We start from the raw sequence: 72,089 nt of genomic DNA on the forward strand, positions 1-72,089 counted from the left end.
TAGCTATGTAGCAACACCGTGTTAGGTGATCTCATCTCTGCTAACATTTACACTCGTTCAACCCAGCTAGAAACACCGACAGATAAACAAGCCTAATTAGTCAGTACAATCTCAAATCAAACAAGGATCAGGGAAGATTAAAGCAAAGGCAGATGCATATTCAGAAAGTGGATGCATTCTTTTCATTAGCATTATAACTGAAAGACACCAATCTAATTAATCTTGTTGTCAAAACAGAGATAACGCTCTACTGTACAGGCATTAGAATATTGGACATCTCAAGATTTGAAAGGCCAGAACTAACTAGCTTTGTAATGAAAGAAAAAAAAGAGAAGCATCTTATCACAAGATCCTCCTGAACATAAGAGTGGTAGTAGGTTTAATACCCCTTCTGGAGAGGCATAAGAATATCTTGTAGCTTTCCTCTTGTGAATTTCAAGATTTATAGGTTCAGTTTGGTTCATCAGGGGGCTTCCGTCTGCTACTTGTGTCTGGTTCATCAGGGGGCTTCCATTTTCTGCTGCTGTCTGGTTCATCATGGGTTTTGCATTGGTGGTGCAGCTCTAGTCCTTCAACAATGAAAAGAAAAATAGAATATGAGGAGAAAAATACTGACATGCTTTAATTCAAATAGTTGAGTAAGAAGTACACATACTGCCAGCATTTGCATCACACCGGGCAGCCTATTATCGAGAGATCTGACAGTTGTAACGATCCCCTGTCCAAAGAGGCAAAGATCAGGAAGAGACACATTAGTTGCTTTGCTTTAGTATGTGCAGTGACGACGGTTGAGCATTCCACATGATATACAAGATTGTGCATGTTCCTCAAAAGCAATATTTTAACTTCAGAGTAAAATGCTGAAAAATAAGCTGGAGGTCTTGCTTTCTAAAACACATACAAACTGCCATCTACACTAAACAATGGGGCTTCATGTATAAACTGGAGCAATAATATTAGGCTGATGGAACCGACATTAGTAGCAAAAAATAATATTGTCTCCTTTAAACAATGGTACTGCCAGATGATGCATATCATGGTTCTCTGAGCTTTGATAAATCCAGTTTATGCAATAACATCCCAACTGTAAACTCACTATGATGTACTAACAGTTGGAGGTTTACATTTTATTTTTGTTGTGACTGCATAAATTAGATGACATCGCTCAAGTGAACATTGTAGAGGATTTTGATAACCGACCTTCCAAAAAGGCAAAAAATTCCGAATCAAGTGTTCTGGAGCCATCACCTATGTCACCAACTATGTCAACATCTTCTCCAGGTTCAGAGTGTTTTGAATCAATTGTGCCGGAATCAGATAATCAGATGAATCATGATACATTATCATCACCTAGATCGACAATATCTCCTGTTTTTCCATTACATGATGTTAAGGAACTAGATTCACATAAAGAGATCAAAGTTTATGATTATCTCCCACAAGGTATTTGTTTAATTTATTATTTGTGCTTCGTATACAATATATTCTTAAATTATTTGATTTTCTGCAGACTATACATTGACCGACCATGATCTATGTGCTCATATAGCAATAGAATCATCTTTGAGAAAAGAATTGCTGGTTCAGATAGATGGAAGTTCTGTCTTGCAACATCAGTTGATGTGCCTGCTAGATAAAAAAGAGTGGGTAAATGATGATGTAAGTACCCTTACTCAAACAGGAAAAAGTTTCTAATCAGTAATATTAGTTAGTAATGTATTTTTAAATTCTTAATTATAGGTGATCAATGCATATGTATGTTGTATAAAGGACCAAATACATCTCCAGAATGATAATAAAGTATATTTTGAGAGTCCATTTGTTACCTCATTATTTAAACGAGATGGCACCCTTGGAATACAAGAAGATAGTGCCTTCATGACAGAGACTGTCCTCGAATGTATGCAGCATGACATGGTAATATCCATATTCATAATTTACATGTTCTAGATTTCATACATTTTCGTTTACTATTTTCCTAATTATCTTTATTACAGATTAAACTTCCAATAAATGCCAGCAACACACATTGGTATCTAGCTGTTGTGAATACAAAAAAACGTGAAGTTCAAGTACTAGACTCATTATGCTGGAATTCTGACAGAGATGATCTCGCTAATACGGTTAGTTACATCACAATTTTTAATATACTTCGCTGATGTGTACATTTCTTCTTACCACTATTTTATTTTTAGCTACGAGGAATACAATTTCATTTGGACCTTCTTAAAAGTCAAAATTTGGTAAGCGAGGATTGGAAAGACATTGATCTTACTGAATGGAAGATCACAGAACAATTACAAAAGGCAATTCAAAAAGATAGTTCTTCATGTGGTTTATTTATGGTTAAATTTATGGAATATTTCACCGGATATGCACTATCCTACCCAATTACACAGGTATATATCCTTTTTTGTTTTTTAATAATAAAAGGTATTTGGTTTTCTTTTTAATTTACTAATAATTGTTCGTGTTGCACAGGAAATGATTACTTCTTTCAGGTTTAAGTTAGCTAGCATACTATTATGTTGCAAAACAAACACTGCAACAATGACTACAATCGTTGAAGAAAGTGACGATGACACCAAGGGAGATCCTGATGATGTTCAAATATTGGAAAGTTTAGATAATTATAAAAAAACAAAACAAAAATTACCATTATCTGTTGAAAATAAATACAGATCACTAATATCAGTTCTTTCTAATATGACCTTACATGAGTTAACAGCTGGACTCTGTAGCTTCATTAAATCAATCAATTACACCAAGATTTTAGAGTAAGTCATTTTAAATTTGTATTGCAATTGTAAAGTATGTTACTTGTTTTCTTAATGGTTTATTTTCTTACTTTGTATCATGATCAGGAAAGTATGGATCCATAGTTCAAAACCATATCCAATTAGCTTGTCTCTAAAAAAACTACAAGGAATGCTAAAGGATGATTTACCCATGGACCGAGATTGCTTTAATTTGATCGTACGGAAGATTATGTTGGATGACATCCAAACGACACAAAAAAAGCAATTGATAGCAAAGCATTATCTGGACATGAAATTTTGGGTATGTTTTTATATTCATTATATACTTTTTTATATAATGATTTTTTATCATTTTTAACCAATTATTTTATATATTAGATGACTACTGATTATGGAAGGCACCCAGATTACCATAAAAAGTTAGATGTGGAGCAACTAGAAAATTCGATTCGTAGTTGGTCTGGTATCAATATTTCAACATTTAAATCGGTAAGAGCACTTTTATATACTTTATAGCAAAAAACAATATTGCATCTAATATGTAGCCTATTTCAGATCCATATTCCAGTACAAACCATGGATGAATTCATTCTATTCACATTGGACCAAGATACCAGAATAGTGTACATTTTGGACCCTACTCCTATTAATCCAATGTACCGATACAACCCACTCGCAAAATATATGAAAACAATTATATGGATTTCCGAACACTTACAAAAAGCAATGTCAAAAGCATGCCCTGGGTCTAGATGGAACGAGGATATTCGCCTATGGCAACATAAAATCCTAGATGATATTCCAATTTACAACAGGTATTTTTCATAAGATGAATACTAGATACTGATTATTTGTTGATTTGAGTATGTAGAAAATATTAATAAAGTGTATTTATATTCCTATATAAGGGAATTGTCTGGTTATCTTGTTCCCCTATTCATGTCCACATGGGACGAAAGACCACATTTGCCATTTTTAAAGGTAAATATTGCAACCGTATAGACATGTGCTTCTATGATTATTATACATCTGATGCTGATGTCATTCTTTTACAAAAAAATGAATAAATAGGATGGATATGAACTCAGAAAACTAATTTTGGGCCAAGTGCTAACATTCAAGGACAATGAATGTGAAGATAGCATGCCTGCTGGTGTACTGGAATTCATCAATTGTATTAGGAAAATCCAAAGTAAAACTGGTATGTCAAATAGTATCAATTCATCTCGAAATGTCAAATGACTCAAATATCTAATTCCAATATGCTAACCTTGTTTTCCTACCAATATGCTTCTGTAGGGAGCTCAATCAGTGGAAGGTGATTTGCCAGAGAGATTTCTTGCAGCCAACGGTTAATAGGGAATGAGCAGGGAGACAATGAGCATGTAGAGCTGGATTTTTTTACCTTTGAGAAATTAATACTGGATTTTGGTTTGTACTTAAAATATCACTTATATATATGTAGTAAACTTTTGGAGCTTGCCATGATATACATTTTTTAGGACTGCCAATTATAAGAGATGATGGATTGCTTTCAAATTCGATGTTTGTGGGTTCAGACATGACAATACTGTGGAAATGACAAATAGTACATAATCGTGTACTGTGTCGACCAATAATTATTTTATAGTTTGTTGCTATTGATTTTATTTGGCTTCAAGTGTTGCACAATGGCACGTGGAGTTATATTGACAATTATTGAGCTTAGGGTCGTTCAATCTAGCTTCAACTACATAAAATGATAACCACATAATTTTGAGTTGAGATTGATCCCAAAAAATCTTAGATCAGGATGTTCTAAAAATCAGGAGAGCCAAAAGAGCCTGATCCACCACTCTTCGGTTGCCCAAATAGGAAGGCCATGGAAACCCTCTCCATGCTCACCTCTTGGACAATCACATCTTCCAACTCAAGGGTTGTCAAAAAAATGTGGATGAAGCCGTATAAGCTCACGTTCGCGTTTAAGGCAAGCGAGTCTTGTCAAAGGGTCGTCAAGCAGACGTGTTTTATGATTTCATGTTGACTTACAGATGTGTTTGACATTTTACTGTTGCTACTGTCACAGTATCAAGCAAAGCATTGGAGGTATAGTTGTTTGACTTCAGCCTTGTTAGCTTTGCTTCAATGTATACCAAAGTTTTCGCACAAATCACAATTACAGTTGAATCCAAAACCTAAATAAGCAAAATGTCAACAATTAGAGTACCATAACTACTAAGTACCATAACAATGATGAGAAAATATGACAAAAAATTCTGAAAAGATCCTGATGAACAAACCTCCCATTTCGTCAGTGTATCGAGGGGATAAATCCTTAGGGTCCTGTTTGTACTGCCCTACTGGGATCAACCATAGGGATTCCATCCAGACCAATCTGCAGTATGAAAAGTAAAATTATCAAATTGGTATAGAAAAGACTTGCTCTTTACATTCTAGAAACCACTAATTTTACATCCACATAAACAATTAATCCTAGACATTTTGAAACCAACGCCGGAATTGAGACTAAACAATCGATGACATTACTTACTAAAGGAAACAACATCGTTTTGCAGAGCTTGGCATTCTCTGATGGAATAAACTAATGCAGTGGTATGCTTTTGTGAGTTGGACGATATCTTGTTACACGGCATTTGGCGATGGCTGAATAAGTGTGTTCCGTGTGGTGGGGTTGATATTTTGAGTGTTTGCATGTATTGGCGTGGCTTATGTCATACGGGTTTATTTAGTTTAACGGTGGTCGTGTGTTTTGGTGATGACCCTTTTGTTGTAGATGGCGATGGCTGGTCTGCAGTCTCTTGTTGTTGGGGACAGGAACTTGACCATCCGTGTGTATGTTTCGCGTTTGTGGCATCACCGTGGAGACGCTGATGACGGTCCTATCAAACACACTGACATGGTCCTTTTGGATGCCCAGGTATATGATTTCTCCAGCCTTGGCGCCTGCATTGGTTGTAATTTTCTTCAGCCTTCTATGCTTGGTAATTATTGCATGTTGTTTCTTGGCAGGGCAACCACATCTTTGCTGAGATTGGTGAGAAGCTTGTGCCTAAGTTTATGGGCAAACTAAAGGCAGGATGTGCATATGAAATTTCACAGTTCTTGGTGTTTCTGAACAAATGTTATTTCAAGCCTGTCTATGCGATACACATGATCAGGTTCAATAGGTTCAGTACGGACGATCCTAATACTGATCCAGAAGCTCCGTTTCCCTTCTGCACCTACTCACTCACTAAACTGTCACGCCTCCCTGCACCTCTCGAGACACCTGAATTCTTCACAGGTGTGTTTCCTACACGATCATTGTCTTCGTTTGTGACCACGATGGCGAAGAGAGTGGTAACACCGATGGGTCGCTTGGAACATGCGAGGATTTATTTTTTCCCGTTGCAACGCACGGGCATATGTGCTAGTATATTTTATATATATATATATATATATATATATATATATATATATATATATATATATTATATATAATAAAGCACGGATTGACTCCGTGGGTTCACCGTCACAATACGCTTCTTCTCGTGAATTTACGCTTTCAGTTTTTTTCATCTATATTATTTTGTACATCCGAGGTGATACAATTTTACCTGCGTATAGTTCTCCATACGTTTATTGCTGTTTTTCTTGCCTTATTTGGTTTTCCGTACGTTCTACCCAGGCTATACGTGGTTGTCCTATTTTTTTGTATGTTTCCTGATCCACCGCTGTCTATTATTAGTCCATATACAACTCTTAACTCCAAAACCAATCTGCTGCAATAAAGAGAACGTCACGGTTAGCTAATCCCATCGATTTGCTCCTCAAATCGAACCCGGAGAATAGGAACTAATCGTCAAGGACGCTTCCTCGAGCCGCTGACCCGAGTCTTGCCGCCAGCATGTTAGAAGAGTACGATGCCGAGCGCTCTTGCCGCTAAGCCTCGCCTGCCATGGCGCCGGTGGGAGACGGATCCCCGGGACCGTCGGTGGTCGACACGAGGCTTGCCGCCCAGAGATTGCGAGGAGCTGTTGCTGGGCCAACGCCAGATGCCAGGTGCGGCAATGACCGTCGCGCCCGATGGCCGTTCCTTACGCTGCCCGTGGAGCTGTTCGTCGGCATACACGGGACTACATGTAAGCACCATTGGGAAAAGTAGCTTCTGAGTCTCTGTGCGCACAACGGTCGTTCTGGAGCTTGGGCCTGAACTACGACTGGTAGGCTGCCCATATACCGTTCATGTCCACATCCGACCACGTCACCGCCATCCGCTGCAGGACCTCCTTGCCTCCTTCAGGCTATCCACTCGACGAGGTGCTCGGATGCAACGTGCGGGTCTTCCAATGAGCCGCTGCCGAGTGCGCCGCTATTGCCGGGGTGCACGACACTTATAATTTGAGTGTTGTTGGCACAGCCTGACCTCGCCGATGAGACATATGGAGTTTTTTCTAGCTATCACGCACATCTGGAGGTTAACTGGACTACTTTCCGAACTGACCTTACGCAGCAAGATATGCAAGTGCAGACGAGCTAGCTGATGGATTCACCATATACAGATCGTTTTATTCCCTTGACCATAGATTGATTCCGGCATGATGTACTTTGCGCGTGCTATTGGCGCATTGCAGGTGGATTGATCTGGTTGCACAAGCTAGCTTTGTACTTGCAGATTGGTTCCCGCGGCATTTCATCAAGGAGCAAACGGAGCCTGGTTTTGCAGATCGCTTTCACCCGAAAGTACGACACAACTGGACTCAATGTCTCAGTGAAAGTAAAGCACAGTCCGGATCAAAACGTGAGTCATTATCTATGTTCTTCCAGCTGGATCAACAGTCGCCTTTTGGGAGAACCATGAGTACAGGTGCCTGCGCTTTATTAAGAGAGAAACAACGCAAGTCCGCCTGGCCCCTTCTCTCGAATTCTACCCAAATGCGTCCTAATTTCTCCCTGTTTGCTTATTTTTTTCTCTTTTTCTTACTGCTTGAGGTTCTTAAATAATTATACGGTACTCAGTTTGGTCATGATAATTGATTGTGTGCTGGAAGGTTGGCATAGACCTTTCTGTCATCAATTGTACAGACTGTTTGTGTTCAATCTTACTGACAAAAAGACTATTCCACGACATGGAAGAACAGAGGGTTTCATGTGTAAGATGAGAGAGGCAACTGATGTGGTTCTTCATCAGTTGCGACTTTCGTAACCACGTGTTAATTAAAGTTCGAGTGCAGGTATTCCAGTCAGTCGGATATGCTAATTACTAAGTGACATCATTTTTTTACTAAAGGTTAGTACAATGGATTGACAGATGATATTACTTGGGCCTGACACTCATGATTTCCCTTTTGCACTTCTCAAAAATATATGTGCACCAAGAGCTCTATAAATGCGGAAAGTGAAAGAACCTTGGCGTGATGGCAACATATTCATCTACCTTTTTTTTGCGAGGACATATTTAACTACCTTGGCAACCTTTAAGTACCAATAGTTGAATAATTATATGTTCTCTTAACAGAACAATTTTTTATGTAACCCAATTTTTGTAAATGAAAAGGAGAGATACGTGCTTTTACATTATATAGGTGGTCGCCTTAATCTGTTTCAAGCTAGAGAATAGTGTGCATGTATAGTTTGATTTTGCTCTATCCATTATGTAGGTTCTGTATTGTAACCCCCTTACATCCACGGTGCACTAAACTACTCCAATTTCAATCTTATGGAAGAATTTGGAGCTAAAGTCCTGCTAGCACCAGATTTTGTCTCCTAGATAATGGATATCATACTGCATGTACTCACGATCGTGGTGTAGCCTAATGATACTTCCTAACTATACATACTCCATTGACCGTTCTCATCTTCAGTTGAGATTTTTTTTTGCGGCATGTCTTGAAACAGATGGAAAGAAGATGAGTTCTCCATTTTGTATAGATGATTATTTGATGTTTCTAACGATTGGCTCGACTCCTTCTAGAGAAGCCCCTCAAACAATTCTCACCTATTTTGTGTTTGTGTGTGTGTGTGGGGGGGTCTTGATCCGTGTTTATTGCGGTAGGTCTGTGTATATTTTTCACCCGTTGCAACGCACGGGCTTTTTTCCTAGTTTTCTCTAATACCCTTTCGGGCAGGGCACGGCAAGTAGCGACACCGGAGGAAAGAGGCAAAAAGACAGGACATACAGGAAAAGAAGAGCCACAATAATTCAGTGGAAGAATTTTGGAGCACAGAACAAAAACCCTGGTCGCTCGTGCGATGCCGTACAAGGACCGTTAGTGCAGTAGTTAACTACTAGTAGGACTTTGATATGTGCATTATTACAAGGCTCATTCATTAACATATTGTGGTTTTTTTTCCGATACATTAGCCTGGTGTTAGGGGATGTGGATTAGGAGCACTCGGCGACGCACACCTACGAAATCTCCGCCGCCCGCATGCAATCTTGGGATCCGTGCCACTTTTTCTAGAACTCATTACAGGCTGTGAATATGTCACTGGTTTCGTATGACGAAACAGTATATGCATGTTCTTTGTTGAATATCGTGATTATTAGAAAAGACGAGATAAACTATAATTTGTTTCGGCTTGTCTTGTACTCCAAGTAAATTATTATACTCCTATATATATGCCCACGAGGCTTAATCAATACAACAACTATTCCACCAAATCCCTCTCTCCCTTCTAACATGGTATCAGCCTAATCGATCCAACCCTAGCCACCGCTCGACGCTTCCGCACCCGCGCGCCGCCACCGGGGTGGTCGGACTCCATGACCGCCGCCGGAGGCCGCGCCGCCCGTACCTAGGGTTCGTCCGCAGTCGTGTTGACTGGCTGCCCTAGAGAGTCTTTTGACCGAGCCCATGCTTGGGTTTTTCTCTCTCTCGTCGGTCGCTTTGATCAGCGTTTACTTTTTGGTTTACCGATCTAAGATCTGTTTGCGTCGCTCGCCGCCGCCGTCGACCCCCGTGCGCCTCTACTCCGACACCGTTGCGACCGACAGGCTCCTTCACCGACACGGCGGCCTCGCGCGACAGGCGGCCCCTCACGGCCGTCGTCTGCACGCCAGCCCGCTCGTCGTCTGCACGCCAGCCCGCCCGTCGATCTACGCCGACCGTCTCCGCTCTCTCCGACCGGGACACCTGCATCGCCTCCACCCGGCGGCCTCGCGCCATGCGGCGGCCAGCCATAGCGCCTGGTCGTGCGCCGGCCTGCCAATCAACCCACGCCACCCGCCCCCGCCACGTCTGCACGGCTGTCCTGCGGGTTGCCTCGCCGGCCTCGTCCCTGCTGCGTCGGGCCGGCTGCGTCAGGCCCGTCGGCTGCCTCGAGCTCGGGCGTCGCTGCTCCGTTAGTCGCTCGAGCCTCGCTGCCCAGGCGTCGGCACTACTTTGGCGGCCCGGGTGCCGGTGCTGACGCACTCGTCCGCACGTCGTCCCACGCCGTCCATCGTCGCCGGCTTCATCTCGGACTCCGCCACCACCGCGCCTCAACCGAGCGGCGTCCCCGACATCGCGCGCGATCGGATTGATCACCCGCCCATCGCCGCGATCCTCCTCATCTACGCCGTGCGACCGACCTGGCCCGTTGATTGCGCGCGCCTCCACAGGCCCCGTGAAGACCGTCCCGAGTTCAGCGCACCCCTCTACCGATCGAGCAACGGGTTGCCGCTGCGTCACCCTGTCGGGCCGCAGCGCCGCTGCCCCGTGGTTCTTCTCCCGGCTGCACCGACCCGCGTCACCATTGCGTCGGCCCTTCGGGCCGTAGTGCTGCAGCCCGCCGTCCACCGTCGCCTCGAGGCCGTCCGCTCCAGGTCATCCCCGTGGCAGCACCGACCCTCGCGCCGCCGCTTCGTCGCCCCGTCAGGCCGTAGCGAGCGTGGCACGCGGTCCACGCCGCCGTCCCGAGGCCGTCCCCGCGGTTGCACCGACCCGCGCTCCTCCGCCGCGCAGCACCTTCGGGCTGTCGCGCCGCGGCTCGCGGTCCCCGCCGCCGCCCCAAGGTCTTCCCGCCGTCGCCCCGACCTGCCCGCCGCCGCTGCGTCGCCCCTTCGGGCCGTAGCGCGGCGGCCCACGGTCCACTTCGTCGTCCCCGCGCGTCGACTTCCCGTGGTATGCGCCCAGTGGCGGAGCCAGCTCAGCCGGCGAGCCGGGGCAAAGTACACGGAGCTGCTGTCTATCAGTTGTTTGCCCCCATAAAATGGTGATTAGCTCTTCATTTACTGCTATTATTCAAACTAGAAGACATGGGTGAGCCCGGGCGGCTGCCCCGGGTAGCCGGGAGGTGGTTCCGCCACTGCATGCGCCGCGCCGCCTCCCTTGGCGCGGGAACGTCACCGTCCGCGCCGTTCTTCGTCATGTTGTCGGGTTCTTCGCCTACTTCGAGCACCGCCACTGTAACGCCTCGGATGCGACTTTCCATATTTGTAACTCCAACTCTAGCCATTTTCGGCCATGTGCTATGATTTTCCCTCCGTGGTTGGGTTTTGTCTTTCGTTTTGCATTTTTGTTCATGTCATGCATTTCATATCATGTCATCATGTGCATCTCATTTGCATACGTGTTCGTCTCATGCATCCGAGCATTTTCCCCGTTTCCGTTTTGCAATCCGACACCCCCACGTGCACCGGCGCACCCCTCTTGTCTCCTTTCGTGTGCGGGTGCCAAACGTTCTCGGAATGGACCGAGCCTTGCCAAGTGACCTTGGTATACCAGCGGTAGACCACCTGTCAAGTTTCGTGCCATTTGGAGGTCGTTTGGTACTCCAACGGTTAACCGGGTAACCGTGAAGGCCTTATGAGTGTTGCAGCCCAACACCCCTCCAAACAGCCCAATAACCCATCTAAGTCACCTCCATGCTCTCGGTCGTTCGATCACGATCGTGTGGGCGAAAACCGCACTCCATTTGGAGTCTCCTAGCTCCCTCTACCTATAAATAGACCCTCTCCCCCGAAATTTGCGGATGAATCCACCCTAACCCTAGTCAAACTCAACCCCACCGGCGCCGCCGGACGCCTCCGGACCGGGCTGGACACGTCCGCCCGCCGCCGCCCGGTCAACCGCGCGCTGCCACGTGGCGATCCGCGCCCCACTTCGCCGCGCCCCGCACCGCCGGCCCGCGAGCCCGCAGCGGGCCCGCGCGGCCCGAGCCGGCGCCGCCGCCACCCGGTCTCCCCCGAGGCCCGAGCGCCTCCCGCGTCCACCGCCCGTGCCCCGCGTCGGCCGCCGCCGCCCAGCGCCGGTCGCCGCCGGCACCGCGCCCGCCGGCCGCCTCCTGCTCCGACGACCACCGCGCCGCCCCGGTCGTCGCGCTCCGCCGCCGCCTCGTCCCCCGCCGAGCTCCTCCGGCCGGTCTCCTTCCCCGAGCCCTCGCTGGCGCCCCTCTCCTCAGTCTCCGGCGAGCCGCCGCGTCGCTGCCTCGATCCGCGGGCGAGATCCCGATCTGGATCTGGGGTAGGGTTGACTTCTTCCCCCCCCCCCCCCCCCCGAATTATGCTAAGTCCCAGATTTTTACAATATGTGCTCCTGTTCAATGCATCATAACTCTCTGCATATAGCTCCGTTTCGCGCGTGTAATATATCAAAATGCTCATTACGAGATGCTCTACATTTTGTACCATTGCATAATTTTCATTTCATCTCATCGTGATGCCCGAGATGCTGTTGGAAGAGTGCTATGTGATGTTTACTGCTATTACTTATCAGAACTTGGACATTTGTTATTTTTGCTACATTAATTCTGTGCATCTTATGAGCATGAGCTCTACATGTGTTTTAAACTATGCCATGCCATCTTTACAGAGGTGCTTGCGATGTATTTTTATGATCTATGTGTTGACTAGAACAAGCATGCAAACTAGGCTATGCAATGTTGCTGATTTCAGAGACTTAGGATTTTGCCAAGTCTTTTGTCTGCTGTTATTTTGATGCCATGTAAACTTGATGCTACAGAGAGATCCATGCTTATTTTGAGATACTTCAGTAAGGATGTTTTGGACACATGGTCATGCTCTATCCATACATGCCTTTGTTTGCAATTATGGATTACCCTAGCATGTCTAAATCTTGCTCTACTTTTGCTATAAAATGTTCCTGGCAGAATGTTAACATGACATTCAATCTTTCCATGGTTGTTGCTAGTGATCCAAGCATGCTATGATTTCTCTCTTGCCATGGTTAGCTTCATGAACATGTCTTCTTGCTGGTGGTATGCTTAGTTTATCATTCAATGCTATGAGATGAGCGAATCAAGCTCACAAAGATGCCATCATAATGTTGTTTCTGCCATGCTCTGTTTTCTGCCAAGTCTGATATCTGTTAACGAAACTTGCTATGTTTACATGGGTGCCATCATATCTTCTGTGCCTTTTTGGCTCATGGTCAGTAAGGGAATTTTGTTCTATGCTTTGGGTAGATTCATGCCGTGCCCTGTTTTGCCATGTTAAGTTCCTGTAGCATGTTGTTTCCTTGCTCTGAACATTGCTACCTGATGCTGTTTATGCCATGTCCAGTATTTTTACCAAGTCTGTGATGCTGATATCTTTTTCACTTTTACCATGCTTATTTGAACCTGTTATGATGTGAACTAGTCGTAGCTCAGTGTTCATCTTTTGTCAAGAATCTTCTGTAGATAACTGCCGTATGCTTTGTTGCTATGTTGGAGTGCTGTAGCATAGATTCTTGATGTGTTCTAAGTGCTATCATGTTGTTAATCATAGATTTGGGTTATTATTGTTTTGCTTACCATTTGCAAACCATGCATCCGTTTCCGGTGATCTTTATATCGATTTCAACCGAAATCATCTCATCTTTCCAGCGGCATACTTGGTTTTCCAAGTTGATGCCTTGTTCATCATCTTTCCTTCCGGAGCACGCATATGCATTGCATATCACATCTCACATATCATGCCATGTATTGCATCATGTTGCTTGCGCATTGCACCGTGATTGATTGTGGTTCCATTGCTTGTGGTCTTGCTTTGGGTAGAGCCGGGGGACGAGTTCATGAACGAGGAACCTGTTGAGAACGTGAACGAGGATCAAGCTTTCGACAACTCTGAGAACTTTGCAGGCAAGATGACCATACCCTCGAAATCACTTCTATCTTTGCTTTGCTAGTTGTTCGCTCTATCGCTATGCTTGCGCTATCTACCACTTGCTTATCATGCCTCCCATATTGCCATGTCAGTCTCTAACCATCCTTTCCTAGCAAACCGTTGTTTGGCTAAGTTACCGCTTTGCTCAGCCCTTCTTATAGCGTTGCTAATTGCAGATGAAGATGAAGTTGGTTCCATGTTGGAACATGGATATTTTGGGATATCACAATATATCTTATTTAATTAATGCATCTATATACTTGGTAAAGGGTGGAAGGCTCGGCCTTATGCCTGGTGTTTTGTTCCACTCTTGCCACCCTAGTTTCCATCATACCGGTGTTATGTTCCTTGATTTTGCGTTCCTTACACGGTTGGGTGATTTATGGGACCCCCTTGACAGTTCGCTTTGAATAAAACTCCTCCAGCAAGGCCCAACCTTGGTTTTACCATTTGCCACCTAAGCCTTTTTTCCTTGGCTTCTGCAGACTCAAGGGTCATCTTTATTTTAAACCCCCGGCCAGTGCTCCTTCGAGTGTTGGTCCAACCTGTCAGCCGCCGGTGGTCACCAGGGGCAACTCTGGACTGGCCTATCGGAAGTTTGGACAATCCGGTGTGCCCTGAGAATGAGATATGTGCAGCTCCTATCGGGATTTGTCGGCACATCGGGCGGCTTTGCTGGTCTTGTTTTACCATTGTCGAAATGTCTTGTAAACCGGGATTCCGAGACTGATCGGGTCTTCCCGGGAGAAGGTATATCCTTCGTTGACCGTGAGAGCTTATAATGGGCTAAGTTGGGACACCCCTGCAGGGTATTATCTTTCGAAAGGCGTGCCCGCGGTTATGAGGCAGATGGGAATTTGTTAATGTCCGGTTGTAGAGAACTTGACACTTGATCTCAATTATAATACATCAACCGCGTGTGTAACCGTGATGGTCTCTTCTCGGCGGAGTCCGGGAAGTGAACACGGTTTGAGTTATGCATGAACGTAAGTAGGAGTTCAGGATCACTTCTTGATCACTTCTAGCTTCTCGACCGCTCATTTGCTTCTCTTCTTGCTCTCACTTGCGTATGTTAGCCACCATATATGCTTAGTGCTTGCCGCAGCTCCACCATATTTACCCCCTTTCCGACCTACAAGCTTAAATAGTCTTGATCTCGCGGGTGTGAGATTGCTGAGTCCCTGTGACTCACAGATTCTACCAAAACAGTTGCACGTCCCGAGGATACCTATGCAGGTGATGCAACCGAGCTCAAGTGGGAGTTCGACGAGGACCGTGGTCGTTACTATGTTTCGTTTCCTGATGATCAGTAGTGGAGCCCAGTTGGGACGATCGGGCATTTAGCATTTGGGGTTATCTTCTTTTCATTTGGATTTGACCGTAGTCGGTCTATGAGTGTATTTTGGATGATGTATGAACTTATTTATGTATTGTGTGAAGTGGCGATTGTAAGCCAACTCTCTTTATCCCATTCTTGTTCATTACATGGGATTGTGTGAAGATGACCCTTCTTGCGACAATACCTACAATGCGGTTATGCGTCTAAGTCATGCCCCGACACGTGGGAGATATAGCCGCATCATGGGTGTTACAAGTTGATAATACCCTGCTCTGATACCAACTTGTCACGCCCAATATGCGACCCTATCCGAGAGGAACTCGAAGGTCCCACCAAGGATAGACCCGCATATTGGAACGCTTTTGCAAGGTGGATATCATTACATCAACATTACATAATAGATGGGGATACATACAATAGGCATACAAATGCCGCAAGAATACATCAATACATCATACATAAGATCAACATCCGACTACGGATGAAACATAAACAGAAACTCAAACGACATCCACCTTGCTAGCCCAGGCTGCTGACCTGGAACCTATCCCCTGATCGAAGAAGAAGCAGAAAGAGAACTCCAAAACAAACAAGCATCGCTCTCGCGTCATGACCATCGCGAAACCTGCACCTGCAACTGGTGTTGTAGTAATATGTGAGCCACGAGGACTTAGCAATCCCATTACCATAGGTATCAAGACTAGCAAAGCTTAATAGGTAAGGAAGGGGGTAAAGTGGTGAGGTTGCAGCAGCGACTAAGCATTGTATGGTGGCTAACTTACGCAAATAAGAGCGAGAAGAGAAGCAATGGAACGGTCGTCAACTAGTAATGATCAAGAAGTGATCCTGAACTCCTACTTACGTCAAGCATAACCCAGAAAGACCGTGTTCACTTCCCGGACTCCGCCGAGAAGAGACCATCACGGCTACACACGCGGTTGGTGCATTTTAATTAAGTCAAGTGTCAAGTTCTCTACAACCGGACATTAACAAATTCCCATCTGCCACATAACCGCGGGCACGGCTTTCGAAAGATAATACCCTGCAGGGGTGTCCCAACTTAGCCCATTATAAGCTCTCACGGTCAACGAAGGATATTTCTTCTCCCGGGAAGAGCCGATCAGGCTCGGAATCCCGGTTACAAGACATTTCGACAATGGTAAAACAAGACCAGCAAAGCCGCCTGAATGTGCCGACAAATCCTGATAGGAGCTGCACATATCTCGTTCTCAGGGCACACCGGATTGTCCAGACTTCCGATAGGCCAGCCCAGAGTTGCCCCTGGTGACCACCGGCAGCCGACGGGTTGGACCAACACTAACGACGAGCACTGGCCCGGGGGGGGGGGTAAATAAAGATGACCCTCGAGAGCGCGACTCCCAAGGGAAAAAGGCTAGGTGAGGCAAATGGTAAAACCAAGGTTGGGCCTTGCTGGAAGAGTTTTATCCAAAGCGAACTGTCAAGGGGGTCCCATAAATCACCCAACCGTGTAAGGAACGCAAAATCCGGGAACGTAACACCGGTATGACGGAAACTAGGGCGGCAAGAGTGGAACAAAACACCAGGCATAAGGCCGAGCCTTCCACCCTTTACCAAGTATATAGATGCATTAATAATATAAGAGATATTGTGATATCCCAACGTAAACATGATATCAATGTTCCAACATGGAACAAGCTTCATCTTCACCTGCAACTAGCAACGCTATAAGAGGGGCTGAGCAAAGCGGTAACATAGCCAAACAACGGTTTGCTAGGAAGGGTGACAAAGGTTAGAGGTTCATGGCAATTTGGGAGGCTTGATAAGCAAGTGGTAGGTAGCGCAATATAGCGATAGAGCGAAGCAACTAGCATAGCAATGATAGTAAAGAGATCCAAGGTGACGGTCATCTTGCCCGAAATCCCACTAGGAAGAAGAACGAGTCCATGAAGAAGATGAAGCCACGAAGACGAACCAAGCGTAGACGAACGAATACTCACGAACGCAACGAAACGGGAACTATCGAGAAGAAGCACACAACATGGTAAACACACCACATAGCAAGACATGATGATCAATCAAGCATGATGCATTACAAGGGCTATAAGAAGCTACTCATGGCAAGAGATGATGCATACAAGAGCGACACACCGAGGCAAGTTTAAATGAGGCCGGAAACAACATATAACAATTCCGGTAAGTCCTCATATGCAAATTTCGAAATTGGTCCAGATCAGAACAAACATTAAGTTGAAGTTGTTAAACAACAAGTTAAAGAGCACCAAGATGATCTACACGAAATTCTAGTCAAGTTACATATAAAGTTCATTAGATTCTGAGCTACGGCCTAGAAGATATGAGCAAAACAAGTCAAACATGGCATTGATGCAAAATGCACCCAAACATCAAGCAAACACCTCAAAACAAGGATGCAACATGATAATATGAAACTACATGCAAAACTAAGCAAGTTTCATATAGAGCATGCTCAAAACGGAGCAACGGTGCAACACATACACTCCAAACAATATATAGCAACAATCTGTCCATAACAGCAACTAGGCATCTTGCAAGCATCACAACAACATGCTAAAGCAACCCAACATGATAACAAAAGGCATGGACATGATGTACAGGTAAAGCATTACAAAACATGAACACTGAGCTATCTCCAGAAACTACTAGAACATGCTCAAAAGGACATGGAAAGATTGCAAATAATAACAGATTCACAGACTTAGCAGAATTACTGGACATGGCTGAAATAACATCAGGTTGCAATGCTTAGAGCTATCAAACAACATGTTACAGCAAGCTATTATGGCAAAGTAGAGCATGGCATGATTCTACTCAAAGCATAGAACAAAAGACCCTTACAGAAGATATGATGGCACCCATGTAAACATAGAAAGTTATTAACAGTTTCAGACTTTGTGAAAATAACAGTTCATGGCAGAAACAACGATAAGTAGGCATGTTGGTGAGCTTGAATCACTCACCACAGAGCAATACATGGCAAGGCAAGGTAACCAACAGCAAGACGGCATGAATATGAAGCTAAGAATGGCAATAGAATGGTCATAGGGTACATGGATCACTAGCAAAACACATGTCAATAATGAACTTCATGTTAACAGGCTGACAACAACATTATTTAGCAACTTTAGAGTAAGATTGCAGCAAGCTACAGCATGCTATGAATGCAAAAAAGGGCATGGATGGATAGAGCACAACATGTAAAATAAAACATCCTTATTGAACATCCCCAGATTATGCATAGAACTCATGCTAGCAGCAAGTTTACAGGGCAACAAAATATAACAGACTCAGACTTAGCAGAAATCACTAAGTCACAGAAATCAGCAACATCACGGAGGCTACTTTGCATGCTTGTGCTAGTCACCACATAGATCCTAAAAATACAAGACAAGTAACTCTGTAAAAATGGCATGGCATAGATCAAAACACATGTAGAGCTCATGCTCATAGGATGCACACACAAAATGCAACGAAAATGACAAATGAGCAAGTTCTGATAACGGACAGCAGTTAACAGCATATAGCACTCTTGCAACGATGATTAGGGCATCAAGATGAGCTCAAACAAACATAGAACAATGGAACAAAATGAAGAACACACTCGGATGAATATTTGACATATTACACGCACAAAACGGTGCAGTACACGAGGAGATATGATGCGATGAATATGCTAAGATAATGCAAGATTTCGGGACTTCGTAGAAATACTACCTCGGGGAAAAAGTCAACGGGCACGGGAACCGAGGTGGGGCGCGGGCTCGCCGGAGATCTCGCCGGAGATCGCGAGGGGAGGTGGCCGGAGCTTGGGGAGGTGCGGATCCGGGGCCGGGGAGGTCTCCTCCGGCCGGATCTCACCGGATCCGGCGAGGGGCGGCGCGGGGACGCGGCGGCGCCACGGGCGGCGGAGGTCGCCGGCGCCCGGCGAGGAGCTTCGGGGCGGCGGTCATGGAGGTGCGGGCGGCGAGGCACGACCGGCTGGAGGACGGCACCGGCCGACGGGGCAGGCGCGGGAGGCGGGGTCGAGGCGCGACGGCGGCGGGGTCGGCGAGGGCGGCCGGCGGCGGGAGTCGCGGCTCCGGCCGGCGAGGTCGGCGGCGGGGAGGCACCAGTAGCGGAGATGGGGTGGCGGGGCTCGGGCCCTCGCGCGGGCGAGCGGCGGCGGCGGCGGGATGGGCCCCGCGGGCCCGATCCGTGCCCGGCGGGCCTGGCGCGGTGGAGATGGCGGCGGGGTGACGTGGCGCGAGCCGATTGGACGAGGGAGCGGCGGCGGTGATGTGGCGCGCTGTGATTGGTGGGAGTGAGGTGGCGGTGGTCGTGTCCGGCGCCGGGCGGACATGTCCGGCGGCGCGGAGGAGCGGGGCTAGGGTTTAGACTGCGATTTTGAAGGGGGGAGGTGTTTATATAGGTAGAGGGAGTTAGGAGTGTCCAAATGGGGTGCGGTTTTCGCCCACACGATCGTGATCGAACAACCGAGAGCATGGAAGGGGTTTTGCTGGGCTAGTGGGCTGATTTAAAGGGGTGTTGGGCTGCAAGCCAAAAGGGGCTTTTGCGGTTACCCGGTTAACCGTTGGGGCATCAAACGACCTCCAAATGGCACGAAACTTGACAGGCGGTCTACCGGTGGTGTACCAAGGCCGCTTGGCAAACCTCGGACCATTCCGAGAAAGTTTAACACCCGCACAAGAAAAGAGGGAAAAGGGGCCGCCGGGTGACATAGGAGTGCCGGATTGCAAAACGGACAACGGGGAAAATGCTCGGATGCATGAAACGAACAAGTATGCAAATGCGATGCACATGATGACATGATATGAAATGCAAATGATGACATGGCAAAAGCAACACGCAAGCAGATGACTGTTGGGGAACGTAGTAATTTCAAAATTTTCCTACGCACACGCAAGATCATGATGATGCATAGCAACGAGAGGGGAGAGTGTTGTCCACGTACCCTCGTAGACCGACAGCGGAAGCGTTATCACAACACGGTTGATGTAGTCGTACGTCTTCACGATCCGACCGATCAAGTACCGAACGTACGGCACCTCCGAGTTCTACACACATTCAGCTCGATGACATCCCTCGAACTCCGATCCAGCCGAGTGTTGAGGGAGAGTTTCGTCAGCACGACGGCGTGGTGACGATGATGATGTTCCACCGACGCAGGGCTTCGCCTAAGCTCCGCAACGGTATTATCGAGGTGTAATATGGTGGAGGGGGGCACCGCACACGGCTAAGAGATCTCAAGGATCAATTGTTGTGTCTCTGGGGTGCCCCCTTGCCCCCGTATATAAAGGAGCAAGGGAGGAGGAGGCCGGCCCTAGGAGGGGGCGCACCAAGTGTGGAGTCGTACTAGGACTCCCTAGTCCTAGTAGGATTCCACCTCCCATATGGAATAGCAAAAGAGGAAGGGAAAAAGAAAAGGAAGGAAGGGGGCACCCCCCTTCCCTAGTCCAATTCGGACCAGACCAAGGGGAGGGGTGCGGCCACCCTTGAGGCCCTTTTTCTTCTTTCCCGTATGGCCCAATAAGGCCCAATACGTATTCCCGTAACTCTCCGGTACTCCGAAAAATACCCGAATCACTCGGAACCTTTTCGAAGTCCGAATATAGTCGTCCAATATATCGATCTTTACGGGAGTTCTCTTTACTCCTTCCGTAATACATCATCCCGCAACTAACTCATTAGTTGCAATGCTTGCAAGGCTTAAGTGATGTGCATTACCGAGTGGGCCCAGAGATACCTCTCCGACAATCGGAGTGAAAAATCCTAATCTCGAAATACGCCAACCCAACAAGTACCTTTGGAGACACCTGTAGAGCACCTTTATAATCACCCATTTACGTTGTGACGTTTGGTAGCACACAAAGTGTTCCTCCGGTAAACGGGAGTTGCATAATCTCATAGTCAGAGGAACATGTATAAGTCATGAAGAAAGCAATAGCAACATACTAAACGATCGGGTGCTAAGCTAACGGAATGGGTCAAGTCAATCACGTCATTCTCCTAATGAGGTGATCTCGTTAATCAAATGACAACTTATGTCTATGGCTAGTCAAGTAGAGGCATACTAGTGACACTCTGTTTGTCCATGTATTCACACATGTATTATGTTTCCGGTTAATACAATTCTAGCATGAATAATAAACATTTATCATGATATAAGGAAATAAATAATAACTTTATTATTGCCTCTAGGGCATATTTCCTTCAGTCTCCCACTTGCACTAGAGTCAATAATCTAGTTCACATCGCCATGTGATTTAACATGAATAGTTCACATCACCATGTGATTAACACCCACGGTTCACATCGTCATGTGACCATCACCCAAAGGGTTTACTAGAGTCAGTAATCTAGTTCACATCGCTATGTGATTAACACCCTAAGAGTACTAAGGTGTGATCATGTTTTGCTTGTGAGATAATTTTATTCAACGAGTCTGTCACATTCAGATCCGTAAGTATTTTGCAAATTTCTATGTCTACAATGCTCTGCATGGAGCTACTCTAGCTAATTGCTCCCACTTTCAATATGTATCTAGACCGAGACTTAGAGTCATCTAGATTAGTGTCAAAACTTGCATCGACGTAACCTTTTATGACGAGCCTTTTGCCACTTCCATAATCAAGAAACATATCCTTATTCCAGTAAGGATAATTTTGACCGCTGTCTAGTGATCTACTCCTAGATCACTATTGTACTCCCTTGCCAAAATAAGTATAGGGTATACAATAGATCTGGTACACAGCATGGCATACTTTATAGAACCTATGGCCAAGGCATAGGGAATGACTTTCATTCTCTTTCTATCTTTTGCCGTGGTCGGGCTTTGAGTCTTTACTCAATTTCACACCTTGTAACACAGGCAAGAACTCTTTTCTTTGACTGTTCTATTTTGAACTACTTCAAAATCTTGTTAAGGTATGTACTCATTGAAAAATATCAAGCGTCTTCATCTATCTCTATAGATCTTGATGCTCAATATGTAAGCAGCTTCACCGAGGTCTTTCTTTGAAAAACTCCTTTCAAACACTCCTTTATGCTTTGCAGAATAATTCTACATTATTTCCGATCAACAATATGTCATTCACATATACTTATCAGAAATGCTGTAGTGCTCCCACTCACTTTCTTGTAAATACAGGCTTCACCGCAAGTCTGTATAAAACTATATCCTTTGATCAACTTATCAAAGTGTATATCCCTACTCCGAGATGCTTGCACCAGTCCATAGATGGATCGCTGGAGCTTGCATATTTTGTTAGCACCTTTAGGATTGACAAAACCTTCTGGTTGCATCATATACAACTCTTCTTTAATAAATCCATTAAGGAATGCAGTTTTGTTTATCCCTTTGCCAGATTTCATAAAATGCGGCAATTGCTAACATGATTCGGACAGACTTAAGCATAGATACGAGTGAGAAACTCTCATCGTAGTCAACATCTTGAACTTGTCGAAAACCTTTTTGCGACAATTCTAGCTTTGTAGATAGTGATACTACTATCAGCGTCCGTCTTCCTCTTGACAATCCATTTATTCTCAATTGCTTGCCGATCATCGGGCAAGTCAACCAAAGTCCACACTTTGTTCTCATACATGGATCTCATCTCAGATTTCATGGCCTCAAGCCATTTTGCGGAATCTGGGCTCACCATCGCTTCTTCATAGTTCGTAGGTTCGTCATGGTCTAGTAACATAACCTCCAGAACAGGATTACCGTACCACTCTGGTGTGGATCTTACTCTGGTTTACCTACGAGGTTTGGTAGTAACTTGATCTGAAGTTACATGATCATCATCATTAACTTCCTCACTAATTGGTGTAGAAGTCACAGGAACAGATTTCTGTGATCCAATAAGGGAGCAGGTACAGTTACCTCATCAAGTTCTACTTTCCTCCCACTCACATCTTTCGAGAGAAACTCCTTCTCTAGAAAGGATCCATACTTAGCAACGAATGTCTTGCCTTCGGATCTGTGATAGAAGGTGTACCCAACTGTCTCCTTTGGGTATCCTATGAAGACACATTTCTCCGATTTGGGTTTGAGCTTATCAGGATGAAATTTTTTCACATAAGCATCGCAACCGCAAAATTTTAAGAAACGACAACTTTGGTTTCTTGCCAAACCACAGTTCATAAGGCATCGTCTCAACGGATTTTGATGGTGCCCTATTTAACGTGAATGTAGCTGTCTCTAATGCATAACCCAAAACGATAGTGGTAAATTGGTAAGAGACATCATAGATTGCACTATATCCAATAAAGTACGGTTATGACGTTCGGACACACCATTACACTGTGGTGTTCCAGGTGGCGTGAGTAGTGAAACTATTTCACATTGTTTTAACTGAAGGCCAAACTCGTAACTCAAATATTTTACCTCTGCGATCATATCGTAGAAACTTTTATTTTCTTGTTACGATGATTCTCCACTTTACTCTGAAATTCTTTGAACTTTTCAAATGTTTCAGACTTTGTGTTTCATCAAGTAGATATACCCATATCTGCTCAAATCATCTGTGAAGGTCAGAAAATAATGATACCTGCTACGAGCCTCAATATTCATCGGACCACATACATCTGTATGTATGATTTCCAACAAATCTGTTGCTCTCTCCATAGTTCCGGAGAACGGCGTTTTAGTCATCTTGCCCATGAGGCACGGTTCGCAAGCATCAAGTGATTCATAATCAAGTGATTCCAACATCCCATCAGTATGGAGTTTCTTCATGCGCTTTACACCAATATGACCTAAACGACAGTACCACAAATAAGTTGCACTATCATTATTAACTTTGCATCTTTTGGCTTCAATATTATGAATATGTGTATCACTACGATCGAGATCCAACAAACCATTTTCGTTGGTGTGTATGACCATAAAGGTTTTATTCATGTAAACAGAACAACAATTGTTCTCTAACTTAAATGAATAACCGTATTGCAATAAACATGATCAGATCATATTCATGCTCAACGCAAACACCAAATTACACTTATTTAGTTTCAACACTAATCCCGAAAGTACAGGGAGTGTGCGATGATGATCATATCAATCTTGCAACTACTTCCAACACACATCGTCACCTCGCCTTTTACTAGTCTCTGTTTATTCTGCAACTCCCGTTTTCGAGTTACTACTCTTTAGCAACTGAACCAGTATCAATTACCGAGGGGTTGCTATAAACACTAGTAAAGTACACATCAATAATCTGTATATCAAATATACCTTTGTTCACTTTTACTAGTCTCTGTTTATTCTGCAACTCCCGTTTCGAGTTACTACTCTTAGCAACTGAACCAGTATCAATTACCGAGGGATTGCTATAAACACTAGTAAAGTACACATCAATAATCTGTATATCAAATATACCTTTGTTCACTTTGCCATCCTTCTTATCCACCAAATAGTTGGGGTAGTTCCGCTTCCAGTGACCAGTCCCTTTGCAGTAGAAGCACTTAGTCTCAGGCTTAGGACCAGTCTTAGACTTCTTCACTTGAGCAGCAACTTGCTTGCCGTTCTTTTGAAGTTCCCCTTTTCCCTTTGCCCTTTTCTTGAAACTAGCGGTCTCGTCAACCATCAACACTTGAAGTGGTCTCGTCAACCATCAACACTTGATGTTTTTCTTGATTTCTACCTTCGTAGATTTCAGCATCACGAAGAGCTCGGGAATTACTTTCGTCATCCCTTGCATACCATAGTTCATCACGAAGTTCTACTAACTTGGTGATGGTGACTAGAGAATTCTGTCAATCACTATTTTATCTGGAAGATAAACTCCCACTTGATTCAAGCGATTTTAGTACCCAGACAATCTGAGCACATGCTCACTAGTTGAGCGATTCTCCTCCATCTTTTTGCTATAGAACTTGTTGGAGATTTCATATCTCTCAACTCGGGTATTTGCTTGAAATATTAACTTCAACTCCTGGAACATCTCATATGGTCCATGACGTTCAAAACGTCTTCGAAGTCCCGATTCTAAGCCTGTTGAGGATATAGACCTTAGAGTCACCCGCCAGGAGGGGCCGGGTTACTCACGTGGTGAATGCCAGAAGCCCGGAGCCAAGCTTGAAGACAACGGGCCAGAGATGGGCTGAGACCCGGATATGGCTTAAGGCCCGTAGTTACAATCATCATTATAGTAGAACTTGTAGTGTAAGGCAAGTATTGTTTAGAGTCCGAGCCGGACACTCTTATGAGCCGGCCGGGACTCTAAGGGCTGCTGGGGCGTCAGCCTCCCTATATAAAGGGACGACCCGGTAGCGGTTTAGGGCGACAACAATCTGATCGAGAGCCGGGCAAAGCTGTTTAGCTCCCTGGCGATCGTAACCCTAATCAATATCACCTCAAACTGGACGTAGGCTTTTACCTTCACCGTAAGGGGCCGAACCAGTATAAACCCTCGTGTTCCTTGTCCCACATAACCCCTTCAAGCTTCCTAGTTGCGATGGCTCCACGACTAAGTCCTAGCTCGAGGACATCTGCCGTGACAATTCCACGACAGTTGGCGCCCACCGTGGGGCCAGCGCACGGTGGATTTGAGTTCTTGAAGGGCAGCTTCGAAGGGCTCAAGGGATACGCGGTGGGCCGGATGACCAAGAGTCGTCGCGGCAAGCTCTACATCGACGATGCGGACTGGGGCCCCGACACCGGCTCAGTTGAGTACGGGTACCGGGTCCCCTTTGGCGGAATTCATGTCTTCATTGGCAAGATTGGTGAGCCGGGCCCCGAGCCGGATCTCTGCGCCGATCTCATCGAAACGGCTCAGCACGCACGACCCGCCCGGGCCCGGCCTGCCTTAAGGCGCGTTTTTGTGGGATGCATCCATGGAGGGCCCTCTGATCCATCTGGGTCTGGGGATGAGGCGGCCGCCGGTTCTGACGGCGAGTCGGCCACTGGTGAGTCAAACTCGTTGTACCAACTTGAAGATGGCAGGTTCATGGGTTGTTCCGATGGCAACAGTATTCCGGACCTTTTTGAGCCGCCAAGTCAGGTTGGAGTTTTTATGGCTGGGGCGCAGCCTGTTCAGAACCCCGCTGCTGGATCGGGAAACCCGGTGCCTTCTCCGGCTCAGGTGCTGATGGATCTGACGGACAAGATGACGGCCCTGTTAACCGCCACGGTTGACCCGGCAGATCAAGCTCAGCATGATGCGGAGGTGGCGCAGTTAAAATTGGATCTGATAAAAGCTAAAGAGGATCTTGCAGCAGAAGGGATCAGGCTGGCTGCGGAGCGGGCGGCTCTCGACGCCCGGACTCAGCTGATTCAGGCGCAGTCCTTCCAACTCACGATGGATCAGAACGCGGCCAATGAGGTCATGAGAAGGAGGCATCAGAAGGCCCAGTCTCGACTCCCACCGGTTTACGATCCACGCAATCTCTTCAATACGCCGGGTGCAGGGTCTAGTAACCCGCCAGGGGTCATTGCGCCCGGGTCTGGACCCCTTACTCAGCCACGGGTGATGGGGCCTCCCCAGGTGCCCCCTGCCCCGCCTCAATATGTGCCAATACCCCCGGGTCATTATGATAACCCGCTGGAAAACATGGTAGCTGCGGCAGCACGGCTGGCGGCTCTCCCCGTTGACGGCGATTCTCCGGCGGCCATCGAAACTCGCCGGGTCAGGGAACTCCTGCAGACGGCGCTAGCACAGCAAGAGGCGTACTCCTACAGCCGGGACAGGATCCACTCGACTCCTCGTCCAGGTCAGAGCCCGAGCTACAGCCGGCACATGGTCTCGGCAACCGGCTCAAGCAACGTCCGGCGCCATGACCCGCCCCCTGGCCATGACGCGGCTCATAACGGAGCCTTTTACGTGGCAGACCAAGCGCGGCAAGAGGCGGAGCAAGTGCCTCAATTGACGGCTTACCAGACCCCCACCGGCTTATCCAACGACTTCCATTGATGTGGGTATCCCTACCAGGACCGGAGGTGTCCCTTGTTTGGTGCCAGCTATCCGTAATGAACGTCTACCCAAGGACTTCAAAGGCCCTAGGAAGGTGCCTAACTACACAGCGGACTTACAGCCCGCGGCCTGGATCGAGAGTTACGAGATGGCCATGGAGCTCCTGGAGGTCAGTGAGGCGGCCATGGCTAAGTACTTCACCATGATGTTGGATGGGACTGCCCGCACTTGGTTGAAAGGGCTACCACTGAATTCCATTGGGTCTTGGGCGGAGCTGAAAGCCCGGTTCATCCAAAACTTCAAAGATACCTGCAGGCAGTCTATGTCAATTGTGGATCTGACTAACTGTAAGCAGCAGGAGGGTGAATCCACGACCCATTGGGTCCGCCGGGTCAAGGAGATCATACATTCATCAGATAAGATGGATGCCGGCTCTGCAGTCTTAATGTTGGAACAGAACTGTCGCTTTGTGACCCTAAAGATGAAGCTCGGGCGGCTTAAGCGCGACTGCACAGATATGGGTACATTAATGGCGGCTCTTGTCAAGTATGCCGATTCCGATGGTACCAAGGATCCCCCTTCAGATGATGAAAGGACAGGGAAGGGAAAGAAGAACGGCAATGGCAAGGGTCCTCAGTTTAACCCGGGGAACCCAGGAGGAGGCAAGCGCAAGGCCGATGGCAGCCTGGAATTTGTAGCCAATGCCAACTCCCAAGGTAACAACCAGCGCCGCAAGGGGAGGCCCCCCCCCCCCGAGGCGGCGGGTCAGGGCCATCTCTGGAGCAGCTGTTGAATGAACCTTGTCCGAGACACGGCTCTAGAGAGAAACCAGCGACTCATCTATGGAAGGATTGTGCAATCATGAAGGCCTTTAAAAACTACAATGGCCCGGGGGCGGCCGGCGGCTCAGGCGCCGGCGGCTTTCATGGCCCGGGGGGCGGCTCAAATTCTGGCCCTCAGGGCGGTCAAGGGGGCTTTAATCAACAGTCTGGCCAGGGTCATCAACAGCAGCAGGGGGGTTACCAGACCAATCCAAAGCAGCTAAGCGGTGGGCAGTATCATGTATTCACCACTAGTCTGTGCAAGCGAGATCAGAAGATTCACAAGAGGGCTGTGAATGCTGTTGGGCCGGCAGTCCCACGCTATTTACGATGGTCTGAGCAGCCCATAGTGTGGAGTAGGGAGGATCATCCTCCTCGGGTGGATAACCCGGGCCACTTGGCCTTGGTGGTGGCTCCTCAGGTGGGAGGATATAAGTTCACAAAAGTACTTATGGATGGAGGCAGTAGCATTAACATCCTCTATTATGAGACTTTTCGCCGTATGGGGTTAGTTGATAAGAACCTCAGCCAGTCAAACACTATCTTCCATGGGGTAGTGCCTGGTAAGTCGGCTTATCCAGTCGGCAAGATCGAATTGGAAGTGGCTTTCGGTGATGACAATAATTACAGGGTGGAGAAGTTGACCTTTGAGGTGGTCAAAATAAGAAGTCCATACCATGCTATATTTGGACGGCCGGCTTACGCCAAGTTCATGGCACGGCCGTGTTATGTGTACTTACAGCTCAAGATGCCGGGTCACAATGGGACCATTACGGTTCACGGCAGCCGGAAAGTGGCTCTGGAGTGTGAGGAAGGTGATGCAGCTTATGCAGAGTCTGTTTGTGCTACAGAGGAGTTAAAGTTTTACAAAGACAATGTTGACCCAACAGACATGACCTCTCTGAAGAAGCCGACTACGGAGACTGAGCCGGCGATGAAATTTAAGTCGGCTGATGAAACTAAGCTTGTTGATTTTGTTCCAGGAGATTCATCTCAGCAGTTTAGCATCAGTGCCAATCTGGATCCAAAATAGGAAAGCGCGCTCATCGAGTTCATCCGTGAGAATAGGGACATCTTCGCGTGGAAACCTTCTGACATGCCAGGTGTACCTAGAGAACTCGCTGAGCACACTCTCAATGTTGATCCGAAATTTAAGCCGGTCAGACAGTTCCTTCGGCGGTTTAATGAAGAGAGGCGAAAGGCTATTGGTGAAGAAGTGGCCCGGCTCTTGGCGGCCGGGTTTATTGTTGAAGTCTTTCACCCAGAGTGGTTGGCTAACCCGGTGCTCGTACTCAAGAAGAACGGCACCTGGCGGATGTGTGTGGACTACACGGACTTGAACAAGGCGTGTCCGGCTGATCCTTTTGCTCTCCCCCGTATTGATCAAATCATTGATGCTACGGCAGGTTGTGCACGCTTAAGTTTCTTGGATGCTTATTCCGGGTATCATCAGATTAAGATGGCAGTTAAGGACCAGGAGAAGACGGCGTTCATCACTCCCTTTGGAGCCTTCTGTTATGTGTCTATGCCCTTTGGACTCAAGTGTGCACAGGCAACTTACCAGCGTTGTGTACAGAATTGTCTTCATAAACAGATCGGGCGCAATGTTCATGCATATGTGGACGATATTGTGGTTAAATCCATCAAAGAGGAAACCCTGATAGATGATTTAAGAGAAACCTTTGATAATCTCCGGGTCTATAAGATGATGCTTAACCCGGCCAAGTGTGTCTTTGGTGTTCCTGCAGGCAAGCTCTTGGGTTTCTTGGTTTCTGACAGAGGCATTGAGGCTAACCCGGAGAAGATCAAGGCCATCACCGCCCTGGCTAAGCCGGCGTGTATAAATGACGTTCAGCGCTTGGCGGGTCGCATCGCTGCTTTAAGCCGGTTTATAAGCCGTTTGGGTGAAAAGGCCATGCCCTTATATCAATTGATGAAGAAAGCTGATAACTTTGTCTGGAATGATGCAGCTAATACCGCTTTTGAAGAATTAAAGAAACAACTGGCAGAGCCCCCGGTCCTTGCTGCTCCGGTTGATAAGGAGCCCTTACTACTGTATGTGGCAGCAAACGCACGAGCAGTCAGCGTGGCTATTGTGGTGGAGCGCAAGGAGGCGGGTAAGGAGCATCCGGTTCAGCGGCCGGTTTATTATGTCAGCGAAGTGCTCATTGAGTCTAAACAGCGGTACCCGCATTGGCAGAAGCTTGTGTATGGAGTGTTCATGGCGAGCCGGAAGCTTAAGCATTATTTTCAGGGTCATCCCATCACTGTGGTCAGTTCTGCCCCTCTTGGTGATATCATTCAGAACAGAGAGGCCACAGGGAGAATTGCTAAGTGGGCTATAGAACTTGGACCCCATGGTCTCAAATATGTGCCACGCACTGCTGTTAAATCTCAGGCTTTGGTGGATTTCATCAACGATTGGACAGAATCACAAGTGCCCGAGCAAAAGCCGGATAACACTTATTGGACTATTCACTTTGACGGGTCCAGGCAGTTGGAGGGCTCAGGGGCTGGTGTTGTATTGGCTTCCCCTAAAGGTGACAAGTTCCATTATGTGTTACAGTTGATGTTTCCTTGCACTAACAATGCGGCTGAGTACGAGGCCTTGCTCCATGGTCTTCGGATGGCTAAAGAGATGAGCTTGAGCCGGGTAAGGTGCTTCGGTGACTCAGACTTGGTGGCTCAACAGGTATCAGGCAAGTGGGACTCTAAGGACCCTCTAATGGCGGCTTATCGCCGCGAAGTTGATGCCATTGCGGGGCACTTTCAGGGCTACCAAGTAGAGCACATTGATCGCAGGAAGAACGAGGCGGCTGATGCTTTAAGCCGACTAGGCTCTCAGCGAAAGCCGGTGCCGCCTAACACTTTCCTGGATGTCCTGTATAACCCTTCGGTTAAATTGCCTACAGAGGAGGACTTGGCTATCCCTGACCCGGAGGCACGACTGGTGGCGGCTCTTCATGTCATACCAGACTGGACAATGCCATATCTGGCTTATATAACCCGGGGAGAGTTGCCTGAGGATGAAACTTTGGCCAGGCAAATAACCCGGCGGGCTAAGTCAATGATCGTCATCGATGGCGAGTTACATCATCGCAGTGTTTCAGGGGCATTTCAGCGTTGTATCTCCCCTGAGGAAGGCCAAGAGATCTTGCGTGAGATCCATGAAGGGGATTGTGGCCATCACGCCGGCTCAAAATCCCTTGTAGCCAAGGCTTTCCGTCATGGTTTTTATTGGCTGACGGCTCATGCTGATGCAGAGGACTTGGTCAGTAAATGTGATGGTTGCCAAAGGTTCTCACGACGGGCTCATGTGCCGGCTCAGGAGTTGAGGATGATCCCAATCACTTGGCCCTTTGCGGTCTGGGGGCTTGATATGGTTGGACCTTTTAAACGGTCCAAGGATAAGAAGACCCACCTCTTGGTGGCAGTTGACAAATTCACAAAGTGGGTGGAAGCTGAGCCAGTTAGCAAGTGCGACGCAGCCACGGCGGTTCAATTTATGAAAAAGGTGATTTTCCGCTTTGGTTTTCCACACAGCATTATAACTGACAATGGCACCAATCTCTCCAAGGGCGCCATGGAGGAATTTTGTCAACGAGAGCATATCAGACTTGATGTTTCTTCAGTGGCTCATCCTCAATCCAATGGTCAAGCTGAGAGAGCTAACCAGGAAATTCTGAAGGGCATCAAGCCCCGGCTTTTGGTCCCTTTGCAACGGACGCCGGGTTGTTGGGTGGAGGAGTTGCCCTCCGTCTTATGGAGCATCAACACTACTCCTAACAGGTCTACCGGCTTCACGCCTTTCTTCATGGTTTATGGAGCAGAAGCAGTCCTCCCCAGCGACATCCGTCACGATTCACCTCGCGTGGCGGCTTATGTTGAGACGGATAATGAACAAGCGCGCCAAGATGCTCTGGACTTGTTGGACGAACAGCGTGATGTGGCAGCAGCCCGTTCAGCGATTTACCAACAAGACCTGCGCCGTTATCATAGTCGCCGGGTCAAATCCCGGGTCTTCCAGGAAGGCGACCTTGTGCTCCGGCTCATCCAGGATCAAACAGATGCACACAAGTTATCCCCACCTTGGGAAGGGCCCTTTGTGGTCAGCAAAAACTTGCACAACGGGTCATATTACCTCATCGACATTCGGGAGCATAAAGATTCACGTAAGTCTGAGGAAGAGACCCGTCGGCCGTGGAACATAGCTCAGCTTCGGCCTTACTACACTTGAGCTACCGGCTCTCGTGGTGTACATACTTATCTCAGCCATGTATATATTATGATAAGCAATAAAGCAGGACCTCTGTCCTTTTCTCTCCTCCAAATATGTGTGTGTTGTTTTTATTACAAGATTACATGCTGACTTAAAGGAGGATCCGGCTTACGATCGTATTCGAATCTAGCCGTAAGCAGTAAAGTCACTTGGGGGCTTCCTGTTCAAACATGGGTCGTATTCGAACCAAAGAGAACATAGCTGTCGATACCCATTTGATTGGCAAAGTGCCGAGCTCATTGGGAGGTTATCTTTGGTCATATTTGAATCATAGTTTAACCCCTCTGAGAACCGACGTGGATCGTATTCGAATCAGCGTCGTTAAACAATTTTAAATCACTTGGGGGCTTCCTGTTCAAACATAGGTCGTATTCGAACCAAAGAGAACATAGCTGTCGGTACCCTCTTGATTGGCATCGCCACACCCACTGGGGGCTATGTGATCGTATCCGAATCTTAGCTTAACCCCTTTGGGCCGGGTTTCTGGTCGTATTCGAACCGGAAGCCCCTAAGTTCTTATATTTTATCACAAGTTTACTCTGATTACGTCAAGGTGTGTACTGCCGGGTCTCACTTGCCGGCTTAATTTTGGTTTATCTTGTTAGTTGAACATCATGGATGTCATCAAGGCAAGTAAATTAGAGTTAAGGTACCAACCGTGCTACCCGGGTTATTTAAACCGGAAGTATGCTTACAGGCCGTTAAGTGTGTTATCACGGCTATGTTCAGAGTGTAATTAAGGACCAGTCTTTTTTGATTCGTATTCCGGGTTATCCATCTCAAACACCTGATTCTCAGGGCGGTAAGCCGCCTTGAGACTTGTGATTCGCCTTTCTATGCAGATACTTAAAGGCACCTTTTAAGGTTGAGAAGGACAAGGGATGATTATGACCCGGAGAAACATCAAAAGGATAACTTCAAGGGATTTCAGCATTCATTACGTGCACGATGGCACGGCAGAGATAAATTGTTGCACCTATTCTATTACAAAATTCATCAAGTTTCAAGGATGGAGCATTGTTCGGTGAACCGTCAGCCGATTTATGATGCCTGCTGAGTCGAAGTCTCCGGCTCGTTCCTGTCCTCTCCTCCGGCTGACCCCAAGACTTGGAAAGTTGATGACTTCCAGTCGATGCCGCGGAGAGCTTCGAATTGGGCTTCTTCATCAATTAACCCCGCCGGGTCAATCTCTGGGGCAAAGGTGTGCTGACGAGCCGGCGGAATTAAACTCAGGTCTTCATAGCGAGGGGTTGGAATCCTCTGATTCTCTGCGTTGTAGCCCGGCTGGTACTTTGTTAGATCAGTGTCGTCCCCGATAAGGGTGGCCACCGGGCGTACAGCCTTCACACACGCCGCGAAGTCCTTCTGGTCAAAGGCTGAGCCGTCTTCCTTCAGGCTTGGGTAACCCAGGGCGATGTCTGCCGGGTCTAGCTCCGGCAGAAATGCCTTGGCCCGGCTCAGCGCGGCGATCGCTCCGGCTCTCGCAGAGGCCCGTCGCAGTTCTTGGATCCGCTGAGGCAGAACGGCGAGCCGGCGCAGGACTTCGGCCAGATGAGTTGGCACCTCGTTGGATAGGGCCACCACGGCTAAGGCGCGCTGTGACCCGGTGTAGAGCTGTTCCACCAGGGTGTACACGGCCTTTAACTTGGTGACCACGCTCTGGTTGAGGTTGGCACTCCTGGGACCTGTTTAACAGAATCAGATGAGCCGGTAACAAGGATGAATCATGCCATATACTAATTTGATGAAAGCCGGTGAAGCGACTTACCGAAGATGGCGGCTACCATTTGGGAAACTTGGCGTTTTAGGCCGGAGAGCTCGGCGGTCTTCTCAGAGAGAGCCTTTTCCGCCTGTTCTGCCCGGGTCACCAGTGCGGTCTTCTCCTCAGCCCAGGCCTTCCGCTCAGCATCAAATTCGGTCTTTAGCTTCTCTTGAGCGGCGATGCTGGAGACAAACTTGGCGTTTGCCTTCCGGGTCTCCATCTCCTGTGTCTTCAGCCGGCTCTTGAGATCGGCAAGGTCCGACTCTAATTTCTTGCCAATAGCCTGCATATGTTTCCGGGTTAATTAACAGTTACTATATAAGTCCCAAGCACTTTCCAAGCAAAGACACTTGGCACTTGGGGGCTAATGCATGTTGAACGTATCTATCTACATACTGCCGGCTCAATTGAGTAAGCCGGAACCTAAGTCTACAACATATTCAAGTATAAGTCGTCGACTTGGGGGCTAGCATGGCAAAGGTAACTATGCAGTAAAGTAAGAAGACAGCAGAAGGATACCTCAGATTTTTGTTGGATCTGGTTGACCATGGCAACCTCGGCGTCCCGGCTCTTGTGTACTTGGCTGATGTAGCCAGAGACGAGCTCTCCAATGTTCAAGTCGGTGTAGCTGGAGAGGTCCAGATTCACCCGGTGGGGCTGCAGCAACTCCCCCTTCGCGGAGCATTTGGCCAACACGGTCGGTCTCCCCGGCTCAACATACTCCGTCCGGGTGATTACCACGTCCGGGTCGTCTGCTGGTGGAGCTGAGCCGGAGGCCTCCGGATTAACTGAAGCTTCAGTCGTTGCCTTGGTGGTAGGGGCAGGGGCCTCAGGCGCCGTGTCCATTGGAGTGGCAGCTTCGGGGGCGGAGGCAGCTGGCGGTTCTTGGACTGTCACCGCCGGCTCAGGCAAGTCCGGCACTCCGGCCGACTTGGTTTTCTTCACCCTCTTGGTGAGCTTTGCTTGAGCACTGAAAGAACAACACAGGTTAGTACAAAGCATATGAGTAAAGATCAGAACGACATGAGATGATTGTTGTTACCCGGGCGCGGTCTTGAAAGCCGGCAGATTTGACTGCATGGAGTCACCCGAAGAGGGGGAGGTCTCCTGATAATTGGAGTCAGAAGAGTTGAGTGGCTGACGGATAACACCCGCCAACGGATGAAAAGGGTATAAGTGAGAAAAAACCTCAGTGCGACGCTTCCTTGTTGCGTCGGGTAACCCGGCGGAGAGGTCGGTGTCCCTGCGGGCCCGGGTGTGACGCCGGCTTTCGTGCACCTGCTGCTTCAAAAGAAATTGAGGGTCTTGATGAGCTAACGGATGTGAAAAGCTTACTTTCCGGGTTACTCTTCGGACTTTCAGCTGTGGCAAAGGCTCCGAGTCGGAGGAAAGTGACATTACCTCTTCAACCACCGGGTTACTGGCGCCGGTGTCATCCTGTCAATGAGCAAGTGTTGATAAGGTGGACAGCAGCAAACAACAAGTATAGCAAGAATTTAAAGGTTTAAGGGTTACCTCTGACTCGGAGCTGTCGCTTAATTGCATTAGCTCCGAAGCAGTGGGTCGGCTTCCCTTCTTGCGAGGGGCGGCTTTCTTGGCGGCTTTCTTCGCCTTTCTGGCCTTCTTGGCCGCTTCATGGTCATATTTGACCCGCCAGAACTTATCATCAGCCTGAAAGATACAAGGATTGATTCTTAAAACGGTTCGGTTGAAGGTTATATGCAGACGAAGATAAAGGTTAAAGTCAGCGGCTTACCGCTGGGGCTGGATTGGTCTTGCAGAAGGGGGCTAGCCCGGTTCTTCCGCAGTCTGCCAGGCTCTCGTTTAAAAGAGCCTTGGTCTCTTCCTCTGCAACGTCTTCTGGAAGATCATTGCGACTGTGCCTCTGCGGGTCATCCTTTCGCCCCGTGTACTCACACATTAAGCCGGGGCGGCGGCTCAATGGGATCACCCGCCATGAGATCCAGACCCGGACCAGATCAATTCCGTTCAGACCGTTGCCTAGCAGGGCCTTGATTTTATTGATAGTTGGAAGCAGAGGTTGGCGTTCCGCTGCAGTCAGTTTGTCCGACAGCGGATGAGTCGGCTCTAGACGGGTTGGGCGAAAGCCGGGCAGCGGGTTCTCGTCAGCCGGGGACGTATCTTGGCAGTAGAACCAAGTCATATTCCAATCCTTGGGGTGGCTTGGCGGCTCTACGTAAGGGAACAGACAGTCCCTACGCCGCTGGACGGAGATGCCGCCTAATTCCAGACTTGGCCCGTTGGCACACTCGTTTTGGCGGTTTAAGTAGAACAGCTCTCTGAAAAGCAGTAAACTGGGCTCTTCTCCAAGGTACACTTCGCAAAAGACTTGGAAGTTGCAGATGTTGGATACGGAGTTGGGTCCTATATCCTGAGGCCGTAAGTCAAAGAAGTTGAGCACGTCCCTGAAAAACTTTGAGCCGGGCGGTGTGAAGCCCCGGCTCATATGATCCGCGAAGATCACTACTTCCCCGTCCCTCGGCTGTGGTCTTTCTTCTGACGGGTCAGGGGCACGGTAGGACATCACTTCCTTCTTGGGCAGATATCCGGACTTAACAAAATTGGCTAGGGTCTCGTCGGTGACGTTGGACCTCATCCAGTTGCACGTGATGGGAGCCTTGGGAGGCATGGTGAAGGTTGGTGGTCTATGATAAAGAGAAAAGTGTCCGGGTTAATTATAAGCCGGAGATCTATCGTTCAAACTAAGATGGCGGCTTATGAAGGGGACTAATGGTGTATATTCAGATACGGTGGATTATTTAAGCCGCAGGGAGATTCGGAGTAAATTGGTTATTTACGGCTTTACCACAGTTAAGCCGGAGGATTCTACAGAGCATGGTTCTCTTTAAACCGGAAAGTTCTACGGCGCGTGTTTTTCTTTAAGCCGGAAATGTAAGCCGCCAGGATTCAATAGTTGCAGTTTTTACTAAGTGTGGTAAAACAGGTTTCGCATACTACCGTAACTTTTTTGGATCAAAATGGTTGGAGCAAAGAAAATTTTCTAGACCTAAAATGCGGACGCAGGGGAGTTCTTGAGCTCGAACGAAGCATCTATACAGTGGAAGGAGATCTACTGGTACTTGAAATGAGGCTTAAACAACTACCGCAATAACTTTATGCAAGATTAAAGATCAACCAAGTACAGTGGCTACGAGAACTACTGAGGGTTGTGGCAATGGCGATGAACGCGAAGAACTCAGGCGAACCCTACGGTAGATCTATCTGACAGGGCAAAGGAGACTCACCGGAGTTGGAGAAGAGCGGAAGTCGCCGCCGTTATCTGGTCCGAATCAGGGTGATGCAGCGGCCGGGTTGATGAAGACCAGGGGCGCGACGGCGGCGGCAGTGGCAGAGCTCGGGCAGAGGAGCGACGGCGTGAGGAGGAAGAAGAGAGCGTGAGAAGAACCTGTTGGGCCGGCCTATTTATAAGGCAAGGTCATAAGTGGGCGCGAGATTCAAGGAGACCACGGCGTGGTTATCTCCCCCCCCCCACGACGCCTCGATTTTCGGAATGGCAGTAAAAGCAAAGATCCGTTGCGGATCTGGCGGAGTAAAAAACGGACTTAATGGAGGATGACGTCATGGCGGATTATCCGGAGTCCAGAAGATGACGTCACTCCGGGTTATGGCCTTCTCATAAATGGTAAGTCGGAGGTTTTTTCTGTCAGAAGAGTTGAAGATTGACATGAGCCGGCTCAAATCAATCTGGGGCCTAATGTTGAGGATATAGACCTTAGAGTCACCCGCCAGGAGGGGCCGGGTTACTCACGTGGTGAATGCCAGAAGCCGGAGCCAAGCTTGAAGACAACGGGCCAGAGATGGGCTGAGACCCGGATATGGCTTAAGGCCCGTAGTTACAATCATCATTATAGTAGAACTTGTAGTGTAAGGCAAGTATTGTTTAGAGTCCGAGCCGGACACTCTTATTAGCCGGCCGGGACTCTAAGGGCTGCCGGGGCGTCAGCCTCCCTATATAAAGGGATGACCCGGTAGCGGTTTAGGGACGAGAACAATCTGATCGAGAGCCGGGCATAGCTGTTAGCTCCCTGGCGATCATAACCCTAATCAATATCACCTCAACTGGACGTAGGCTTTTACCTTCACCATAAGGGGCCGAACCGGTATAAACCCTCGTGTTCCTTGTCTCACATAACCCCTTCAAGCTTCCTAGTTGCGATGGCTCCACGACTAAGTCCTAGCTCGAGGACATCTGCCGTGACAATTCCACGACAAAGCCGTTAAGCCTGGTGCACTAAACCATCAAGTAGTCATCATATTGAGCTAGCCAAACGTTCATAACGTCTGCATCTGCTCCTGCAATAGGTCTGTCACCTAGCGGTGCATCAAGGACATAATTTTTCTGTGCAGCAATGAGGATAATCCTCAGATCACGGATCCAATCCGCATCTTTGCTACTAACATCTTTCAACATAATTTTTCTCTAGGAACAAAAAATAAACACAGGGAAGCAACAACGCGAGCTATTGATCTACAACATAATTTGCAAAATACTATCAGGACTAAGTTCATGATAAATTTAAGTTCAATTAATCATATTACTTAAGAACTCCCACTTAGATAGACATCTCTCTAATCATCTAAGTGATTACGTGACCCAAAGCAACTAAACCATGTCCGATTAACACGTGAGATGGAGTAGTTTCAATGGTGAACATCACTATGTTGATCATATCTACTATATGATTCACGCTCGACCTTTCGGTCTCTGTGTTCCGAGGCCATATCTGTATATGCTAGGCTCGTCAAGTTTAACCTGAGTATTCCGCGTGTGCAATTGTTTTGCACCCGTTGTATTTGAACGTAGAGCCTATCACACCCGATTAACACGTGGTGTCTCAGCATGAAGAACTTTTGCAACGGTGCATACTCAGGGAGAACACTTTTATCTTGAAATTTTAGTGAGAGATCATCTTATAATGCTACCGTCAATCAAAGCAAGATAAGATGCATAAAGGATTGACATCACATGCAATGAATATAAGTGATATGATATGGCCATCATCATCTTGTGCTTGTGATCTCCATCTCCGAAGCACCGTGCTTGTGATCTCCATCTCCGAAGCACCGTCATGATCACCATCGTCACCGGCGCGACACCTTGATCTCCATCGTAGCATCGTTGTCGTCTCGCCAACTTATTGCTTTTACGACTACCGCTACCGCTTAGTGATAAATTAAAACTATTACATGGCGATTGCATCTCATACAATAAAGCGACAACCATATGGCTCCTGCCAGTTGCCGATAACTCGGTTACAAAACATGATCATCTCATAAAACACATTATATCACATCATGTCTTGACCATATCACATCACAACATGCCCTGCAAAAACAAGTTAGACGTCCTCTACTTTGTTGTTGCAAGTTTTACGTGGCTGCTACGGGCTTAGCAAGAACCGTTCTTACCTACGCATCAAAACCACAACGATAGTTTGTCAAGTTGGTGCTGTTTTAACCTTCGCAAGGACCAGGCGTAGCCTCACTCGGTTCAACTAAAGTGAGAGAGACAGACACCCGCCAGTCACCTTTAAGCAACGAGTGCTCCGAACGGTGAAACCAGTCTCGCGTAAGCGTACGCGTAATGTCGGTCCGGGCCGCTTCATCTCACAATACCGCTGAACCAAAGTATGACATGCTGGTAAGCAGTATGACTTATATCGCCCACAACTCACTTGTGTTCTACTCGTGCATAGCATCAATGCATAAAACCAGGCTCGGATGCCACTGTTGGGGAACGTAGTAATTTCAAAATTTTCCTACGCACACGCAAGATCATGGTGATGCATAGCAACGAGAGGGGAGAGTGTTGTCCACGTACCCTCGTAGACCGACAGCGGAAGCGTTATCACAACGCGGTTGATGTAGTCGTACGTCTTCACGATCCGACCGATCAAGTACCGAACGTACGGCACCTCCGAGTTCTACACACGTTCAGCTCGATGACTTCCCTCGAACTCCGATCCAGCTGAGTGTTGAGGGAGAGTTTCGTCAGCACGACGGCGTGGTGACGATGATGATGTTCCACCGAAGCAGGGCTTCGCCTAAGCTCCGCAACGGTATTATCAAGGTGTAATATGGTGGAGGGGGGCACCGCACACGGCTAAGAGATCTCAAGGATCAATTGTTGTGTCTCTGGGGTGCCCCCTTGCCCCCGTATATAAAGGAGCAAGGGAGGAGGAGGCCGGCCCTATGAGGGGGCGCACCAAGTGTGGAGTCCTACTAGGACTCCCTAGTCCTAGTAGGATTCCACCTCCCATATGGAATAGCAAAAGAGGAAGGGAAAAAGAGAAGGAAGGAAGGGGGCGCCCCCCTTCCCTAGTCCAATTCGGACCAGACCAAGGGGAGGGGTGCGGCCACCCTTGAGGCCCATTTTCTTCTTTCCCGTATGGCCCAATAAGGCCCAATACGTATTCCCGTAACTCTCCGGTACTCCGAAAAATACCCGAATCACTCGGAACCTTTTCGAAGTCCGAATATAGTCGTCCAATATATCGATCTTTACGTCTCGACCATTTCGAGACTCCTCGTCATGTCCCCGATCTCATCCGGGACTCCAAACTTCTTCGGTACATCAACATACATAAACTCATAATAAAACTGTCATCGTAACTTTAAGCGTGCGGACCCTACGGGTTCGAGAACTATGTAGACATGACCGAGACACGTCTCCGGTCAATAACCAATAGCGGGACCTGGATGCCCATATTGGCTTCCACATATTCTACGAAGATCTTTATCGGTCAGACCGCATAACAACATACGTTGTTCCCTTTGTCACCGGTATGTTACTTGCCCGAGATTTGATCGTCGGTATCTCGATACCTAGTTCAATCTTGTTACCGGCAAGTCTTTTTACTCGTTCCGTAACACATCATCCCGCAACTAACTCATTAGTCACAATGCTTGCAAGGCTTATAGTGATCTGCATTACCGAGTGGGCCCAGAGATACCTCTCTGACAATCGGAGTGACAAATCCTAATCTCGAAATACGCCAACCCAACAAGTACCTTTGGTGACACCTGTAGAGCACCTTTATAATCACCCATTTACGTTGTGACGTTTGGTAGCACACAAAGTGTTCCTCCGGTAAACGGGAGTTGCATAATCTCATAGTCATAGGAACATGTATAAGTCATGAAGAAAGCAATAGCAACATACTAAACGATCGAGTGCTAAGCTAACGGAATGGGTCAAGTCAATCACGTCATTCTCCTAATGAGGTGATCTCGTTAATCAAATGACAACTTATGTCTATGGCTAGGAAACATAACCATCTTTGATTCACGAGCTAGTCAAGTAGAGGCATACTAGTGACACTTTGTTTGTCTACGTATTCACACATGTATTATGTTTCCGGTTAATACAATTCTAGCATGAATAATAAACATTTATCATGATATAAGGAAATAAATAATAACTTTATTATTGCCTCTAGGGCATATTTCCTTCAATGACATGGCAACAACGACGAATAACTGGCAGACACCTGGCACATCGGATCTGGGTCGTTACAACACTCCTCCACTAACAAGAGATCTCGTCCCGAGATCTTAGGACCGAGACGGAAGAGAAAGGGATGAGGTGAAGCAAGAACGCAAGAGAAGAAGCAAAGAATCAAGAGCACTCGAGAAGAAGTGAGGAACGATGAAAATGACGAGAATCGAAAGCTCACGGAATCAGATAGACTATGCAACCACTCCGGTTAACACGAGATAAGAAACGAATAGACTGAAAAGATTTAGGCAGTACTCCGGCTGAAACATGGAGGAATAGAACACGAGCTTGAGATGATGGAATGGTACTTGATGAAGACACGACACAAAACCTCCGGAAAGAATTGAAAGAGTCGAATGAAAAGAACGGAGAAGAAAATGACAACTTGTGCCACGAATGAAATTGAAAGCATCTTTAGAAGGAAGGTTTAAACGGATTTGTTGAGAAAATCAACCACGAAAAGAATAAGCTTGTTGTGGTCTTATAGGTAACCTCTTAAGATCATAAGGTGATAACCGGCCACCAATGGAAATGATTGGATAGCTGAGAAGAACGAAGAAATGCAAAGCTCCACTTCAACAGAATACGGAGATTTAATTGCACCTCGCGAAGCAAGAAGAAGACTACTTGAGCTTCGCCTACAAGAATCTTGATGAACACTTTGCCTGTCATTCTTCCGGAGTGTCTCAACAATTTTTGGTGGTGTTTCTCGTCGTCATTTGAAGACTGAAGAAGAGTTTCTCTTAAATCTTGCCCGTTCTCTCGAAGTTTCGTGGTTCTAGCTTCATGTTATCCTCTCAAGTTGTTTCCAGTCGTGCAATTCTTTTCATCCATCCGGAGTATTTCAGGAGCCGCTTTCCCTCTCGGTCATCCGGAGGTCATCTTTTCGGAATATTTCTTCGTTCTAAGTTTTCAGCTTCGTTCTCTCAATTATTCTATATCCGTGCCCCTTCGGTCGTCTCAATATTCTTCCGGTGCTTCGTTCAAGTATGCTCCAATCAGCTCGCGATCTCTTCTTTCAATTGCATCTTCATTCCCTCGAGTATATTCTTGCTTTTCCTATTTTTCCCGGTGAGTCATTCTCCTCGTCATTCAATTTTGAATTCTAACGGTGGTTCGTTCAAGATTCTTTTTCTTTGATTATCATATTAATTCATTTGTTCTTCACAATCCTACCGGTGGTTCATGAAGACTTTCTCAAGTTTTGTGCTATATTCTCCTCAATCCTTTTCAAGGAGAATAAGTTGCATGCCAAATTCGCTTGTCATCAATTAAATTTGACGAAGGATAAGCATGCAATAAATCTTATTCTTATTTCCACAAAGTGATTAATCCCTTTCTTCGGAGTTTGTTCTTGAGGAATAAATTCTAGTTCCAAGTGTTTTTCATCTTTTCTTATCCGGTGTTCTAAATTCCTCGGCCATTTCGTCGGAACCTCCATCTAAATCACCGCAAGGCTCATCTTATTCTTTCTTCCTTCATTTTATCTCATCATCTTTTTGTCACCGGAGATCTTCATGGTGGTTCTTCATGATTTAATTCATTCTTCTAGAGTTCATCAAGATTCTTATCAAAGGAGCTCAAGTATCTTTCCTTCTTTCGTCTCGAAGTGCAAATAATTCTCTGTTTTCTTTTGAAGTGGAGTTTTGCATTTATTCGTTCTTCTCAGCTATCCAATCATTTCCGTTTGTGGCCGGTTATCACCTTATGATTGCGAGATGTTACCTATAAGAGCACAACAAGCTTATTCTTTTCGTGGTTGATTTTCTCAACAACTCCGTTTAAACCTTCCTTCTAAAGGTTGTTTTCAATTTCATTCGTAGCACAAGTTGTCATTTTCTTCTCCATTCTTTTCATTCAACTCATTCAATTCTTTCTGGAGGTTTTGTGTCGTGTCTTCATCAAGTATCATTCCATCTTCTCAAGTTCATGTTCTATTCTTTCCTTGTTCAGCCAGAGTGCTGCCTAAATCCTTTCAGCCTTATTCGTTTCTTATCTCATTCCAACCGGAGTGGTTTCATAGTCTATCCGATTTCGTGAGCCTTCGATTCTCGTCATCCTCGTCGTTCTGCTCTTCTTCTCGAGTGCTCTCGATTCTTTGCTCCTTCTCTTGCGTTCTTGTTTCACCTCATCCCTTTTTCTTTCCGTCTCGGTCCTAAGATCTCGGAACGAGATCTCTTGTTAGTGGAGGAGAGTTGTAACGCCCCGGATTCGATGCGCCAGGTGTCACCCAGTTGTTCCCCGCCGTTGCCTTGTCATCTGGTTGCGTGTTGCATTTTGCCATGTCATCATCTGCATTTCATCTGCATGTTTTTCAAAACTTGCATCCGCTCGGGTCCTCCCGGTTCTCTCCGTTCATACCACCAGCAAGAAGACATGTTCATGAAGCTAACCATGGCAAGAGAGAAATCATAGCATGCTTGGATCACTAGCAACAACCATGGAAAGATTGAATATCATGTTAACATTCTGCCAGGAACATTTTATAGCAAAAGTAGAGCAAGATTTAGACATGCTAGGTACTCCATAATTGCAAACAAAGGCATGGATGGATAGAGCATAACCATATGTCCAAAACATCCTTACTGAAGTATCTCAAAATAAGCATGGATCTCTCTGTAGAATCAAGTTTACATGGCATCAAAATAACAGCAGACAAAAGACAGCAAAATCCTAAGTCTCTGAAATCAGCAACATTGCATAGCCTAGTTTGCATGCTTGTTCTAGTCAACACATAGATCACAAAAATACATGGAAAGCACCTCTGTAAAGATGGCATGGCATAGTTCAAAACACATGTAGAGCTTATGCTCATAAGATGCACAGAATTAATGTAGCAAAAATGACAAATCTCCAAGTTCTGATAAGTAACAGCAGTAAACATCACATAGCACTCTTCCAATACCATTTCGGGCATCAAGATGAGCTCAAATGAAAATTATGCAATGGTACAAAATGTAGAGTATCTCGTAATGAACATTTTGATATATTACACGCGCGAAACGGAGCTATATGCATAGAGGATGCATTGAACAGGAGCACATATTGTAAAAATCTGGGACTTAGAATAATTCAGGGGGGGGGAAGAAGTCAACCCTACCCCAGATCCAGATCGGGATCTCGCCCGCGGATCGAGGCAGCGGCGCGGCGGCTCGCCGGAGACTGAGGAGAGGGGCGTCGGCGAGGGCTCGGGGCCGTCGGGGAAGGAGACCGGCCGGAGGAGCTCGGCGGGGGACGAGGCGGCGGCGGAGCGCGACGACCGGGGCGGCGCGGTGGTCGTCGGAGCAGGCGGCGGCCGGCGGGCGCGGGGCCGGCGGCGGTCGACGCGGCGCACGGCCGGCGGACGCGGGAGGTGCTCGGGCCGCGGGGGAGACCGGGCGGCGGCGGCTCTGGCTCGGGCCGCGCGGGCCCGCTGCGGGCTCGTGGGCCGGCGGTGCGGGGCGCGGCGAAGTGGGGCGCAGATCGCCACGTGGCAGTACGCGGTTGGCCGGGCGGCGGCGGGCGGACGTGTCCGGCCCGGTCCGGATGCGTCCGGCGGCGGCGGGGAGGAGTTTGACTAGGGTTAGGGTGGATTCATCCGCAAATTTCGGGGGAGAGGGTCTATTTATAGGTAGAGGGAGCTAGGAGACTCCAAATGGAGTGCGGTTTTTGCCCACACGATCGTGATCGAACGACCGAGAGCATGGAGGTCACTTAGATGGGTTATTGGGCTGTTTGGAGGTGTGTTAGGCTGCAACACTCATAAGGCCTTCACGGTTACCCGGTTAACCGTTGGAGTACCAAACGACCTCCAAATGGCACGAAACTTGACAGGTGGTCTACCGGTGGTATACCAAGGTCACTTGGCAAGGCTCGGTCCATTCCGAGAACATTTGACACCCGCACACGAAAGGAGACAAGAGGGGTGCGCCGGTGCACGTGGGAGTGTCGGATTGCAAAATGGACAACGGGGAAAATGCTCGGATGCATGAGACGAACACGTATGCAAATGAGATGCACATGATGACATGATATGAAATGCATGACATGAACAAAACTACAAAACGAAAGACAAAACTCAACCACGGAGGGAAAATCATAGCACATGGCCGAAAATGGCAAGAGTTGGAGTTACAAATATGGAAAGTCGCATCCGGGGCGTTACAGCCACTGCGCTCCTAACCTAGCCGCAGCCTCCGCTTTTCTTTGGCCGCCGCCGCCGCTACCCACGTAGCCGCCGTAGCCGCCCATCCACCTCCTTCGTCTTCGTCCAGCACCAGCCCGTCACCAGTGTCGCCGTCATCTACCCCGACCACTTCGTCTACTCCGACAACCGCGGGCGACATCGGCCTCGCGCCGATTGGCGCCGCAACCTTCGTCGAGTTCTTCTCTGCTGGTCCGTCCGACTTCTTCGACATGGCGTACAGCTCGTGCAAGACCCTCATCTACGCATGCTCGGTACTGGCAACACCGATGCGTGCCTTCGTCCACGACGTGTCCCCGGGCTTGGCAAGCCTGGTGCGGCGCTTCGTCAACTTCTTCTTCATCCGTGTACGCATGCCCGGTGTTGGCAACACCGGTGCGTGCCTTTGTCCACGATGTATCCCCGGGCTTGGCAAACCCGCCGTGACGCGTCGTCAATAACATCTTTTTCCTGGCGCACCACTACATCGACATCACTGCACCCATGCTAACTCGGCGCCTCCTTGCGCCCGCGGCTCCATGGCGACATCCTCGACACCGGCTCCCCGACTCGACATCGACCACGCCATTCTTCGCACGGCTACCTCGACCACGGCTCTGATACCATGTTAGAAGGGAGAGTGGGATTTGCGGAATAGTTTGATGTATTGCTTGAGCCTTGTGGGCATATATATAGGAGTACAATGAATTACTTGGAGTACAAGACAAGTCAGAACAAATCCTAGTCTATCTCGTCTTTCCTAATAATCAATATACTCAACATCCTCCAGCGGTCACAACGGTAGCAATGCAGACGGTGAGACTAGAGAAGAATCCAAAGGCAAGCTGACGGACACCCCCCACAGTCATAATGGTCGATGCATCGAGGAAGTCGTGGCTGGAGTGGAACCCGACGAGGTTGCTCAAGCAAGGCGGTAACCCTTTGTGCCGTTTGTCGATCTAGCCGAGAGCGGATGGTGGTGTAGCCGTGGTCGAGGTAGCCGTGCGAAGAATGTCATAGTCGATGTCGAGTTGGGCAGCCGGTGTCGAGAATGTCGCCGTGGAGCCGCGGGCGCAAGGAGGCGCAGAGTTAACATGGTATCAGTTTCCGGGTTGTAAACCCTAGCCGTTTCCGCACCCGCGCGCCGCCCCTGGGGTGGTCGGCCTCCATGACCGTCGCTGGGGGCCGCGCCGCCCGTACCTAGGGTTCGTCCGCCGGTTGGTTGACCGGCTGCCCTAGAGAGTCTTTTTCCCACCCTTGCTCCGGGTTTTTTCGCTTTCTCGCCGGTCGTTTTGATCAGCGTTTTTCTTTTTGGTTTTCCGATCTATGCTTGATCGGTTTGCGTCGCCCGCCGCGCCGTTGACACCCCGCGCCTCTACTCCGACACCGGCGCGACCGGCCGGCTACTTCACCGACCCGGCGGCGTCGCGCGACAGACAGCCCTCAAGGCCGTCATCTGCGCGCCGGCCCGCCGCCCATCGCCCTGCACCGGCCGTCACCGCCCTGCTCCGACCGGGACACCTGCATCGCCTACACCCGGCAGCCTCGCGCCATGCGGCGGCCAATCATAGCCGCTGCTCGCTCGTCGGCCCGCCAATCGATCCACGCCAGCCGCCCCCGCCGAGTCTGCACGGCGGCCCGGCGGTCTACCTCGCCGGCTTCGTCCTCGGCTGCATCAGGACAGCTGTGTCACGCTCGTCGGATGCCTCAACTCGGGCGCCGCTGCTTCGTTGGTCGCTTGGGCCTCGCTGCGTTGCCCCGTCGGGCTGCAGCGCCACCGTCCCGTGGTTCTCCTCGCAGCTGCAATGACTCGCGCGTCGCCGCTGCGTCGCCCCTACGGGCCGTAGTGCCGTGATACGCGGTCCTAGCCGCCGCCCCCAGGCCGTCCCCGCGGTTGCACAGACCCGCGCTCCGCCGCTGCACCGCCCCTTCGGGCCCTAGCGCCGCGGCCCGCAGTCGCCGCCGCCACCCCGAAGCCTTCCTGCCGTCGCCCCGACTTGCCCGCCGCCACTGCGTTGCCACTTGGGGCCGTAGTGCCGCGGCCCGCGGTCCACCTCGCCGTCCCCGCGCGTCAACTTCCTGTAGTATGCGTCGCGCCGTCTCCCTTGGCGCGGGAATGCCAGCGTCCGCGCCGGTGTTGGTCGCGCTGTCATGGTTCTTCACCTACTTCGAGCATCGCCGCCGCGCTCCTAACCTAGCCGCCGCCGCCGTCAGGTGGTCCTTTTGGAAAAAAAAATCTTTTTTCAGACCAAAATGTTTCCTTCCACAATTAATTTGTACTAACTGAACAATTAGACACCATCTACACTGGATGGTCTTAAGAATATTGAATAAACTCAGAAAATACAATTCATTGTACTAACCCAATGGCAATGCTAAAATGATCAAAAGAAAATGTTGCATATAGGAAAACAGATTATTTGAAAGTATATATAATTAATGAAATTATAGAAATATTCAATAATAGTGATGTATGGTTGCCAATAAATGAGGACCACCGGTAGGCACATGTATAAGTCTTCGGTCAATATAGCTCTTGGATTCGTTGATCTTATCTCCATTTGCTTCCATCCTCTCTCCAGCAACCACACAACTCCATAGCAGCCTTGTCTAGCGAGAGACCTACACAGGGGCGGCGAAGGAACGAGCAGCAGCACGCTGCTCTTTCACCAATCTGGACAAGATCAAATCTGGACGTTGTTGAGGTGAATTCTCTTCTCAATCCTTGGCCTTGTTTTGCTCTTCTTCAATTGTTCATGTTCTTTTTTTTAGCTGCACAGTAGGCAAAACCCCACTGGAATTTTTGTGTATGTATCAAAAAGTATGTACAAGAGGGCTATACACGAGTTATGCAAGCTAAGCTATTGTGGAACTATAAAATAGGAGGATTACGAGGTTGTTCATGTTCTCTCAGTGCTTAATCTCTCTTCTTTCCTGCTGCAGATTCTTATTCCTCCAACCCGCAAGATCATGACAGAGTCGCTGCTTCTCCCTCTAGTGCGCGGCGTCGCCAGCAAGGCTGCAGACGCACTTATTGAGACCGTGACCCGCATGTGTGGCCTCGACGACGACCGCCGAACGCTGGAGCGCCATCTACTAGCCGTTGAGTGCAAGTTGGCGAATGCCGAGGAGAGGAGTGAGACAAACGGGTATGTCAAGAGCTGGATGAAGGAGCTCAAGTCTATCGCCTACGAGGCCGACGACGTGCTTGACGACATACCATATGAGGCGCTGCGCCGCCAGTCTAAGATTGGCAACTCCACTACCCGCAAGGTACTTGGCTACATCAGACGCCACAGCCCGTTGCTCTTTCGTTTTGAAATGAGCAGGAAACTCAAGAACGTCCTCAAGAAGATCAATAAGTTGGTTAAGGAGATGAACACATTTGACTTGGAGAGTTCTGTCCGTAAGGAGCGGCAACATCCTTGGAGGCAAACACACTCAAAACTGGATGACACTAAGGAAATCTTTGGAAGAGATGATGATAAGAAGGTGGTGGTGAAGTTGCTGCTGAACCAGCAAGATCAGCGGAATGTGCAGGTGCTCCCCATCTTTGGGATGGGAGGTCTTGGCAAGACAACTCTTGCTAAGATGGTGTATAATGACCAACAGATCCAGAAACATTTCCATTTAAAGATGTGGCACTGCGTGTCTGACAACTTTAATGTCATTGCTCTTTTGAAATCCATCATTGAGTTGGCCGGGAATAAAAGATGTGACATGCCTGACACCATTGAGCTGTTGCGAAAGCAACTTGAGGAAGTCATTGGCCAAAACAGGTTTATGCTCATGCTTGATGATGTGTGGAATGAGAACGAGAGGATGTGGGAGGATGATCTGAAGCCTCTTTTGTGTTCTGTTGGTGGACCAGGAAGCATAATAGTAGTCACAACTCGAAGACATAAAGTGGCCTCTATAATGCAGACCCTTCGACCCCTCAAGCTAGAATGTCTGAGTGTACAAGATTCATGGGAGTTGTTTGCACATAAAGCATTTAGCAATGGTGTAGAGGAGCAAGCAGAGTTAGTCAGCATCGGAAGGCGTATTGTCAATAAATGCGGGGGGGGTTGCTTCTTGCTCTCAAGACAATAAGTGGATTGCTGAGTTCAAAGGAAAAAGTACAAGAATGGAAGGCCATCGTAGAAAGTAACATTGGGGATAATGATGGAGGCAAATATGAGGTCATGCCCATACTGAAGTTAAGCTACAAAGACCTGTCATCTGAAATGAAGCAATGTTTTGCATTTTGTGCAGTTTTCCCCAAGGATTATGAGATGGAGAAGGATAGGTTGATTCAACTATGGATGGCAAATGGCTTTATTCAAGAAGAGGGAACAACAGATTTAATACAAAAAGGAGAATTCATTTTTAATGAGTTGGTTTGGAGGTCGTTCCTCCAAGATAAGAAAGTGGTGGTAAAATCTGTGGTCTTCCGTGGGAATGCAAAATATGGGACAACTGTATGTAAAATGCATGACTTAATGCATGATCTAGCAAAAGATGACACAGATGAATGTGCAAGTATAGAAGAATTGTCTCAGCAGAAAGCATTGTTAAAAGGTGTTTGTCACTTGCATGTGACAAAGGCTGAATTGGAACGAATCAATGGGTTATGCAAAGGTAGAACATACCTCCGCACTTTGTTAGCTCCTTCAGAATCATTCAAGGATGATTATTATATTTTTAGCGGATGATACAAGGATGTTACAGAGTTGTGGCAGGTATTGGCACCACTAAGAGCATTGCATTTCTCCCCTTCTTCAATTGTCATTTGCAAGGCCATAAATGCAAAACATTTACGATATCTTGACCTCTCTGGGTCTGACATTGTGAGATTGCCAGATTCAATATGTGTGTTGTATAACCTTCAAACACTAAGGCTCATAGATTGCAAGGAGTTGCAACAGTTACCAGAAGACATGTCAAGATTGAGAAAGCTCATCTATCTTTATCTTTCTGGTTGTGATAGTCTCAAAAGTATGTCTCCAAACATTGGTCTACTAAATAACCTTCACATATTAACAACATTTGTTGTGGGTACTGGAGATGGCCTTGGGATAGAACAGCTCAAAGTTTTGCTATACATTAGCAATAGATTGGAACTGTTGAATTTGAGCAACATAAAGAGTGGGGAGAATGCAAAAGAATCCAATCTCTGTCAAAAGGAAAATCTAAGTGAGTTGTTGTTCTCTTGGGACCAAGAAATAGATGATGAGCCTAAAGATGTGGAAGGAGTGCTTCAGGGATTAGAGCCTCACAGTAATATCCAAAAGTTGGAGATACGTGGATATGGTGGCCTAGAAATATCACAGTGGATGAGAAAGCCTCATATGTTTAACTGCTTGAGAGAACTCAAAATTCTGGACTGCTCAAAATGCAAGAGTATACCTGTAGTGTGGCTATCGGTATCTCTAGAGATTTTGCTCTTGGAGAAGATGGATAGCCTAACAACATTACTATGTAATAATCTTGATGTGGAATCTGGATTCATTACCCCTCTGCAAATTTTCCCAAGGTTGAAGAGGATGTTGTTGATTGAGCTACCAAGACTGCAGATATTGTCTGAACATACTGTGGGGATGCCTAGTGATAGCTTGGTAACATTCCCAATGCTTGAAGAGCTAAAAATCGAAAATTTCCCTGAGCTTGCAAGTATTTCAGCGACCCGCACTGTCAGCTTTCTAGGATTAAATGGAGCTCGAGGACCTCTTGAAAAACTTAAGTGTTTGACTCTGAAAGGCCCCAACAGGTTGGTTACAAGCTTCAGATTGTCCATATCACAGCTTATGCTTTGGAAATGCTTTTGAAAGCTGAATAAAACTGTTTCTTATTAATGATTTGGTGCAGCATACAAGAGTATATAAGAGGGTACAAACCGACTTGGGGTAGGGGTACAAAACTGACTTGGACTAGAAGTCGTATACCATAATGACTACTCTAACATCCCCCCGCAGTATCAACGGCAGGCTCGACGACGTTGAGACTGAAACAGATATCTTGAAACGGCTTAGTAGGCAGTTCCTTGGTGAAAATGTCAGCAAACTGAGCCGTAGAGGGAACATGAAGCACCCGAACCTGACCAAGAGCAACCTTTTCATGAACAAAATGAATATCAATCTCAATATGCTTTGTGCGTCGGTGTTGAACTGGATTGCTGGTCATGTAGACCGCTGATATGTTGTCATAGTAGACAATAGTGGCCTGCTCAATAGGCCTGTGTAGCTCGGAGAGTAACTGCCGAATCCAGATTGCATCTGCAACGGCATGTGCCACAACGCGATACTCAGCCTCGGCCGACGAACGTGAGACTGTAACCTGTCTTCGAAGACCAAGAAATCAAATTGTTACCAAGAAAAACACAAAAGCCGGAAGTGGACCTTCGAGTGTCAGGACAACCAGCCCAGTCTGCATCAGAGTATGCGGTAAGCGAGTTTGGAGAAGAATTATTGAGGTGGAGACCATGATTGAGAGTTCCCTTTAAATACCGAAGAATGCGTTTAACATGATTATAGTGAGGAACCCGGGGATATGCATATAGAGACATGCTTGTTGAACAGCAAAAGAGATTTCGGGACGAGTAATGGTGAGATATTGGAGAGCACCTGTTAGGCTACGATAGAGAGTAGGATCGGAAAAGGGTTCACCGGTAGCCGAAAGTTTAAAACTGTATCGACAGGAGTGCGAGATGATTGACAGTCAAGCATACCAGCACGATTAAGAAGATCAAGAATATACTGGCGTTGGGAAAGAAAAAGGCTGGAGGAATCTCGAACAACAGCAATGCCTAAGAAATGATGAAGGAGTCCTAGGTCAGTCATAGAAAATTCAGATCTAAGAAGAGAGACAATATGATCTAAGAACTTTTGAGAGGAGGCGGTAAGAATGATATCATCTACATAGAGAAGTAAATAGGCAGTGTCAGAAGTTTGATGATACACAAAAAGAGAGGTGTCGGAGAGAGATGGAGTGAAGCCTATTGTTTGAATGAAGGAGGAGAAGCGTTGAAACCAAGCTCGTGGGGCCTGTTTAAGACCGTAGAGAGATTTCTGAAGAAGACATACATGAGTTGGAAAGGATGGATTTTCAAAACCCAGAGGTTGCTGGCAGTAGACAGTTTCTTGAAGGGAACCATGGAGGAAAGCATTTTTAACATCAAGTTGGTGAATGGGCCATGAAGAGGAGACAGCAACACTAAGAACGGTGCGAATGGTGCTAGGTTTAACAACAGGAGAGAAGGTTTCTTCGTAATCAATTCCTTGTTGCTGAGAAAAGCCACGACAAACCCACCTGGCTTCATATCGTGAGAGGCTCCCATCGGAGTGGAACTTTTGGCGAAAAATCCATTTGCCAGAAACAATATTTGTATTCGGAGGACGAGGAACAAGTTGCCAGGTGTTGTTTTGAAGTAAAGCATTATATTCTTCTTGCATGGCAGTGGCCCAATTGGGATCAAGTAGAGCAGTTTTGTAATTCTTTGGAAGAGAAGTGAGAGATACGGAGGTATGAAGGTTTAGGCGGTCTTGGGGTTGATGAAATCCTGATTTGGCCCTAGTACGCATGCGATGATCATTAATCGGGGCTGCTGTAGGAATAGCACGAGGGGGTAAGGTGGGTACTGGTGAGTCCAGCGCAGCGGAAGAGTCGGACGAAGGAGTAGGGCTGGGTAGTGGAGTGGGAGCAGGGCTGGGTGGTGGAGTGGGAGTAGGGGCCGGGGGTGTTGGGGAGGGAGCAGGGGTCGGGGGTGTTGGGGAAGTGTCGGGTGGGGTGAGTGTATGGTTGGGATTGGCTATGGTGGGTGTTAATGGTGGTGGTGATAAGTTGTGTTCGGCAGGTAGGGGAGTATATAGTTGGAAAGGACGGGGAGAGGGGGTGTTTGCGGAGCTAGGGGTGTTGGATGGTGTAGTGCGTTGTGAGAAAGGAAAAATGTGCTCAGCAAACGTGACATGACGAGAGACATGAACGTGTCCGGTGTGAAGGTCGAGACAGCGATAGCCTTTGTGCTCGTCAGAGAAGCCGAGAAAAGCACATGGGATAGAGCGTGGTGACAATTTATTTGCAGAAGTGGCGTAGGCATTGGGAAAACAGAGACAGCCGAAAACACGAACCGCGGAGTAGTCGGGGTGGGAAAGAAAGAGGGAATAATAGGGAGTAGTGTTGGGTTTAGTTTTGGAAGGTCGAATATTTAGAAGGAAGGTGGCCATGTGTAGGGCTTCAGCCCAAAACATGGGAGGCATAGATGATTGAATGAGGAGAGTGCGAACTATATCATTGAGGGTGCGAAGAGAGCGTTCTGCTTTACCATTTTGAGGGGAGGTGTAGGGACATGAGAACCTAAGCAAGATGCCATGTTGTAAGAAGAAAGTACGATTTTTAATGTTATCAAACTCGCGACCATTGTCACATTGGATAAAGCGAATTGGGAGGAAGAAGTGAACGGACACATAGCGTTGAAAATTAAGGAAAAGAGAATGGACCTCGGATTTGTTGCGTAGAGGAAAAGTCCAGACAAAGTGGGTGAAATCATTTAGGATAACATGGTAGTATTTAAAACCCGAAACACTTGCAATGGGAGAGGTCCATAAATCACAATGTATTAATTCAAAGGGATAAGTGCTACAAGAACTAGAGGAACTAAAGGGAAGACGCACATGTTTGCCTAATTGACAAGACTCGCAAAACACAGAATTCTGAGAGTCCCTATTACATGGTATGGTAAATTCACTAAGCATCGAAGCTAAGACGGCGGGGTTGGGATGGCCCAAGCGACGATGCCAGAGATCGACGGAGGCCAGCATGGATGTTGGAGGGGTGGCGGCAGGAACTCCATTAAGAGAATAAAGATCACCGGAGCTATTGAAGCGAGCGATCTCGGCCTTGGTCAGGTAATCCTTCACAGATAAACCAAAAGGGTCAAATTCAGCCGAAACTAGATTGTCGCAAGTAAATTGGCGAACAGAGATAAGATTTTTAATGAGGGCGGGTGCGACTAGAACATCGCGAAGTAAAAGAGGTTTGGTGGAAGAGGGAAGTTGAGCCTGACCAACACAATATACAGGAATAGATGATCCATCTCCAAGGATAATGGAAGGGAAAGGAGATTTAGTGCAAGAAGATAACCAATTACTAGATGCAGACATATGACTAGAGGCCCCTGAATCAAAGATCAAATCCGTACCTGAGTTTCCTTGTGCAGCAAAGTTATTCATGGCCTGGAGAAAGGCAGCTTGATCCCAGCTCGGCGTCGCAGGTGAGGGTGGCGTCGGAAGCAGTGCCGGCGGATACGATGGTGAAGGCAGTAGGGCCGGCTGGGGAGTGTAGTAGGCATTGGCCGGCTATGGTGGGGGTGGCGTCGGGAGCACGGCCGGCTGAGGTGTGTAGTAGGCGCCGCCGTCGGTGCTGTAATGACCATAAGGAGCATACGTCGGGGCGGCGTGATAGGCATTGGCCGGCTGTCGGGGGTTGAGAACCCCGGGAGCACCAGTAGGTGGCCGAAGGTCGGGTTGCCAGGCACCTGAGTATGCCGGCGAAGCACCGAGGGTGGACGGAGCGGACCAAGGCATGGGCCATGCTTGAACAAGCCCCGTCCAAGGATCATGAGGAAGCCGCCATGCAACCGCAGATGGAGCACTGGTGGGTGGTGCAGGACTCGGTGCTGGTGATGTCGTAGGCGGAACCGAACGAGTCAACGGCGGCCTATAGATAGGGTTTTTGCCGCGGTAGTTCGGACTAGGACGCCAGCCTGGGGGCGGTTGAACAGATGACGATGCGGACGGCCCGGCGGCAGGAGCCGGCCTGGAAGGCGGCGCTGGTGTAGACGGCAGAGGAGGATGAGCCGCAGCATGAAAGACCTTGGGGGGAGAGTCCTTGCAAGCTTGTGTTTCCGCCGCGAGTTGTAGCAAGGAACGAACTTCAGCAAAGGTAGGAGGGGGCCGTATCATCGGTATGAACGAGGCTTGCTTGTCAAAGTCTTCGCTGAGGCCGACGACGACGATATTGATTAGCTGTGAGTCGCTAACTGTATCGCCGAGTTCGCGGAGCTCATCACCAATGGTCTTAACGCGCTGGCAGAACAGGTTCACCGGGGCGTCTCCTTGCACCATATTGCGAAGCTCGGTGTGGAGAGCGTTTTTCCGAGCGTCGGTGTTGCTTTGGAAGAGCTGACGGAGGGAGTGCCAGATGTTGGCAGCGGTGGCGCCGTCGTGATCGAGCATGTTGAAGATTTCGGTGGTGATGCGGGTGTAGAACCACTGGACGATCGCGAGATCGTCTTTCAACCATTGCGGATCGTCGGGGCGGGGAAGACAGTTGGCGGCGACATGCGAGCGCAGGTTGCAGCGGCCGAGGTGGAGATCGAAGAGATGTCTCCAATGGTAGTAGTTGTGGGCGGCGAGATCAAGAACTATGGGGATGTAGGGGCTGATGTCGGAGATTGTGTCAGCAAGAGATATTGATGCGGCGAGGATGGGTGCAGGGTAGTTTTGTGGAGCTATGGTAAGGGCCGAGAGAGAAGCGGCCGCGGCGTTGGCAGCCTTGGCGATGAGTGCGGCCCGGCGCTCGAAGTAGCCGGGCGGCGGCAGCGGCGGTGGCGTTGGCGGAGCCATACCCTAAACCCTGGGACCGGTATCTGATACCATGAAAGCTGGATAAAACTGTTTCTTATTGATGATTTGGTGCGGCATACAATAGTATATAAGAGGGTACAAACCGACTTGGTGTAGGGGTACAAAACTGACTTGGACTAGAAGTCATATACCATAATGACTACTCTAACAGCTTTCAATTCGTGGAAGAGCTGACGATTGATGGATGCAGCGACCTTGTCTGCTGGCCATATGGGCAACTGTGGTTCTTGGATCGCCTGCGCGTCCTGTGTGTCAGATATTGTGACAAACTGGATGGGTGGCCGCATCAAAAGGGGACCCTTCCGCTGTCCCTGGAGAAATTGGATATTTCAAACTGCAAAAGTCTAGCCAAGCTGCCTTCAAACCTTGGGAATCTAGCTAAGCTGAGGAGTCTCAATGTGGGTGGGTGCAGTAGCCTGAAAGCGCTGCCTGATGGGATGGATGGCCTCACTTCTCTTGGGGAATTAAAGATTACTGAGTCAGATATGAAGGAATTCCCGCATGGTCTCCTGGAGCGGTTGCCCGCCCTCGAACGCTTAAGCATACTTTTTTGCCCGGAGTTGGCAAGACGATGCAGAGAAGGTGGGGAGTATTTTCAGTTGGTCTCCTCTGTCCCACATAAGATGATCGACCTTTGGTGAGGCTTCACGAAAATCCAAGCTGCTTGGTAAATCGGCATATGCATGAGTGCCCTGGTAAACAATTAATCTCCCTTCTGTGTAATGTTCTCATATCAAATTCGGTGATAACAGGCGATGAATCGATGTACCTGAAGGCTGCAGCTCGGGTATATTTCATACTGTACATGAGCTTGTTGCTTTAATCTGTATACAACCTAGCAGGTGAGACTCCAGTATATTTCTACCACGTCTAATTTAGTTATGCTCGGCTTAGCTTCATGATAGTTATTATTCCTGGAAAGTTACTGCCATCTTGTTGGCCACAAACGACTGAGTTACAAACATGAGGTTTCCCACTTTTTTGCAATAAACCATCATGCTTCGTTGTAAAGAAATTATTTTTGCCTTTCTCCATGAAATTTATTATGAAATGCTTCTGATTCCAATCTATGTGTACAAAATTGTATTTTTGTGTGTACGTGATCAGTCTGTGCTGCAGCAACAAGTTTCTTTTCAGATAGCTAGATAAACTTAACAGAGCAAATAATTTTTCTTCCGCATAACGGCGATATCATACTGGTGATGAAGATTGTTCCAATTCCTACAATGCACATAAGAATGGCAGTAATAATCTGACCTCGTGTCTTCTCCTTCCTTGAGTTGGAGCCTTTGGGAGCCTGGCATGAACAATCTGTTACTACTACCACAGAGTAGACTAGAGCAGATTTATCCATCTATTGTCCACAACTAATCATCACCAAATTAACTCTTCCATGGAACCAAGGATAGCTAGTATTCCAGTGAACACTTGTAATCAGGCAACCAAAGCGTGGTGATGTATGAGTCGGCGAGCATCTTGCCGAGCGGGAGAACCGTTTGCTCCTTCCTCACCACATCCAGCCACTTCCCTGCATCTGCCTCTGCCCTCTGTGCTGACGGAGACGAAAGGAGCAGAGTTGCACGCCGTGCGCAGCAGAGGTTTAATTACACCCCATCCAAGTCTCTTCCTTTTTCAAACATGGATTCCACAACTCTTTTGCATTCCTAGGATCCGCTGATAATATCCCCCAGAGTAAATATCCAATTTTGGTTCCTAGCAGATTGCCGATGCCAACTTGCCAATGATTTCAGGTTTACAAAAGTTGGAATTGGGACAGGCTTTCAAGACCATGACCAAAGGCAGAGGAACACACATGTATGTCTGAACTCTGATGCCACAGTCTGATACTGCAGATCCGTATAGCCCATGAATGGCCTAGTGTGTTTCAGCTAAAAATTCTGACCCCGGCCCAAACTTGGACTTTCCTCTTGCATAGTATGTATGTTACCACCCTTATAATCAAATTGATTGAGGCAAATCAACTGAGCCTCATGTGTGCTCTGTTTTCCTGCATGAATAAATACTGAAGCCGCTTAAACAACACTGCTACTGCTTAATCTGAAGCAACCCATGAAAGTAATGGTTGGGCACATGAGATTCCGCGGATGATAACATGGATTGCTCACGCGATGGTTCGGCCTGCAGCTCCGGATTTCTGAAAGCCTCCACAGACGGCATGAAGGAAGGAAGCAGCTGTAGTGGACGATCTGTAAGACGAAGCTTCGCTACTCTCGTCCGCCCCATCTCGCCGTCAGCGCGCACGCCGGGAGGGTGGGGTGGGGTGAGCGGCGGTGGTTCGTCGGTGGAGCTAGCAAGATGTGGCGACGCGTGGAGGAGAGGTGGGGATCTGGATGGATGGACGCCGTGGGCTGGCCTGGGTCATTACTTGTAGTGTTTACCCATTTTTTCAGGAAAAAAACCACTGTGTGTTCCCATTTTATGGATATGGAGGTTTGGTTTCTGGGTGTATATGCACCCTATATGCAAAAAAAAAGTAATAAAAAAATAAAAAAAATCTGATTTAAAAAAATTAAGTTCACCTTATATTGTACTTGTAAAGAAAATCCATGAAGGAGAAACCCTTGTTGACTTCCGGGCAAAAAGAAAAATTTATGGTCAAATAGGTGTGAATAGTAACTTAGAGTGAAGACGCCCAACGCGCGGCGCGCTAAAATCTGGTTTGCGGCGCGCCCATCGCCAGGTTTAGCGCGGCGCGCAACGCTGGCTCCAGCAGCCGCGCTAAAATGCAGCGCGCGCGAGCAGCCAGCGCGTCACATTTGTTGCATTTTGGACACAAAATAAATTTCACACATCCACAAAACAAAGACATGGCATATAAAATCACAAACATCATTTAACCAAGTTTAAAATAAATAGTTCAATTTATTATTACAAATCAAACAAATAATATCTTTCATGAAATACAACAAATAGTCCAACAATACAACATCAAACGCACAAATCATGATGCTCTTTGGCGGCCATTCCAAGCCCACCACTCCTCCGTGAGATCCTTCTTGAGTTCATTATCCGCTGCCGGATGTCGAATGGCATGATAGGAGGCAACAAAACGGGTCACCCTTTCGGCCCTCCGCCGCACTCGCATGGGATGTCCCAAGAGCTCATAGTGAGAGTAGTCTACATCTTGGCCATGCTTATTCTCAATGATCATGTTGTGCATGATTACACAAGCGTGCATTATGTACCAAAGCATCTTCTGATCCCAAAATCTAGCCGGTCCTCTTACAATAGCAAATTGGGCTTGCAAAATTTCAAAAGCTCTCTCCACATATTTTCTAGCCGCCATCTGAACATTGTGGAAATCAAGATATTTCTTACCTTCCGGTTTTTTCAACGGCTTCACAAATGTTTGCCACTTTGGGTAGATGCCATCCGCAAGATAGTAGCCATGGTTGTATGTACGACCATTAGCTACAAACTGCACCGGTGGCAGTTCACCATTTGCAATCTTACTCATCAGTAGTGACCGGTTGACAACGTTGATGTCATTCAAAGATCCAGGCATTCCAAAAAAAGCATGCCAAATCCAAGTCTCTTGATCGGCCACCGCTTCAAGGATTATAGTGGAACCCTTTTTATGTCCGTGGAATTGGCCATGCCATGCCTTTGGACAATTCTTGTAACTCCAATGCATGCAATCTATTGAGCCAAACATACCTGGGAACCCGCGATCTTTGTTCATCTTCAATAGCCTTGCGACGTCTTCAGCATTGGGAGATCTCAAGTACTCCGGGCCAAACACTTGCACAATTCCGACTGCAAAGCGCTTGACACACATGATGGCTTGGCTCTCACCCATGGCCAAGTGATCATCAACTAGATCAGCGGGGATAACGTATGCCAACATACGCAAAGCGGCTGTCAACTTCTGAAAGGTGCTATGCCCGAGCTCTCCGGCGGCATTCCTCCTCTGCTGAAAAACCCGGTCATGGCTCGCTAGTTTCTCTGCGATGTGCCTGAACAACTCGGTGCTCATCCTAAACCGGTGACGAAAGTACGACTTGGGGTATGTGGGATTCTCCACAAAACAGTGCCTCATCAATCTGTTGTGGGCATCAATCCTATCCCTCCAAATTTTCTGCCGACCCATAACTGAACCACCGTGCTTCGGTTTTTTATTGATGTGCATAGCTAGGATCATTGCAAGATCCTCCTCCTCTTCCATATCAAATTCTTCTTCGGAAGAATCATATGACAAACTCATCTAAAATGTTCAAAACTAGGCTATAAACAACATGCACCAAATTTCATGTAAAAATGTGAAGTTGGAAGCAATACATACCTTGCGGGCCTTTTGGCGAACACCTTGTGGGCACCAAGCGGCAGTGGGCAGCCGGGCGCTGTTCGTCGGAGGACTGCCGCGCGCGATGGGCTGCGCCGACTACAGAGAGACGGAGGAAGCCGCGGCCGAGGGGTGTGACCGGGGAAGCGCCGGAATGGTCGCCGGAAAAATGGGGTGGCGCGGGCGACGGCGGCGGCGCGGCTGGATGGTAGGTGGAGTTGCGCGCGAGCGCTCGAGAGTCCAGCGCGTGGGGGCCGGCGCAGCAAATAAGCGGTGCGCGATGGCGTTTCCGCCTGCGCGCTGAATTACATATGCCGCGCGTGCGGTATTTGCACCTCCGCTGGAGCGCCCGGAACGGTAGCGCGCGTGCTAAAAGCATTACTTTTTCAGCGTGGCACGTATATAGCGTGGCTGTTGGAGATGCTCTTATACTCCCTCCGTTTCTAAATATATGTCTTTCTATAGATTTCATAGGGAGTATATGGCAATATTTTTTTCCCATAAGTCAATGGAAGTTTGTCCTTAGTGAAAATTTATATACTAGTGCAAAAAAAGGTCAGATTTATTAAAAAAAGGTTATATAATTTTTTGCAGATTCTCTTTTCGTACATGGTGTATATACACCCATGAACCAAAATGGCATTTCCATTTGGTTTACGAACTATCCAAAAAAAAGGGTTAGCATTATGTGCCCAAGAAATAAAAGAAACACTTCCAGCCCTTCCATATGTTTACTTTCCTGTCAACATTGATAGCTTTTCATTTTTCAAAAGACAAAAGCAACATTACATACATGAGTACCTGAAGATGGAACAAATGTCTACCCGCCTAGCCCCGTTTTCAATGATGCGTCTAGCATCGCCGGTGGGCGTGTGGAGGTATATCTCTGGCGTATCTGTCTTTGGTGGATTTGCTCGGATTTGGCCGTCCTTCGTCTATGTCTGTGTGTCTTCAAGTTGGATCCTTCTCATCTACGCTACTCTTCATCGGCGGTGGTTGCTGTTCTGATGCGTTGGTCCTATGGGCCTTAACATGACGACTTTCCGACTGTCTGATACAACAAGTTTTGCCCGATGTCAGTGAGGGAGGAGTGATGACAACGACCGCTTTCGGCTCGCTTCAGTGCTTTTAGTCGTCGTCAGGTGGTCTACGAATTTAGATATATTTTTTGTTATTTTTGTATTGATTGTATTGCCATGATTGAATATGAATAGATCGAAAGTTTTCGCAAAAAAAATAAACTAGTTATGCGGATCGAAACTACTGCACACAAACGATGATTCCTTGTACAAGATTCGCATGATGCAACGTCCACTGGTTGCTGCACTTTCAGTCCACCTCACCGATGGTTCGATCTACTACATCGTGCAAAATTCGACCGAGTAATATCGTATGCGTAACACTGCTCTATGCGGATTAGCTTGATAATGCTCTTGGAAAATTGAAGTAAACAATGTGCCAACTATACAATGGGATTGTTTGAACTGCAAAAATGTTCTCTCGGCCACGACAACAAAAACAAATATTCAAAAATTAAGATTCTGATTTAGTGGCAGTTCAAGTGACCTGCAGTTCATTTGTTAGAATATAGCTTGATTGTAATGAAAAACCCACTCTGGTAAAATAGTTTCTTATGAACCACTCCTGGTTCCAATGTATGTATACAACAATGGTCTTAGAAGGCTAAACTTTTCGTACGACACCTGACACAAGCTCAAATGATTTTGCGACTAAAAACATAAGATTTTCTTTGACTTAAGCTTCATGTGCAAGATTTCTTGCCTACACCGTAGGTTGCATCCGAACGATCATTCACTGTAAAAAATCAGAATGTTGTGACTGTATATGATTGCTAAGTTATATAAGAAAAAATGGGATAGAAATATGATGCCATCAATCTATGTAATATGAAATCCATTACCAAAATTTATAATGAACTCTCGGTGAGTAATTTATTTGCATGACAAAAGAGCTTATATTGACGTGGCTTGAGAAGCGAACGTATATGGAAGTTTCATATGTTCAATCCTTTTTTTCATCCCTAGGTTCTGAATTCGAAGTTTAGGAATATGTTTTTTATCACGTCGATGTTGTTGTTACTAAAACTTAGAAAATTGAATTGAATGACATGTTTTTCCTACATAAGGAAATAGTCCAGCATTACCTCTCTAGGAAAACTTTAGTACTTAGCATATCTACACCTTTCTAATTCATGCATCATTATTCATTATATATCTTTTAAATGATAACATAAATATTGGAGTGTGCCTTTGTATGCGTTTTGCACCTTGTGGGGCTCCTACAACTACAAGGACATGTTTTTTTTTCCGGGAAGGACATTGGTTATTGCATGACTAGATAACATGGAATAATTAGACCTGAAAGCACAGATTCCGTGGCCTTTACATTGCCTGAAATCTAAAAAGTGCATATACACTATTTAGACGGAACGAGCGGCCGGCTCCTGTCGGGGAGTCTCAACCGCAAAATTGTTGGTGTTTGTTGCTATCTACCCATTCCACGCATTTCGTCCCTATCCCCTTCGTGTCCGCCGCCGCCACTACACCTCGCGCCGGCCACCTCCGTGGCTCCGCCCCTCTTATGCCGGCGCCTCCGCTCCTCTCCTGCCGGCGCCGCAAGTTGGGGACGTGCGCCGCGCCACTCGGCCAGATCGGGGCGCTGCAGCTCGCGTATATACCGGATCTGGTGTCCGGCGTACCCACCCATGCCGGACCTGCTGAGGTTGGGTGGAGGGCGAAGGGAGCTCTGTACGGAAGAGGGGGAAGGGAGCAGTGGCCGTCGTGATGTCTATGCACGGATGTAGGGGGGCGGTCGGAGGAAGAACGAACACGGAAGAGGGAAAGGAGCTTGTCCTCGATCTGGAGCAAGACGTAGACGGCGGCCGTGGAGACGGAGCAGAGCGGCTAGCAGGTCGGGAGACGGCGGCCGTGGATCAGCAACAGTGGTGTCGTATCCATCTCCTTCCATTTTTTTCTCGAAGCTGGAGCTAGGCTATCGACTGCTACCTCACTGCATGGCACATCCGGCAGTGTATTTTCTGACCTGATGCCGGTTGTGATTTTGACCACGGTGGTCAATTGCTTTCTTGCTAGGGTCAATGTTAGTCACCCTAAACATTGCATGGAGAAAAGAACGGATTAGAGAGATGTGCCATGTCCTTAGCTGAGTCCATGAGCTGATTGTTTCGTGCAGTTTAATGTCGAGCACTTTACTGTTGTATAAGTTTGCATAGCAGATGCTTAATTTTGATTTTCTGGAGCTGGGGTTATTCCACGAGGTCGATGAGCTAGCACATCTCCTTCTGCTTACTAGTACTTGGTTACGTGCAATTCATATTGAGCCCTCATATTAGGAGGATCCTATAACCACACTAGATCATTAATGGCGCACGTTGCTGCGCCCGTACATTTTTATAATAAAATGGTAGGTATATCTAAAAATACATGGCATACGACATAACACTAAGATTATATCTGTTATATTTCAGAATAATGAAACATCAAGGTGATATAAATAGCATGATGTAATAGTTAGTACACCACAGGAGCAATGCAACAGGGTGATCGTTGGCCAGAACATCAAAGGCCTTCGTGGTCTCAATTTTGATCTATTACATGAATTTATGCATAAATCAAGCAATTTTGACAGCAACAAAATTATTCTTTAAGAAAAACAAGTCTGAATTTATTCATGAAGCTGAACAATGTTGAAAGCCTTCTGCCTTATAAAAAAATTATTCTTTAAGAAAAGCAAGCATGCATTTACGCGTGAAACTGAACAATGTTGAAAGCTTGAGATCTAGCTTTTGCACACAAAAATAACTCGGTTAAAAAAACCTTGATGCAAGCAGACGCATCCACAATATCACATCCGTCCACAAAACCGAAAATATACTAATACTTGATGCTTTAATAGTCGTCCTTTTGCAATTTTCTCTTTGTGGACACATGCAGACCCTGTGTATCCCCAAAACACGTTGAAACTTAGAGATCAAGTAAAGAAATGTATGGATGTATAATGGCTATCTATATATATAAAGAGGATAACATGATTTGTTGGGATCAGGGTGAGAGACTAATCTTTCATGTCCAGATAGCTTGTAACAATAAAGTTACCCATATGGTAGGCCATACGGGAATATCAAAAGCCGACATTCGAACTATCTGGACGTATTTGTGGCCAAATGTAGGACTGGATAGTAGCTTCACAAGACTTTAGTAGACAATTCGAAGCTACAATAGCATTAATAAAATCCCCACCTGGATTGAAGTAACATATGGTCTTTTTTTTTCTATGATGAAGAAGCGGTTACAATCAACTGAAACTTTTTTATCCCAACAATTAAACATGTTCACATATATTACCCATATAAGTAGAGGGAAATTAGAGTACAGAAGTGCAGTTTCACATTTTTTTTTAAAGTCTCCAAACCGCGGACATCAGTAGTATATGGAGAGTATACCAATTGGCTGGAGATCTGATCACCCTCAAACATGATAAAGAGGACAGTGCACGGTAGACGCAATGCCCTATTACAGTAGAACGGTAATAACGGTAAGACGGGTTAAGGAATATGGCCTCCTAATAAGTTAGCAACATGCAAAAGTAAAATATACTGAAAGATAAATCAATAAATAATTTCAGACTTTGCAGAATGACAAATACGCCTCTTAATACATATAAACATGTGTGAAATTTAATTAAAAACTGAAAAACAGGTCTTAATAAACCATTATAAAAACTGAATTAATACGCAACATCAACTGTCATTTCAGACGACTGCAAATCAATCTTGCACTTTTGGGAGGATGTCATATGCATTGCAAAGGGAGGATGTCATATGCATTGCAAATTCTGATGGTTGTTTGGTTTAATCGATTTCTCAACCTTGGCTGTAGAAAATAGTGGTTTACATTTTAATGCAAAAAGGGATGGTATAAATATTCACCGGTTAACATAAATATGAGGAGAAGAACAACAGAGGACACAAATAAGGCAATTAAATTTATGAACATGGGATGACATCACAGACTCTTAATGCTGGTACTGTAATATAGTATTTGATCAATACATCGGTAGCCATGGAACAAATGGAAGGGGATTAATCACAGTCAGAAACTAAGGTATCTTTTGAAATAGAACACTAAAACCGTATATAAGTAGCTTATTTCCACCACTTGGACACCCAAGATTATGTCCTGTACAGTAACAACAAACTGACCATGATATCGAGAATCAGAACCAAGAAACCATAACCCTAAATCTCACAACCACACCAACATCACATGCACCATCGTCCCAGAATTTACATGAAACAATTTAAGCTGAACTTATATTTTTAGAACCAATTCCGGTAGGATGGACCAAATTCAAGTTATACTGCTGTGTTTCAGCAACATAGATATGTCAATTATTGAAGCGACTTTCAATAACAGCTCTACGTTATTCCTACTGGCTTTATCCATGCAAGAACTTTTCTTGGTGTAAGGAAGATGAGGCACTGTAAGTCCTACAACATGTAATTAGTGTGCATCAGTAAATCGCATATGTTGTTTAGAGCTTATCCTCAACAACAATAGTCAATAGTAGTAGTGTTTGAGACTCTGGAACTGTATACACAGTCAGTAGCATCAAATTTTACAAATTGTAGGCACACATACATATATGGATAATAAGATATGTGAGTGAAACTCTGGAAGTGTATACACAATTAGACAGTCAGTAGCATCAAATTTTACAAATCGTGGGCTTACATACATATGTACAATAAGACATGTGAGTACATGTATACTAACCTGGGTGCCAACCATTGCAAATTGTGAGCTGTAGAAGTGCCCAAAATAACCACCAGAACCCGTCGGAGGTTCCAATACATCAACTGAGATGTGAGAGCACCTGCAACAGAACAAGTGCCTGTCATGAATCAGAAGGGACTCGGTATCAGTAGTAACTGGATGGAAGATGTGAGGAAGGAGGGGCGATAGGCCTGCGGTGGCAACCAGGCGAAGCATGGCCAGAAGATGTGACCCTGCCGAATAAAGTTGGGGAGTGAGCAGTAGTAGGGTGGGTGGAGATTATATAGATGTGCAACGATTAAAGGAAGAAACCAAACCAGAATTGTGAGCGTCCTCGCGCATCTAATAAAGGAAGACGATGAATCACATAAAGGAAGAAACTGAATAAGAATCATAAGCGACCTGCTATAATCAGACGCCGGAAAGAGTGGCCCACATCAATTGCAATTAATGCCTGCAGCAACTGCGATTGACTACGTGCTAAATCTGTTTTGATTAGAGAACAAGAGAATAGACACAGAGATGTAAATGAACAGTCGTTTTCTTTATTGATGGCGTGATCACATATATATACAGTTTGAGGGGATGCCACTAGAGAGGTGTCTGTACAGAGAGACGCCTATCGAGCGAACCAGCGCGACAGTTGCCAAAGCAACTGCCTGCGGTTAGATAAAGCAGGGATTAATCCCTTAATTAGTCCTAACACTCCCCCTAATCACTGCTTTATTTCTTGAAAAGCTCCTCGGAAAACCCTGTGGGAAAAATGTGAGGAGTATAGTGTTTGATATGTTGCCAAAACTCCTTCAAACCCGGTGGGAAAAATAAGGAGAAAGTGATGCAACATATAATGGTTATTGTCTCTTTTAACTCAATACGAGAAAACTAATAGAGTTTAGAGGACAACAAATATGTCATATATATTTTTCTTAAAAACCCCGGTGGGGAAAACAGAAAATATGACATATGGTCTTGTGTTGATATTACCTCATTAAAAACCTTTATGAGAACCTATAAAGTAAACTCATGAAGGGAAAAAGAGTATAATATGATGCTTTTAACAGGAACAATTCAGGAAGATACTCCCCATGATTCTTGCATATTCCGAAGTCATCATATACCAATTCCATGACCACATTTCTGGAACATAGAAGTTGGTAGAGACCTGGTGAACAAATCAGTTGCATGATTTGACTTGCAAGATATGCAATATAGTGATATTGCTTATTATGTAACCTGTTTGCATCCGGGCAACACAAGAAACATTATCGTTGAGATAATGGTTGGCGGATATAGCCACGAGGTCTCTTTTGAAGACTCTGCATGAGGGGGCTACCACACCTAGTAGGAACACTAAACTTGTCTACGATCTGACATAGTGGGGATCTGATCGATGTATCCAATGATATTGGTGTTCACATTTCTGTGAAACTGAAAAACCAGGACCAGATGTTTGACGCCTTGGAGATATCGAAAGATATTCTTGAGTACCAACCAATTGTGTTTGGTGGATCCAATGGCATTATGGAACGTTGAGTCCCAATATCTCATTTCCATCATCTCTTGGTCTAAATAGATCTTTCTCTACATCTAGAGAATGAACTACCATGAGAGTTATGGATGGATAAGATTTGTCCACAATGAATTTCTCCAATATTATGGATATAGACAACATAGTATACCATACTGTATGAATGAAGGTGCTCAATTTGTAGTAACGAGCGGTATTTTGGTTTACCCAAATCCTTATTTTAAACTCCGTCATTTAGATGATTACATGTGTCATCATTGCAGACACACAAGCATAGATAATCATCGTTGTAGGAGTAATCCTTGTGTATAAGGATCTCACTACGTCAGTTGTACCATATGTACTGACAACAATAAGTCGTATGGTGACTTACTGATTTTACACAATGTATGTTGAATTTTGTATTTTGATTCAGAATTGAGATTCCATCGGGAATCAATCATATATGTCTGAATCTAGTGATCCACATGGATATGTAATCACTACATCTATCAACTGCAGAGATAGAAGATTTTGTACTGCCAATGAAATAAGTTATCGGAAAGAGATTCCACCTCTGGAGAATAGTTGGGTATCTGCGTGAACCCTTGTGCTACAATACTTGCTCTTCGTTTCACCACCTTGTTGTTCTCAATTCTGTTTCTAGAAGAAAACTGGTGTAGGTATTGCTTATGAATACCTTCCCATTATTGAGCAAGATCATTTCTATCTAGATTATACCCTTTGCTTGAGTTCAGTCCGAGTGTTGTTCACACTTTGCCATGGCAATGGTCTTTGGATCTGAATCACATGAAAGGTTTTGCAATCTAGTTGAGAAATATATGTCGACAATTGTAGACTTCCGGTTATATGATTCTCCAGAATCTATATATCAATATAGACTTGATGGAAATATCGTTACCCATGACGACTGCTCGCGATTTCCCAATGCGACTGAGTCGGGTATTCTGATGTCCCGGTCATTGTGTGCACTATGACCTGGGTTGGTGGAGATTTCCCATCCACTGGGTATACTACCCATCAGGTGTCTCTCAATGTGAAGTTGACTTGCATTTACTGATTGGTCTTGATATCCTTGCTTGCAAGAAGCTGAATCCTGATGTACTATTGTTGTACTTCTCCCCCTGTTGCTTTGAACGGGGAGTTGAGTGGTTTTAGTTGGTACCTCCACTCTGTCTGGCATATTTTTGCAGGATTGTAATATTGAGTGACACCTTTATGTTCAGTAAATGAATCTGGCAGGTTATTTGCAATGTATTGCAAATCTGTTGAACGCATGGTTCAGATCTTTGAGTACATGGATTTGAGGCAGAAATATGTTGAACATTCCACTAATTTCCTAGCATTCTTCATGGTACTTGAATTCCCCCCCTAATGCCTGGAAATATTCCTCATTGAATCAGCATACTGGCCTTGAATAACTCCCCATGTGAGGGGCTTGAGGTATTGACGGAAATACAGTTATTCCTCACATAGATCCCAACTATATGTTGAGGGGCCAATGATGTATGTCGGGTGGTGATATCGGTATGCAACCGAATTACCGCAGATGGGAAATACTTGATAGATTTCCATGTATCAAAGATAGAGGGGAATAATTTTATGCAGTTATGTCATGAGCGTGTAAAACTGCATGACTCCAACGTAAAGTTGGTAAGTTGTAATTCCAAAGTAAAGATAACGCAATGAGCTTAACTCTTTGGATAGGATTCTACCAAACCATTTTGAGTCTAGACATTAGGACAAATTGCCAAACTTCAATCCAAGGGCCATAGAGAAGGCAGTCAAGGAGAATTATGCAATGTTATCCTTTCGATTTGCTTGAAATTGACGTCAGGATAATGAGCCAATGATTGCGTGTGAATAAAGCACACACTTAAGACCATCATGTAGATATGTCTTTTAGTACCATGGAATACCTGAATAGTTTAGTCAATGGATGGGAAGAGCCACTTACCTCAACTTGATGCATTCAAGGAGTCTGAGTGGTTCAGCGTAGACTTTAAGGTTGTAAGCCTTAAAATTAGCTTTCCTGTGTCACTTGTAGTGCACATAAAATCCAAATGTTGTTAGAATTTAGCATCATAATAATCATAAACTATTGGAATTGATGATAGTTTCAGTTTCAAGGAGTCTGAGTGGTTCAGCGTAGACTTTAAGTTTGTCATGTACAAGACACTCTGGAAAACTATATCGTACGCAACATGTGCTACGGGTTGTGGCGTATATGTAGTACAATCCAGATGATACACAAAGAATGTGTTGCCATATCCGTTGCATATGGTAAAGAGAAGTTATTTCACTTTGTTGTCATCATTAGTTTCACTTTGGAAACTATTTTGACGTATACCTCCATAGTTTAGTAGGGTACGAGTTAAACCTGGGAAGCAATAAAACATCCCGACGTTACTCGAGTACCCACAGGGATAGTAAATATGACTCGAGTTGAGCCAACAAATACCTCATCGCGTCAAGCGATTTTAAAATATCTCCTTTCTCTCAATGAGAGTGCAAACATTGGACATCCCTGAGTATAGAGTTTGTGGTGCATATATCCACAGGGCACATATCATCTTTCATCGGATTGACTCCCATAGAAATCTATATGTAGACATTGAAGGAAATATGCCCTAGAGGCAATAATAAAGTTATTATTTATTTCCCTCATGATAAATGTTTATTATTCATGCTAGAATTGTATTAACCGGAAACATAATACATGTGTGAATACATAGACAAACAGAGTCTCACTAGTATGCCTCTACTTGACTAGCTCGTTAATTAAAGATGGTTATGTTTCCTAGCCATAGACATGAGTTGTCATTTGATTAACGGGATCACATCATTAGAGAATGATGTGATTGACTTGATCGTTTAGTATGTTGCTATTGCTTTCTTCATGACTTATACATGTTCCTATGACTATGAGATTATGCAACTCCCGTTTACCGGAGGAACACTTTGTGTGCTACCAAACGTCACAACGTAAATGGCTGATTATAAAGGTGCTCTACAGGTGTCTCCGAAGGTACTTGTTGGGTTGGCGTATTTTGAGATTAGGATTTGTCACTCCGATTGTCGGAGAGGTATCTCTGGGCCCACTCGGTAATGCACATCACTATAAGCCTGTCAAGCATTGTAACTAATGAGTTAGTTGCGGGATGATGTATTACAGAACGAGTAAAGAGACTTGCCAGTAACGAGATTGAACTAGGTATTGAGATACCGACGATCGAATCTTGGGCAAGTAACATACCGATGACAAAGGGAACAACGTATGTTGTTATGCGGTTTGACCGATAAAGATCTTCGTAGAATATGTGGGAGCCAATATGGGCATCCAGGTCCCGCTATTGGTTATTGACCGGAGACGTGTCTCGGTCATGTCTACATAGTCCTCGAACCCGTAGGGTCCGCACGCTTAACGTTTCGATGACAATTATATTATGAGTTTATATGTTTGGATGTCGGAAGTGTTCCGGGTGAAATCGGGATTGTACCGGAGTACCGGGAGGTTACCGGAACCCCCCGGGAGGCTAATGGGCCTTAGTGGGCCTTTACGGAGAAGAGGAGAGGCGGGCAGGGCTGGGCCGCGCGCCCCTGCCCCCCTAGTCCGAATAGGACAAGGAGAGGGGGGCGCCCCCCCTTCCTTCTCTCCCTCCTCTTTCCCCCCTCCCAAGTCCTAATCCAACTAGGAAAGGGGGGAGTCCTACTCCCTGTGGGAGTAGGACTCCTCCCGGCGCGCCTCTCCCCTTGGCCGGCCGCACCCCCCTTGCTCCTTTATATACAGGGGCAGGGGGCACCTCTAGACACAACAATTGATCCTGGAGATCTCTTAGCCGTGTGCGGCGCCCCCCTCCACCATAGTCCACCTCGATAATACTGTAGCGGTGCTTAGGCGAAGCCCTGCGTCGGTAGAACATCACCATCATCACCACGCCGTCGTGCTGACGAAACTCTCCCTCAACACTCGGCTGGATCGAAGTTCGAGGGACGTCATCGGGCTGAACGTGTGCTGAACTCGGAGGTGTCGTGTGTTCGGTACTTGATCGGTCGGATCGTGAAGACGTACGACTACATCAACCGCGTTGTGCTAACACTTCCGCTTTCGGTCTACGAGGGTACGTGGACCACACTCTCCCCTCTCGTTGCTATGCATC

The 72,089-nt window shown here is 46.8% G+C and overlaps 1 pseudogene; it reads left to right on the forward strand.

The window, feature by feature from the left end:
* The first annotated feature begins 5,538 nt into the window (after nucleotides 1–5,538).
* Nucleotides 5,539–51,398, forward strand: LOC123170578 (disease resistance protein RGA2-like; annotated as a pseudogene).
* Nucleotides 51,399–72,089: the final 20,691 nt, after the last annotated feature.

The sequence above is a fragment of the Triticum aestivum genome, chromosome 7D, assembly GCF_018294505.1.
Source record: "Triticum aestivum cultivar Chinese Spring chromosome 7D, IWGSC CS RefSeq v2.1, whole genome shotgun sequence".
NCBI lineage: Eukaryota > Viridiplantae > Streptophyta > Magnoliopsida > Poales > Poaceae > Triticum > Triticum aestivum.